Source organism: Eumetopias jubatus, unplaced genomic scaffold (assembly GCF_037043125.1).
Source record: "Eumetopias jubatus isolate StellerSeaLion01/CBP00866 unplaced genomic scaffold, mEumJub1_p1.0 scaffold_7, whole genome shotgun sequence".
NCBI lineage: Eukaryota > Metazoa > Chordata > Mammalia > Carnivora > Otariidae > Eumetopias > Eumetopias jubatus.
This window is the reverse complement of record NW_028274813.1, coordinates 805,810-866,757: the sequence shown is the minus strand read 5'-3', so window position 1 is coordinate 866,757 and position 60,948 is coordinate 805,810. Positions and strand designations below refer to the sequence as shown.

At 63.0% G+C, this 60,948-nt stretch overlaps 4 protein-coding genes and 1 pseudogene across 8 annotated transcripts; 4 read left to right on the top strand and 1 right to left on the bottom strand.

Annotated features, from left to right (window-relative positions):
- Nucleotides 1-1,046: 1,046 nt before the first annotated feature.
- On the top strand, nucleotides 1,047-5,606 carry LOC114203424 (cysteine-rich protein 2). The gene is made up of 8 exons (XM_028096775.2): nucleotides 1,047-1,132; nucleotides 3,924-4,018; nucleotides 4,102-4,159; nucleotides 4,501-4,641; nucleotides 4,726-4,794; nucleotides 4,876-4,970; nucleotides 5,195-5,252; nucleotides 5,330-5,606. The coding sequence occupies exons 1-8, from the start codon at nucleotides 1,090-1,092 to the stop codon at nucleotides 5,395-5,397; spliced, it is 627 nt and encodes a 208-aa protein (XP_027952576.1). The 5' UTR covers nucleotides 1,047-1,089; the 3' UTR covers nucleotides 5,398-5,606.
- A 7,269-nt stretch (nucleotides 5,607-12,875) lies between these two features.
- On the top strand, nucleotides 12,876-14,456 carry LOC114203431 (cysteine-rich protein 1). Its single transcript, XM_028096786.2, has 5 exons — nucleotides 12,876-12,984; nucleotides 13,859-13,953; nucleotides 14,029-14,086; nucleotides 14,166-14,212; nucleotides 14,329-14,456. Exons 1-4 carry the CDS (start codon nucleotides 12,945-12,947, stop codon nucleotides 14,204-14,206), a joined length of 234 nt encoding a protein of 77 aa, XP_027952587.1. The 5' UTR covers nucleotides 12,876-12,944; the 3' UTR covers nucleotides 14,207-14,212; nucleotides 14,329-14,456.
- Nucleotides 14,457-15,350: 894 nt separating this feature from the next.
- Nucleotides 15,351-26,380, top strand: TEDC1 (tubulin epsilon and delta complex 1). 5 transcript variants are annotated; one of them, XM_088024406.1, is made up of 9 exons: nucleotides 15,351-15,512; nucleotides 16,622-16,953; nucleotides 17,041-17,137; nucleotides 17,538-17,740; nucleotides 18,026-18,181; nucleotides 20,360-20,458; nucleotides 22,929-23,015; nucleotides 23,418-23,585; nucleotides 24,539-26,380. In XM_088024406.1, exons 1-9 carry the CDS (start codon nucleotides 15,506-15,508, stop codon nucleotides 24,860-24,862), a joined length of 1,473 nt encoding a protein of 490 aa, XP_087880532.1. In that variant the 5' UTR covers nucleotides 15,351-15,505; the 3' UTR covers nucleotides 24,863-26,380. The 5 variants fall into 5 exon arrangements, with proteins under 5 accessions (XP_087880532.1, XP_087880533.1, XP_087880534.1 ...); XM_088024409.1 differs by lacking the exon at nucleotides 15,351-15,512 and adding an exon at nucleotides 15,638-15,723; XM_088024410.1 differs by lacking the exon at nucleotides 15,351-15,512 and adding an exon at nucleotides 15,795-15,874.
- A 6,226-nt stretch (nucleotides 26,381-32,606) lies between these two features.
- LOC114203696 (cofilin-1 pseudogene) lies at nucleotides 32,607-33,224 on the bottom strand (annotated as a pseudogene).
- An 8,416-nt stretch (nucleotides 33,225-41,640) lies between these two features.
- TMEM121 (transmembrane protein 121) lies at nucleotides 41,641-42,792 on the top strand. The gene has a single exon (XM_028095784.2). It carries the CDS (start codon nucleotides 41,836-41,838, stop codon nucleotides 42,790-42,792), a length of 957 nt encoding a protein of 318 aa, XP_027951585.1. The 5' UTR covers nucleotides 41,641-41,835.
- The last annotated feature ends 18,156 nt before the right edge of the window (nucleotides 42,793-60,948 follow it).

Here is a 60,948-nt window from a genome sequence, read left to right as displayed (position 1 = left end):
AAGTGGTCCTCCTGGGTCCCCCACCCCAGGGGGAGTAGGACCAGGTTCTTCAGGCCCGGGGATGGAGGCAGGAAGGGGTGGGAGGGGTCAGGAACGCCCCTGTTGGGAGAAGGACTGTGGAGCCCGGGAAGGGGGACCCTGAGTGCTGGCAGATGCCTAGCACTGCCGCTTTGGGGCCTGGAAGCTGGAGGTCAGAGGCCCTGGGCCCCGAGCTAGTGGGTCCAGAGGAGGGGTGCCCACGGCGGGAGTCAGGAGTCGTGGGGAGGGGGGAGCAGGCAGAAGATGGCAGTACCAGCCCACTGGGGCACAGCGCCTGCACAGCGAGCACGCCCGGGCTCTAACCCCTTGCCTACCGCCCCTGGGTGGAGACCCTGGGGACAGTGCCTTGCGCGCCTGCGGCACGCCCAGGTCCCCTCACAGCCTGGCGCCCTCCCCCTCTCCCGCTTCCAGCAGTTTCTCTCCCGCTGTTTTTGGAAGTGATGGGCGCCCTGCCCTCCACCCACTTAGCCGTCAGCACCATCGACGGTGTCAGGCGGGGGCGGGCGGCGGGACAGGACCGGGACCGGGCCAGGTGGCCGCGCCCGCCCGGAATCCGGCTCCGATCCCACCGCGCGGCCGTTGCCATAGAAACCGAGCAACAAAGGGACGCGGGGCTGGGCGGGGGGGGGCGCGCAGCGGGGTAGGTGGGGTCCTCCAGGGGTGGGGACCGGGCGCCGAAGCCCGGCGTCCGTCTGCGTGTCCAGGGGCCGGCCTTCCGGGCCGAGGCCCTTACAGCCAGGAATGCCCCGGAACCGTGGGGGCTGCAGACCCCCTCCCGCCCCGCCCCGGCTCCGACGTTGCCATGGACACGGGCGAGGCACAGGCGTCGGGGCGCCTGGCAGGTCGGGCCACCCTCGCGGCCCCGGCAGGTGCGCCCCCGCCCCCGCGGCGCCCCCAGCCGGACCCGGGGAGCGGGCTCCCGAGGCCCCGCCCCGGCCGCGGAGCCAATGGGTGCGCGGGCAGCCGGCGGGCGGGGCGGGGCAGCGGCGCGGTGGCGGCGGCGCGGAGACGGGCGCGGGCTGAGGGCGCGGGCCGACGGGCGCACCGACCATGGCCTCCAAGTGTCCCAAGTGCGACAAGACCGTGTACTTCGGTGAGTGCTGGGCTGGACCAGCGTCCACCGCCCTCCGCCCGTCAGCCCCCGGCCGCAGAGCCTCGCGCCCCGCCCCGGGATGCGCAGTCCCGGGATGCGCGGCCCCGAGCCCGGCCCGCCGCGCTGCCCACGCGGGTGCGGCCGGAGGGTGGAGCTGGACGAGGTGGGGGCAGCCACGCCCGAACCCCGCAGCGGCCGGTGGGGCCGGGCGGGGGTGCGCGATCCTCGGGATGAGGCCGGGTTGGGGGTCAGGTTGGGGGTTCGCCGGGGCGGAGCGGGGAGGTGTCGGGCGGGGCGCACTCACGCTGTGGGAGCCTCCCGTTGCGCTCCTGCTTTTCACGGCCCTTCTCCGCGGACACGTGGCCGGGACAGCGTGGCCGGGAGCAGTGACCCCTCCCCCCCAACCTCCAACTCGACCTCTGCCCACACCGGGCCAGGCCAGATATGGGCTCTGTCTGGACTCAGTCCATGCGGGGGCGACCTTGGCCTCTTAACTCCTGCGTGTCCCAACGTGCTCCCTTGCTTGGCGGGAGTTTCCTCCAGGACTTTCTTGTGGGTGGGGTGGGATGACAAGCGGGGCCCCACAAGCGTGAAAGGGCACTGGAGCCCAGGTGGCCGAGCACCCCTGCCTCCTCAAGGTCACAGCAGCCCGGGACTGGAGGGGGCAGCAGGTCTCTGCCGATGTGCCCCCTGGGTATGCGGCACCCCTGGCGCTCACTCCGGGTTGTCTGGCTTACTCCGCCACTCTCTCTCCTCTTGGCTGATCCTCTCCCGACTCTGCCCCCCCTGATCCTCCCACTAACACCCTCAATAGAGGGGCACACAGTGTCAGAAGGGTGGGGGCAGACAGGGGACCCTTCCCTGGTCACTGTGGGAGCAGTCGTCAGTGTCTGGTATGGGGAAAGGCCAAGGTGAAGGAAGCCACTTGGCTTCCCTGCTCACGGGAGGGAGAAGGAGGTGGACGGTTGTTTGCTGTTCCCAGAGGGGAGGGACCGGATTTGGCCTGGAGTGCTTCTGGCCTGGCTGGGAGCCTAGGGGCTTCCGGCTGCCTCCCCAGGAGCTGGCCCAGTCCTCGGTCCCCATCCCAGAGGGGGGCTCATCCCTGCAAGGCTCAGGGGAGGGGACAGCGCTAGGGTCCTCCTGCCAGCGCCACTGCCCACGAGTCTGCCCCCAGCCAGGACAGCTCAGGGCTCTCTAGGGCTGGGGCCGGCAGTCCTGTGGACAGCCTGGAAAGCGCTTCTGCCTGCTTGGGCGGTAGCTGGCTCCCAGCAGAAAACAAAGGCAGCTCAGACTCTCGGCAGGCTTCTCTGTCCTGGGCAGAAGGCGCTAGCGGAGGGCGGGGCGGCGGAGGGAGCCTTTGGGCTGGGATCCTGCCCATCCCCCCAGTCAGGCACCTCTTCCCCCTCCCCGCCCCCCAACAGCAGCCAACACCCTTCAGCAGAGTGGAACCTGGGCCAGGACACCCCAGAATGACCTCAGAATGCCTTGCCTTTGTGTCCTTAACAATGGTGCAGCCCAGTGGGGAACCAGCTCCCTTCTAAGCCGATAGACCCAATCAATTCTTTCGTCCCAGTTGGGCTGGTAATGTGCGGCCATCTACCCACCCAGTGGGTCTCAGGGTCCTTCCCGTGCCCCCGCATGGCTGAATGCTAGAGCTAGCCAGTGCAGCATGGCTCTGGCCACCCTGAGCTGCAGCTGCCACGGCCGCTGCTGGCCAGCAGGAGCCCTGGGAGAGGGTGCGGGGCTGCCAGGGGACCCAAGCCCGCCTTGGACATGGGAGGGGTGGCTGACCAGCCTGTCCCAGCATGCTTGGGTAGAGTGGCCATGGGGATCTAAGCCTGTGCTGCCTCTGGGAAGGGAGTGGGGGCTGGGTCCTGGAGGCTGGCCCTGGCCTGGCTGGGCCCAGCAGGTTCTGCCAGGGCTGTGGGGAGCCAGCACCCAGGGCCCTGAGCCTGGGCCACCAGCAGCAGCATCCATGGGCCTCTGGGGGCGGGGAGTGAGCTGGCCAGACCCTCCTGCCCACTCTGCCGGGGCCCTCGGGGAAGCCTGGCTTGCAAACTCTCTGTGAGGGGACCAGAAGATATCTGCTGGTCCTTGGCCTCCTCTTGGGGCTCTGCCAGGGTGGCAGGGGCCCAGCGCGCCTGACCTCCTCCTCCCTGACGCTTCTGCTCAGGCCCCTTCCCTTCGGAATTCCGGCTTGGCTCCAGCCTTTCTTCCTGCCCTCTCCTCCACCACCCTTTTCCTGCTGTGCTCTCCTGGGGAGGCCCCCCACACTTCCGTCCTTTAGGAGGTGGCCCAGTGAGCCGGCGGGGTGGTGGCGGGGAGGCTGGGGGGGTGGTGACTGGGCCCCTAGCAGCTGGAGGCAGTGGGGTGGGGGTTCTCAGGGCTTATCCCGAGGAAACCGAGTATAGGCAGGTAGGCATTCTACCCCATGGGGTGGGAGGGCACGGCACTAGTCCCCCTACAGGGGGCCCCCCCGTTCCCCTCAGCGGTGGGCTCTGCCAACTCCTTTAGGGCCCGATTAGGAGGGTTCAGGAATCTGCGAGGGAGGGCCAGGTGTGTTGAATGGGAAGCAGGTGTTTGAGGTGTGATGCGGAGAGGACTAACAGGTGCTCCAGCAGGGATCCTTGGGGTGGGAGGGTGACCGAGACCCAGCAAGAGAGCAGGCACCCTGAGGGGCAGAGGGCGTGCAGCGGGCGCTGGGGGTTCCTGTGTGGGGTGGAAGGAGGGGTGAGGCGGCTGCCATGGGAGGGCTCTGGGCCCTGGCCCTGACTTCCCCTCCTGCCCCCAGCTGAGAAGGTGAGCTCTCTGGGCAAGGACTGGCACAAGTTCTGTCTCAAGTGTGAGCGCTGCAACAAGACGCTGACCCCCGGGGGCCACGCCGAGGTGAGCCCCCTCCCCTGGGGCTGGGGGCGGGGAGCAGGGCTGTGGGCAGTGGGCCAGCCCTCACTCGGTGCTCCTCTGCCCAGCACGACGGGAAGCCGTTCTGCCACAAGCCGTGCTATGCCACGCTCTTTGGGCCCAAAGGTGAGCTCGGTCCCCCTCCTCAGCCTGAGAACTGGCAGCCCGAGGGCACCAGGAGGGGCGGCCAGCGTGCATCCTGGACCCACACAGCCCCCTGGCCCCTTCTCCCCCTGCCCGCTCTCGACCCTCCCCCGCAATCCCTTCCACCCTTGAAATTCTAGTATCCTCCATGCCCTTCTCAGAAATCTACCCGGCCGGCCGGCACCCTCGGGGTGGGGGGTCCTGACCCTACAGAGTGGGCTGTGGAGGGCCCTTTTCTGAGAAGGCGGATGGGGTGTGGGGGCTGGGGGTGGGCGTGGCCGCTGGCCACCCCTCCCCCCACCACAGCGTTTAGCTCCCCACAGGTGTGAACATCGGAGGCGCGGGCTCCTACATCTATGAGAAGCCCTCCGCCGAAGGACCTCAGGTCACTGGCCCCATCGAGGTGCCTGTGGTCCGGGCTGAGGAGCGCAAGGCCAGCGGTCCTCCCAAGGGGCCCAGCAAAGGTGGGCTGGGCTCGGTGTGGGGGAAGAGGGGCGTCCTTGCGGCCGCGCCCTGACTCGGGCTGCCACTCGCGGTGTTTCCTCCAGCCTCCAGCGTCACCACGTTCACGGGGGAACCCAACATGTGTCCTCGCTGCAACAAGAGGGTCTACTTTGGTGAGTGACTCCGCCCCGCAGCAGCCCCTGGGGGGTCTGCCCGGGAGGGTCCCCAGCTTCACCGTCTCACCCCCTTCCCAGCCGAGAAGGTGACCTCCCTGGGCAAGGACTGGCACCGCCCGTGCCTGCGCTGTGAGCGCTGTGGGAAGACACTCACTCCAGGCGGACACGCGGAGGTGAGGGGCGGGAGCGCCCGCGCCCTGGTGGGGGCAGGGCTGCGCGCGCGCGTGCGCGCGACCCGCGCGCGCGTGCTGCCCCCTGGTGGCCAGAGTGGGGGCCCGCGGGTGCACAGATGCTCCGAGGCCCCTCCCTCTCCACCGGGAGAGTGGGGCGGGGAGGGGGCCTGGGGGGGCTGGGGGGGAGGACTGGAGTCCCCGCTCAGTCCCCGTTCTGCCCCCAGCACGATGGCCAGCCCTACTGCCACAAGCCCTGCTATGGAATACTCTTCGGACCCAAGGGTGAGTGTGGCTGGGAGGGCGGGGGCTCGGGCGCCCTGACCCCACGGCGCCCCGCCACCTTGCGCCTTTGTCTGCAGGGGTGAACACTGGAGCTGTCGGCAGCTACATCTACGACAGAGACCCAGAGGGCAAAGTGCAGCCCTAGGCCTGCAGCAGCCCCCGCTCCCAGGGGCATGGGCCCATCCGCCCCCTGCCGGCCCCTGCTCCGGAGCCCACCGCCTGGCCCCGTGAGGGACAGCAGCTAGCTGTCCCGTCCTCCTCGGCTCGTCCTGCCTTGCAAGCCCAGGGCCTGCGTGTTGTGGGGGAGGAGACCCCGCTGGGCTGTCTCTAGACCAGGCCCGCCCATCCCCGTTTCTCTGGCTGTGTCTGCCTTCCCCCCCCCCCCCCCCGCCCCTGATCCTCTTTTGTGTCTTCATGGCTCTGTGTCCGCATGGACCCATGTGTCCCTGTGTGTCCCTTGTGTGTGTGTCTCCGTGGCCCTGGGTGGTTCTCCCTGGGGTGGCCATCCCTCTCTCCCCTCCTGCTGCCCCAGCCCTGCCCCACAGTGTTCTTTCTGCTCCCCTTGCCGGTGAGGGCCACAGCCATGCTCTTCACGGTGTTGCTTGGGCCGACTGAGGGTGTCCCTGCCAGGAGCCCGCCGCCCACGTCCCACACCCACACTGCCTTGCAAGCGCTTGTCTGACACCCTCACGTGGCTCACACTAACCTGCTGAGACTGTCAATAAAAGGTTCGAGGACTGGGGGGCCGAGCGCTGTGTCTCTGGTTGTGGGATGGATGTGAATCCAGGACAGCATCTCTTGGGCCATCCCCAGATGCTCCCGACACCTGGTGGGGGTGGGGTCCTGTTTCCAAGGTGGGCAGGGGTGGGTGGGAGGCAGGGAAACTCTGGTTTGGGCTGTGGCACCAACACTAAGTTGGAAAGGCAGCTGAGATGGGGACCAGGCCACGTAGAGGTGGGAGCATGGCAAGCGCTCTGGGCTTGGGGTCCTGGTCCCCAGAACTGCCAGGAGACGCCTGGATCTATCAGAGACCCACGGCAAGGGAGGGGTCAGCCTCGGGAAAGAGCCCAGGGCCTGGCACGTGGGGGACGGGGCAGGGGGCCAGAGGAGGGGTCCTCTTTGGGAGAGCAGGGAGCTGGGCAGTGGTAGGCAGGGACAAGGTGGGCCTTCAGTGCAGAACTGAGCCCGGAAGTGCAGTGGCTTGGATGGGGGAGGGGAGTGGTCAGATGAGACTGGTCTCCGTGCTTCAGCACTAGCGGGGGCAGAATGCGGGCAGTCTGAAGGCCAGGACGTGAGGCTCGAGTGCCCCTGTTCAGGTGCTCCCGCCTAACCAGTGTCCCCGTGTCTGGGTCTGCAGTGATAATGGAGTCACCCCCAGCCTCCCCAGGCAGTCCCGGCTCTGCCCTTTGAACCAGGACCCCTTGGCTACTGCCAGGAGCCCCTCCTCACGGCCTGTTCCCTTTATCTGCCGCTCCTGGACAACCCACCAGAGGGCGTAGCTTCTCTTTCTTGGCGCTGGGGCAGAAACCAGGCGGACCCACCCTGGCCCTTCCGGGTTCATGTACCCTGCTCCCCAGGACCAGCTCCCTGTGCCCCAGCCCCTGGCACTGGCCCCTCCCTGGCCCAACCCCCAGTCCACTGGCTCAGACCTAGCCGAGCTGGATGCAGTGGCCATTGTCCTGCGAACAGCCATCCGTGTCCCTGGGGGTGGATCGGCTGGCTCCAGTGTCCAGCGACGCCAGGTCACCTTCCTTCTAGGCAGTCCAATCCAGGTGCCCACTGTGGGCAGCAGTGTTTCCTCCCAGCTGGCCAGCCTGGGAATGCAGCCAGAATGTGCTGGGCAAGTGGCCTGCGGTGGGGGGGGTGGGTACGACACTGGAGCAGGTACCCCAGGGGCAGCCAGCGTCCACCCCAGGCAGGTACGGGCACTTGGGGCAAGCTCAGCAGAAAGCCGCCACCTACGGCCAGGCCTGAGTTCCTGGTCGGGGGGGACATTTGGGGAAGATTCCAGACTTCCTGAGCACAGGCTGCCCACCCTAGCTATGGTGTTGGACGGGAAATTCCTGCCCCCTGCTGCGTGGGGAGCTGCTAAGGGCACAGCTCGGGCCCTCCCTCGGGAGCCTCCAGTGGAAACTATGTGGGGAGGAGACGTGGTAGGCAGCGCGCCCTTTCCCCAAACCCAGAGCGGCCGCGGCCTCTTGTGGGTGAAAGCCCGCTTGGCAGCGCGGGGTGAGGGGCAGGGATCGCCTCAGGGAAGACGAACCCCGGCCCCGCCCGGGACACAGTGCGCCCCAGCCTCCGGCGCTGGCGGGGGAAGGCGCGTCCCATTTCCTGCGGGCCGAGGATGACGCGCTGCCTTGTTTGTGTCCCAGCGGTTGCCATGGAAACCGGGGCGGTGCCGCTCCCCTGGGTCGGGCGCGCATCGCTAGGCGTGTCGGTGGGACAGCCCGTGCCCCTGCGCTGCCGGGACCACCTCGGTGGCACCAGCTCCAAGACGCCCCGACAAGGCAGGTGCCTCCTCCGACGCCCGCAGCCCCCGACGCTCCGGCAAGTTGCAGGGGTCGCGGGAATGGGCCTGTGTGCTCTGGCGCTCGCCTCGGCCGCTGCCCCTCGCCCGGCCTCCACCTCCACCCCTCCATTCCATGCCAGCCAGTGAGGCGGCCCTGAAATGCCATCTAACAGCCTCCTTCCCCGTCCAGAAGCCCAGGGCTGCGCGTGGCGCCCAGGCCTGCTTCACCGACCTGCTCCCCAACTGAACCCCACCTCCCACCAGTCCAGGCTTCTAGAGCTTGGGAAAGCCCTGCCCCTCCAAGGTGGTGTGCCTTCCACCTCTGACCTGGGACAGGGTGGCCCTGGCTGGTGTCCCCAGTTGCTGTGGGGCCTGCTCTGCCTGCACCTCCCTCTGCCCCCACTTCCCTGAGGTCCAGATCCCAGATTCCCGGGTCCTGGATCCCTAGCCCAGCTCCCTCCAGGCCCTGCCCAGGTTCCCCTGGGTCAGTGACCCCCAAGCATCAGCCCTCAGCAGCCCTTCCCCAGCTGGAGGCTCCCTGAGGACCCCACCCAGTTCAGGCTAGCCCCCCTGAATTTCTTTGGGACTGTTGGAGGGGGGCAGGACTGCTTTCTGTCCCTGGTTCTAAGCACCAGCTCACTGGCCACCAGCTGCGGCCCCCGGGGGCTGAGTGTCAAGGAATCGGTGGACTGCTGGGGGCTGGGCCAGGTGAAGACTGGCAGGGGACCCGGACAACCAGGTGTAGGCAGTACATTTTCCCAGGGCTTGGCTGGCTTCCCGGAGTGGGGGGAGGGGGCTCGGGGCCCATGAAAAGGCTCAGCCGCTGGACTGGTGAGGCTAGAATCTGCATGGGCTTTGGCTCCAGGACATAGATTCTTGGAACAAGGCTCAGCCTTCAGGGAGAGGAGGAGTCACCCGATCTGGCCAGACTGTGGATCCCAGGCAGGGCTGCCGGAGGGAGCTCAAGGTTGTGTCTGCATGCCACTCCTGCTTCCAAGAGGGCACTGCCCTCTCACCTGTCCTGGGTGAGGCTCGGGTGGACAGGAGCAGAGTCCTTCTGGGAAAGTGCAGCGTCTGAGGGGGCAAGGAGGGGCCGTCCAGGGCTCAGCAGACCCACTCTGGGGCAGGAACCTCAGAGCAGACAGGGGGTCCCGGGGGACAAGCAGCTGAAAATAGGCCCTGGGAATGTCTGAGTGTCCATGACTCAGCCGAGCCTGGGGGAGGGGCAGGGGGTGGACACTGGAGAGAGAGCCCAGCAGTTGCCCCGGGGCATTTGGCCATTCAGCCTTAGGAGGGAACAACCTTACACCTGTCCACAGCCCCACTTGTCCACATTGAGGAAGGGGCCTGGGGAGCTTGGAAGGTGCACTGGGAGGTGGGGGCTTGGAGGATGGTGGAGGAGGCCAGAGCAAGTATCACAGACGGCAGAGGGAGGGAGTGCAGGAGGGGCTGTCCAGCTCCAGCAGCACAATTTTACCAGTGGGGGTGGGTGGCCGGCCCCACGGGTGCATTCCTCTGTGGTCACTGGGGTCCGGCCCTGCCTTCACTGGTTCTCAGGTGCCTGGAGCCCAAGCACTGCTGGGGAGCTGCCTCTGGGCCCTGTCTGCAATTGTCCTGCAGGGCAGGTCCCTCTGGGTTGCCATCTGGGTCCCCAGCCAGGCCTGGGCGGTGCATGGACAGGAAAGGCCATGGGGGTGTGCAGAGGGAAGGGTGAGCAGACAGAGGGGGCCTCGGTTGGTGCACCCAGAACCCCACCGCTGCCTCCCCCAGGTCTCAGGGTCCTGGGGTGCCCTCATGCTGTTCTGGTGCCAGGCGGGGCCTTCTGGGCAGAGGCAGCCTGGGGCAAGCCGCTGAGTTGCTCTGACCTGGCCACTTTGTCCCTCAGGCTCCAGACACAGCCCCTGTGCCTGCTGGCCGCACTGGGAGGGGCGAGGGAGCAGGGCACGTTAGAGGAGGCTCACTGTGTCCTCCATTTGTTCAGGTAACAAAGGCCAACCGCACCCCCAGAGGAGTGGGGTGAGGGGTGGAAGTCTGGGCAGGGTAGATTTAGGTCTTGAACTGGCTGGGGGTTCTCGGTCAGGTTGACCGCCTGGGCCACAGGTGCATCTGGAGCCAGGTGAGCTGATGGGAGCAGGAGGTCTTGCACGCGGTGGGGCCCAGGTCTCCCGGTAGGCTGTTGGGGCCCCGACTGGTACCCAGGCAAGCCTGAGATGGGGGTGCGCCTGGACATAGAGTCTGGGGGGTGATGGGGGCTGCTGCTGCTGAGGGGGTCCCATCCTCACAGGCAGGCAAGATGGTTGGGGAGCTCGGGGGGATTGGAGGAGCATGCCAGTCTGTGGCTGACGATTTGGGAGGGTTTCAGTGAGTGTGAGTGTGTGTGTGCGTGAGAGTGTGTCTGAATGTCTGGAACAACTGTGCTGTGTACCAACGAGAGGGCCAGTCACATGGCCCTTGGCCCCCTTTGGCATCCACCCCTCACTCTGCAGTCCTGTGACCATGGCAACGGGAAACAACAACAAGGAAAGCTGGCAAGAACCTCATCACCCCAGTTTTCAAAGGGGGGGCTCCCCTATGGTGGGCGGGGTTGTGGTCACAGTGAGGCGGGGCATCCCTGGGACGGGGGGTGGGTGGAGAAGCAGACAGGGCTGGCTCCCAGCCCCACCTGCCTGGAGCCTGCAGGTGGGCTGGGGGTGTGGGCTGGATGGGGAAACATGGCAAGGCAGCTGGGATGCCCAGACAGATGCACTCATACACAGCCGTGTCCGCGGACAGCAGGACCCACGTGGGCGCAGCCAGCACCCCATGCGTGGTCCAGCATCCTGCTAGAGGTGGAGGCAGCCCTGCCTGGAGCCCAGGCCTCCGCCCAGCGCACCCCTGCAGGGCAGCCTTCTCAGGAAGCTGCAAGGGGGTACGTGTGACCAGTGTGGCCAGAGCCCCGGGGTCCACTGTGACAGAAGCCCACCCCCACCCTTGCCTCACCAGTGGTCTTGGGTCTTAGGGACCTTGGCGTCCTGCAGCCGCCCCTGCCTCTCTGGCCTGTCTACACTTCTGTCCCCTGCTGTGTCCGTGCTTCTGTGAGTCCCTCTGCCTCGCCCTCCGCTCTCCTGCTCTCCCCCAGATCTGGAGCCAGGAGGTGAGGGAAGTCAGGACCCACCCCAGTTACCCCCACCAGTCTGCAGCAGCATTGGGCGCAGGCCAGGGACACACCGAGGGACTGGCAGGGGTGGTGGGGGAGGCTGGGCTGGTGGTCTTACCTGCAGAACCCATACTGAGGTGCTCCAGCGCCGGGCACAGACGTGACAGCGTCGAGGCTTCAAGGCTGGAGCAGGCCAGTGTCCATGGCAGGGAGTCTGTGGGCTCCGCCAGTGCATGGGCTGCACCCCCCAGCTCCCGAGGGCAATGGGCAGCCAGCCACTGAGGGTTTCTGGGATGTGGTGCAAGCCTTGCAGACGCCAGGGCTTGCCGAGTCCAGGTGGGGGCAGAGCTGTGGCCTCAGAAAGGGGGTCCCGGGGAGCAGGGGGCAACTGGAGGGAAGCGTGAGGAGCAGGGCATGAGGGTGTGGGGTCTGGTGTGCCATCCTCACAGGGGGTTTGGCCCTTAAACCCCGGGGGCTGCCACCCTCACCCCAAGCCAGACCCCACAGGGGCGCGGGGGATGGGGGCACCCACGGTTTCCCTCCCCTCTCCCAGTGCCAGGCAAGGGGCCTATGGGGGGTAGGTGGGCTTTAGGGAGGGTGAGGTTGGAGGCACTGGGTGCTGTCAGGGCTGAGTGCCTTTGTGGGGAGGCCAGGAGCCCCTGGGTCCTGTTAGAGGATGGTCTCCATGAAGATGGGGCCTGGAGAGGCGCTGAGCCCTCTTGTTTTGAGAGACGGGTGTGTCATGGGGAGATGAGGACGATGGTAGCTGAAGGGAGGGGCCGCGGACAAAGGGGAGGCAGGGCAGGAGCAGATTCGCTGGGGCCTGGACTGACAGAGAAGCGGAGTAGGCGCCCAAGAGCCAAGAAGCTGGGTGTGGGCCTCTGAGAGGGGAGGTGAAGGGTCCTCAGAGAGGGGGGACGGCCCCTCCCCAGTGGAGGGGGGGAAGGTGGACTGGCTGCCAGCGACCAGGAGGGAGGACAGTTCAGAGAAGCAATGCCCTACTCCACCCACCCAGGCCTGGGCTAAAAGGAGGGTGGGAGACCCCACCGGGCCCCTGGGCCCTCTCCCAGGGTGTCGGACTGTCTCCACCTGGCACCAGCCCCCACTTGCCCTGGGCGGCGGACAGGAACCACTCCCACCGTGCCCGCTGGGGCGCTTCCCGCAGAGATAAGGAGCCCTCCCTACACGAGATGCCCTGGACGTGGCCGCGTCCACCATCCCCAGCAAAGTCCCCCGCCCCCGCACGGATCGCTGTTACCGCGGAGGGAGGGGACTCCCCGTCTCGGAGTCCCCTCTTCTAAATTCCCCGGGCTGCTGTCCAATGGTCTTCCCAGGCAGCGGCGGGGGTGGGGGGCTCGAAGAGCCCGGGATGTCCCGTGGGGATGGGGAACTGGGGAGCGGCGGGCCTCCTGGCTCCACGTGTGCTTAAGGCCGGCGGGCAGTTTTGGGGGGCTACCAGGCTGAGACGTCCCTGGTAATTTGTCCCCAACTCTCTGTCTGGGACAGGGTCGGGTCAAAGTGTGTGGGGAGAAGTTCGCCCACGCTGGTTTGCATCTATTTGCATTTTGGCGGTGACTCGTCCCCTCCCTGGCTCCCAAATATCTGGGGGCTCGGGCACGTGCCGGCGGGCTGGGACTAGGGCTGGGGAGCGCCTTCCTGGCCCTGGGGAGCCCCTTCCCTAGATCCTGGACCTTAGGCGAGTGGCGGGGCTGCAGCCCCGGGAGGATCCCCGCCCCTTCAGCACATCCCCACGGATCCCGAGCGCTCCCTGGACACGCCCCCCCGACCCCACCCCACCCCACCCCACCCCCGCTCGGTAGTCGGCTAGGCCCGGGTGCAGCCCGAAGGTGGGGGTGGACCAGATGACCTTTCTTAGCTGATTGGCCTGGAACCCAGGTCCTTGGGTCCAGATCCCGGACTCAGGGGGCGGGTCTCGAAGGGCGGGTCTCAAAGGGGCGGGGTCTTGGGGTCCTTGAAAGGCGCGCACCCGGCCGGACCCACCCAGTCCAGCTCTCCTGTCTGCTCCTGCGCGGGACCCCCAGCCGCCATGCCTAAGTGCCCCAAGTGCGACAAGGAGGTGTACTTTGGTGAGCGCTCCCCGCCTACCCCAGCTCACCCCCGGCCGGGAGCGCGCCGCCCCGCGCCGCCCCCACTAGGAAGCGCGGCCCAGGGACGACCCGGCCGGGCCTCTCCGGAGGGCCGGGCACGCCGGGGGACCCTGGGGCTGCGTGCCGAGAGCCGACACTTCAGCGCTGCCGCCCACCGCCTGGGTGTGCGGGTCAGGACCCCGGCGTGGGATGGCCCTCTGTCTCTGCTGATTCGGTGTCTCCGCCCCGCTGTCTCTTCCTCTCGGTCCCGCTGGGTCTCCCCTTGTCTGGGTGCTCCTTCTCCGGGTCTCCCGGTCGCTGGGGCTCCCCAGCTCTCCCGTCCCCCCTCGGCGTGCCCTGGGAGGGGACCGCGCGACAGAGGGAGAAACGCTGCGTTCTAGCCGCCCCTCCCATCGCTAAGTAGAAACAGACGCGGAAACCGGCGCCCGAGGCGTGATCCCGGGCGCGCTGTGGACCGGGTGCAGCCTCCCTGTCCCGCGCCCCGGGGCCCACCCAGGGGAGAGGCGGGAGGAAGTGGGAAGTGTCTCTCCCGCCTTCGCCCCTGAGAAGGGCGCCCTGCACTCCCCACCCACTACACCACGGCGGGTCACCCAGGCCACCACCCCTGGCCCTCGAGGCCTCCTCCTGCAGTACCACCCAGCGCCCCCTCCCGTTTGTTTGGCCGGATTGGCCTAGGGGACTGGGGATGCCCCTCCCTACTGACGGGGCACAGGGCTGAGACCGGGGTGGGCCACCAGGCGGGCATGGGTGAGACCAAGGGCAGAGGCAACTGGTGAAGGCTGGTGTGTGTGCCCTGTGACCCCAGAGCAGGGTCTCATACTGGGGGTGGGGGGTGCTGTCTGTGCCTCTGCAGCTGAGCGGGTGACCTCTCTGGGGAAGGACTGGCATCGGCCTTGCCTTAAGTGTGAGAAATGTGGAAAGACGCTGACATCAGGGGGCCACGCTGAGGTAGGTGTGGGGCCTGGAGGGCAGCAGGGGTGCAGGGTGAGGGTGGACAGCGCCTCATGGCCCTTCTCTCTGCAGCATGAAGGCAAGCCTTACTGCAACCACCCCTGCTATGCCTCCATGTTCGGGCCTAAAGGTATGCTTCCCCGGCCCCTGGCCTGGCCCCCCACCCAGCCCCTGGCCACCCCTAACCTGCCTACTTGTTTTGTCTGCAGGCTTTGGGCGGGGTGGAGCTGAGAGTCACACTTTCAAGTAAACCCAGGTACATCTCCCCCAGCCCAGACCATCAGGCCTTTGGGATGGCCCCCCCACGCCCGAATGCGGTCTGACTGCTCACTGGGCCTGCACTCACCTCTGTCTCTGTCTCTCTCTGCGCAGGTCATGGAAACGCTATCCCTGGCTGCCCACCCGGCCACTGCCCTTCCAGGCTGATTGCAGGCCTTATCCCCAGGCACCCGGGGCCCCCTGTCGGCTCCCATGCCCTCAATAAAGCTGAACACTCAGAAGCCCTGCCCTCGTGTGTGGAGGTGGGGGGGGGGGCTGGGGGAGGGGGCTGCGGCCGTCTCCAAGCCCTCCCAGGGCCCCTGGCTCTTCCTGCAGCAGCCGGCCTTGCTGCCCATCGTCCTGGCGGGGTGCTGTGCTGGGGGCCACCTCAGCCTGAAGCTTCCTCTACAAGGCAGGCGGCTGGCCACCCTGGAAGGCCCCATGTGGCTCAGCTCTCCAGCGCCCAGCTCCGCAAATGCCCCAGACCTCCAGAGGTTCTGGGATGTGCCCAAGAGGGAGGGTCAACATGAGGCCCAAGAGTCAGTGGTTGGTGGCCACAGGGTGAATCAGCTGTGCTCACCCTGGTTCCGTTTTTGAGCTCTGGGGGAGTTGTGGTGGGGAGTCGTTGCCTGCTCTCTCCACTTCCTGCCCCACCCTTGTCCCCCTAACCCACCGGCCTGGATGGACCAGGCCAGCCACGTTCCTGCTGGAGCATGCACTTGGACACCCCCCCTTCTCCCCCCCAGTACTGAGTGGCCAGCCACTAAATGGAGAATTGGAGGACTGGCTGGGCCTGCATAGTTGGGGGCTTTCTGGAAACTCCCATGTCAATTCTGGCAGCATCTGCAGACTGGGCCTCACTCAGAGCCCTCCCCATCCCCCCCTGGCCACTCAGACTCCAGCCCTGGCAGAGGGCCACCCCTCCCAGGCGTCGGCCCTGCTGCAGGCCTGAGCTGGACAGTCTGTTGAGGGGTCTCAAGGGCCACTTGTAGGGTGGGGTTAGGTTACTGGGTGACTTACAGAACTCCAAGAGGTGGGAGCCAGAGTTCATCTGCAGGGACCGGGTGGGAAGGAACAGATGGTGCTAAGGTGAGGCAGGGTTTCTCAGTGGACAGTGGGAGGGTGGGGGCTGGGGGCTTGGAGATTCAGTGGGGTGTTGTGCCAGAGTGAGGAGTCCGGGTACACAGGAAAATCTGCACCAAGTGCTGGGAGGGGCAGGGCTGAACAAGGCTCCCGCCTCCTACCGGTTCTGGGGCTGGGCTCTGGTGTAGCTCGCAGCCAGGTGGGGCAGATGCAGGGTGAGTGCTGAGATCTGACGCCTGCGGGCGGAGGGGGTCAGGACCAGGTGGAGAAAAGCGCTTCTGATGGAAGGCCCAGAGAGAAGGGCTGGTGGGCTGGGCGGGTGGGTCAAGAATGTGGTCTTTATCCTGAAGGCCCCGGGGCACTCCACCTGGCGTCCGCAGAGTGGCCTGCGGAGACCAGACCGGGCCGAGCTGAAGGGGGCCGAAGGTGGGGGCCGGGGAGGGGGAGGTGAGCGGCTCCACGGGGGCGGGGCCTCCTGGGAGGTTGCGGTAGTAGCCGGCAGTGCCCCAGAGGGAAGCGGGCGAAGGTGAGGACCGGGGGCGGGCCGCCGGGACCCGCCCGGACGCACTTCCTTCAGGTGTGGCCACGGCCGGCGGGTGGAGGGGTGCGTGGGCAGGGCTGGCAGCTCGGTCCCTTCCACCGCTTCGGGGAGGTGTAATTTACACGCCACACATTCAAAATTCTCCCGTGCGGCTCGCCGGCTTTAACCAATGCGCAGGGCTCTGCAGCCGTCCCTGGTGTCCGAGCGCCGTCCGTGCGGGCCATCTGCCGTTTGGGGCATCTCGCGCGCGCACCGTAGACACGCGGCAGCGCTGCGCGCCCGGGTTCCTTCACGCGCCGGGGCGTCCGTGCGCACTGCCGGGCTCTGGGACCGCCGCCACAGCGGCGGCGAGCACCGCGTCCGACAGCCGCCAGACTGCTCTGCCAGTGGCCGCGCCGAGGCGGCTGCGGAAGGAGCGGCTCAGCGTGCAGCGCAGCCAGGCCGGGGGGCCAGCGCCGGAGTCCGGGTGTGGGCTTGGGGTGCGGAGGGGGCCGCCCGCATCCCGCAGGAGCCCCTGGCGCGCCGGCCGGGCCGGGCTTCGCGGAAGCCGAGGGGCTCCCGCGCGGGTCGGTGGCGCCCGGCTGCGCTGCGTTCCCGGCCGCAGGGGGCGCCCGGAGCGGGGCCGCGGGCACTCCGGCGGTTCCTAGGCTGCCTTTTGGCTCAAGGTTGGCTGAGGCGCTGATTGGTGGGGTCTGAGCTAGGCGGGTGTCGGGTGTCGACGCGATTGGGCCGCAAGGGTGGACCCCGCGGAGCTATCGACGCCAACTGGTCTCTGCCGCACAGGAAATGCCTCCACACTGGACAGAACAGACTGCACTCAAAGGCCTGGGCACCGCTCATTGGGCCGGCGCTGGAGGCGTGCCCCCGCCCGCTCGGTGACTGGGCGACGGCCCAGCAGGGACGGCACCTGCGCGGTGATTGGACGCCGGGAGTTCCCGGCGGCCGCGGCGCGCGATCCGAGGGAAGCCGGCTGCATGGGGCGGCGGCGGCTCCGGGGGCACCGGGGAGATGCGGTCGGGGCCCTGCCCGAGGCCATCGCCGCGCTGAGTCAGACGCTGCCCGCCGGGCCCAGCCCCGAGATCTTCCGCCGCGCCAAGTTCGACCGTCCGGAGGCGGTGAGGCCCGCGGGGCAGGCGGCGGGGGCCCGGGCGGACGCAGGGAGGCGGCCGGCCCCGCTGAATGCCGCTCTTTGATCCCTCCAGGCCCCGGCGCTCTGGCAGCTGCTCTTCCGCGTGCTCTCGCCGCTGCCCGCCGACGGCGCCTCGGCCTCCCCGGCCTCCCCGGCCTTCCCGGCCCTGGGTAAGCCCCGCCTTCCCTGTAAGACTTGCCCGCTCACCGTGGGGTCCACCTGCTCACGCAAGCCCCGCCCCCGGTTAGCCCACCTGCCCCAATTAGCCCCGCCCCCACATTAAGTCACGCCCCTGCGGGCTCCAGCTCTGTCCACTCACAGACCCTGTGGCTGGGTCCGCCTCCTGTAAAGCTCGAGCCCGGTTAGCCCCGCCTCCCTGGTAAGAACCCGCCCCTGCAGGCCCTGGCCCCGCCCACTCCACCTGCTCGGGCAAAGCCCCGCCCACCGTATTAGCCCCGGCCCGTTCATCCTGAGTCCCGATCGTTCCCTCCAAACCTGGCTTCTGCTTGGGAGTCATGCGAGGTCTCTCCCAGTGGGCAGCCCCCTGAGCAGGCGGTCCCCCATCCCCAGAGGCCCAAGTCCACCTGGTGAAGTCGGCGCTGCGCTCCCAGGGCTACCCCAGGAGGGCGCTGGCACAGCTCCCCGAGGACGGCTCCCAGGGCAGCCGCGAGCTGCTGCTGGCCCTGGCCTGGCTGCTGGCCCGCGGGCCCCTGCTCGAGCAGCTGCTGGCCCAGACGCGCGTGCGGCTGGGCGACGAGATACCCCTGTGCGAGGTGCGTATGCTGTAAGGGGGCGTGGGGCTGGGTCCTGGTGGGGAGCCTGGGTTCAGCCTGGGCCGGCCCTCAGGGCAGCCCTGTGGGGGTCGGCATTGCCATCCCCCTGCCCCTGCCTTCTCCCCTGCCCCTCCTTTCGGGCAGGGTGGGGTGTGTGTGCTCACAGTCTCCCCTTGGCACCCCTGGGGGCCCACGGCTCTCCCTCCAGGAGCCTCTTTTCTCTGTCCCCCTTGGGGTCTCCGCACGGGATATGGGAACAGGGTGTGACCCTTGTGCCCTCTCCAGTGTGAAGCCCTGGCCAGTGCTGGCCCACTCCCACCCCGCCAGGAAGCAGATGGCCCTGTGGACATACGCCACTTGCAGTGGCTGATGGGAAAGCTGCGGTTCCAGTGGCGAAACCTGATCACCAGTCAGCAGGAGCAGTGTGCCCTCCTGGGCAAGGTATTGTCACCTGAGGATTGTCCACCCAGGAACACTTACTCTCCGTGGTACAGGCTGTCAGCTCCCTCTCTGCCTGAGGCCTGGATGGACCCGGAAGTCATCAGGGGCCTCAGGCTCTGTCTCTGAGCAGAAATGGGCTCTGGGCCCTGGGGGAGCCGCTGTTGCCTGGGCCTGTTTCCGGGAGGAAGGTACCCCTTCCTTCTGCCACATCCTGGGTGTAGGCTGATGGGCAGTGGGCAGCTTCTGTAGGGTTCCTGAGGGCTGGTAAGGCTTAGCTGTGGGGGCACAGGTCTTTCTTACAGGTCTAGTGCAAAGTCTAGGCTGAGAAGTGGCTGGGCAGGGAGGCTGGGACCCCCACCAGCATAGGGCTCCTCAGTGCTGGGCCCCCCCACGCTGCACCTGTGTACCCTGCACCCATGCACCTCTGCACCCTGCACCTGTGCACCCCTGCACCTGTACACGTGTGCACCCAGCACCTCTGCACTCTGCACCCAGCACCTCTGCACCCCTGCACCTGTGCAGCCATGCACCTCTGCACCCTGCACCTCTGCATCCTGACCTGTGCACCCAGCACCTCTGCACCCTGCACCTGTGCACCCCACACCTCTGCACCCGTGCACCTGTGCACCCAGCACCTCTGCACCCAGCATTTCTGCACCCTGCACCTGTGCACCCAGCACCTGTGCACCCTGCACCTCTGTACCTGTACACCTGTGCACCCTGCACCTGTGCCCCCTGCACCTGCACACCCTACAACTCTGCATCCAGTACCTCTGCACCCAGCACCTGCGCGCCCTGCACCTCTGCATCCAGCACCTCTGCACCCAGCACCTGTGCATCTGTGCACCTGTGCACCCTGCACCTCTGCACCTGTGCACCCTGCATCCTGCACCTCTGTACCCTGCACCTGTGCACCTCTCACCTCTGCACCCAGCACCTGTCCACCCAGCACCTGTGCACCCAGAACCTCTGCACCCTGCACCCTGCACCTGTGCACCCTGCACCTCTGCACCCCGCACCTGTGCACCCTGCACCTCTGCACCCCGCACCTGTGCACCCTGCACCTCTGCACCCCGCACCTGTGCACCCTGCAACTCTGCACCAAGCACCTCTGCACCCCTGCACCTGTGCACCCTGCACCTCTGCATCCAGCACCTCTGCACCCAGCACCTGTGCATCTGTGCACCTGTGCACCCTGCACCTGCGCACCCTGCCCCTGTGCATCCCGCACCTGTGCATCCTGCACCTGTGCACCCCGCACCTCTCCACCCTGCACCTGTGCACCCTGCACCTCTGCATCCAGCACCTCTGTACCTAGCACCTCTGCACCCTGCACCTCTGCACCTGTGCACCCTGCATCTTGCACCTCTGTACCCTGCACCTGTGCACCCCGCACCTGTGCACCCAGCACCTCTGCACCCTGTACCTGTGCACCCTGCACCTCTGCACCCTGCATCTCTGCACCCTGCATCTCTGCACCCCTGCACCTGTGCACCTCTGTACCTCTGCATGCTGCACCTGTACACCTCTGTACCCTGTACCTCTGCACCCTGCACCTGTGCATCTCTGAGCTCTGCACCTTGCACCTCTGTACCTGTACACCCCTGCACCCCTGCAGAAGGCTTTTTGCATCCTCAGCCCTTCTTGGAACCTGTGTCTCTCTTGCTTGACTTGGGCTTTACTTGCTCTTCCTGCTGGGACACAGCTACTCATTAACCTCTGTGATGCCTTCAGGTCTTATCTTGCTGGGAAGCCTTCTCTGCCCCCCAGACCCAAACAGTCACTCTCTGTCCCCGCCATTGGCTCCACTGGACCACCTAGCCCGTCCAGAGGCTGTTTCTCCCGCCACATGGACCTGGCAGTCAGTGAGCTTAGGGAGAAGCACTGGTGCCCCATTCCATCCCCACCATACCCCCGGGAACTGCGTGGGATGGGGAGGTTATAGGCGGGACTGCCCAGGCCCCTCCCACTGCAGGGGCCTCCTGGAGGGGCCTGGGCCCTGGACCAGTGGCCCAGCAGTACTGACTACTCTCCTGAGCCTGACCCTGGCCTTCCCTGGAGCACCCTGGTGAGGCGTGGCCCATTTCCTTGCCTACAAGGCAGGCTCCAAAAACCTCACTCAGTGCTGGGAGAGGTGCCCCTTCCTGCTCATCCTGGGGTTTGCACTGCCTGTTTCAGATCCACTCCTATACCCGTGGCTGCCACAGTGACCGTAGCCTTGGCCACCTGTCTGTTGCTGAGACGGAGCTGTTCAGGGACCCAGAGGGCGGCCGGCAGGTGAGGGCTGGCGTGGGGCCCCCTCCTGTCTGAGGCTGGTGTGTGTTGGTGTGTAGGACTGCAGAGACGTGAGGTGGTGGGGGTTGAGGTGGGGAGGGGCCTGAGGAGGACCCAGCCAACCAGCTATGAGCTCTGGGTGATTGCCCAACGTACCATCTTGCTGGTGTGGGGGACAGGCACGTCCTCAGGGCCTCCCCCAGCTCCCTAGACCATCCAGTGGTGCAGGAATCCAGACCAGCTGCTGTGTGTTCATGTGGCTGGGCATGGTTAGGGCCCCAGAGGCACAGGTGTCTAGGCTGGGCTGGCAGCTGGGTGAGGGGGGAGCCTCTGGAATTAAGGAAGACTGCTTAAGCGTTCAAGCGTATGGTGTTGGGGCCTGGAGCCCATGCAGGGGTTGTCTGGTGACCGAGGTCGTAAGAAGAGGGCTGTTGAGCATGCCCCACACTTCGCTGACTTTCTTTTCAGGAGACCCTAATCTGTCATGATTGTTTCTTTCTCTTGGGTTGGCATGGCCAGGGTGTCCTGGGGCAGGCCCAGGGCTGGCTGTCACCTGAGGGCTGGGCTCTGGCTGGCCCAGAATGTGAGGCTGGCACTGTCCAGCCTGGGGGCACTTGGCCAGGCAGGAGGGCTGAGGCTCAGGGCTGGTGTGGGCCCTCTTTCCGGTTCCCGCAGATCCCAGCTCTGGGGTCATGTGCTCCCTTTTGTGGGGTTGGGGTAGCCACCTGAGGGTGCCTGCCAGGCCTGCATCCCCGGCCAATCCCTGGCTGGCCCTGCTCAGGCAGGGCTGCACTTGTCCAGGGCTCCACGGTGTCGAGGCGGGATCTCGGTGACCCGAGGTGCCCTTGGCTAGGTCCCCTTCTACAGGTGACTCAGCGAGGCCCAGGCTTCCTGCCCCCCCCACCCCCCCCCGCCCCGGGTTGGAGCAGAGCAGAAACTGCACCAGTTCCAGCCAGGTGTTGCCTGGGGCCCTGGGCCCTGTGGCGTGGGGGCCTGTGTGGCTCCCCCTCCTGTCTGAGGCTGGGCTGTGTTGGTGCCGCAGGACTCTAGACAGCCTGAGGTGGATGGGGTCACGATTGGCTTCCTTCCAAGGTTTCTGGAGGGGGGGACTGGCAGAAGCCTGGGCCAGTGTCCCCAAAGGACCTGCACTCTTGGGATGGGTCCCAGAAGCTTCTGGAGTGATCTGTGGTTGCTGTGCGTGACCAGGCATGCGGCGGAGTAGCTGGGCCTGCAGCCTTCTCACGTCCCTGTGCCTGGCCACAGGGCAGTGGGGTGGACCCAGGGTGGTGGCTGCCTTAGGAGGCTCCAGCACTGGGCCCGAAAGTGGGGGGGCACAGGGGATTTGTTGCCTCTTCCTGTTGTGCCTTGCCTGAAGCCGGGGAGCTGGGGCGCACCTGGGGTCTGTGGTCGGAAGCCACGTGAACTGTGTGCATGCGTGTGGCCTGCACCCTCCCCATGCCCCACTCCCAGACTGTGCTCCCCTAGGCCCATGGTGGTTCTTTCTGCGGGTGAGCCTCCATCCTGACTCCGGAGCCCCTGTTCCAGCTGCAGCAAGTAGGCTCCTGGCTGCCTGGCTGGCCGTCTGTTTGCTGTGGAGCAGGGGCCCCTTCCTGGCCAGCAGGGACCCCGGGCCATGCGTGCCGGTTGTGTGGGGCATGTGCGCCAGCCCTCGGGCGTGGTGGCTTGGCAGAGCTCTTAGCTGGCCCTTTGTCCTGGGTTCAGGAAGCCCAGCACCTCTCTCCTAGAAGGAGCAGAGCCTGTGGCCTGGCCGGTGTGTGCTGGCTGCTGCATTCACAGAGGAGCAGGGGCAGGCCTGTGGCTTCCTGGTGGGGGTGGCAGGGGCGGGGCGGGGGAGATGGGGCCGGCTTGCGCTGCACCTCTACAGCAGTCAGTGGGCCCTCTGGTGGTGGGACTCCTAACTCCTGCCTCCTCCCTCCCCCTGCCCCCAGCTTCTGGAGGCCAAGGCTGGGCAGGTGTTACCACAGCCAGAACCAGAGCACTTGGCTGTCTGTGGGTCCCCGTGTCTGTGTGGGGTCTGCAGGTGTGGGGCTGTGCAGGCCCAGCCTCCCCCCTGCCTTTGGGGTTCCTAGGTCCCACAGGAGGGGCTCCCCATTCTAAGACACAGGCAGAGAAGAAAGACTGGGGCTTTCTTCTCTGCCTGTGTCTTGGGTGCAGCGCCCAGTTAGTGAGAGTGTGGGGCAGAGGTCCCGAGTCGAGGGTGCTCCATGTCAGCTCCTGGCCCTATGGGGACTCACGTTTGGGGCCAGTGTGGGGGCCGCAGGTGTGGTCGGCCTGGTGGTGCCTGGAGGTGGGGCTGCCCTGTCCTGCCTGTGGGGAGGTGGCTCTGCAGGTGGGTGGTTGACATGACCGGCTGGCAGGCCAGAGGGACTGGTGGGCATGCTGGTTGCGTTGCTGGTGCTGGGGGTCCTAAGTGGGGTTCTGACCTGGCCACGGCTTATGGTTTGCTTTACAGCTGCTTCAGAGGCTGGAGAGTGAGAATGCGCGCCTGGAGGCCGCCCTGGTGTGGCGGCGGCAGGAGCTGGTCTTCTGGAAGTGGATGGTGTGACTGGCTCTCTCCCTGCTCCCAGCCTTGACCACAGCCTTCCTGGGGGGGCGGGGGGCGTCTCCCTCCTTCCCGGACAGGACAGGAGACGGGGAGGCCACATGCACACCCAACTGTGTGGTTGGCGTTAGGACCCAGGCCTGCTGGCTTGGAGCCAGGGGCCCTTCCCAGATGTCTGTCCCCTCACCTGCCCTGAGGGGTCCAGCCTTCCAGAAGTCTGGCCTTTGTGCCCTCCCTGGCTCCAGGCCTGCTGGCATGATGGGTGGCTGTCCACACGGGGGGTGGGCACTGTCCCCGGGCCTCTGTGCCATCTGTCCCCGCTGGCTGTGCCACTGGGCCTGGGCCTGTGCTTACGAGGCCCGGGCTTGCTGCCTGCCTCTTACTTGGGTCTCTCTGCAGGACACGGTCCTGGGCGCCTGCCCCCTGGAGGCCTCACAGCCCACGTTTCTGCCCAGGATCCCCACGGTGGGGGCCAGCGAGTTGGAGCTGGTGGCCCGGGAGTTGCAGGCCCTGCATGAGGAGCTGCGGGGAGTGGCAGAACCCCGGCGGGTGGCCTGGGAGGCCAGGGTGAGGGCTTGGGGCGCTGACATAGGGTGTGTTGACACAGCCCCTCGTGGAACTCACCTTGAGTCCGAAGCTGGGAGGGCGACTGCAGCGGCCTGGGGGGGTGCGTGAGGAGGAGTCCCCAGTGTCCTCACGTGAGCCCTGCCCACGCTGCACTGCGCAGGCCACAGCCCCTTCAGTTTTCTGAAGCATCTTGAGGAACTTGCGGGCAGTTTAACCCTAAAGTCTCCAGGACACTGTGAGGGGCGGGGGTGTTGCTAGCAGCCCCTTCCCCTCTGCTGTGGTGGCCGCTGGGGCGTGCCTGATGCTTGTGGGCGCTTCACACGAGCCATCCGCCACGGCGCAGGTCCTTGGGGCAGAGCCCACCGAGGGCCAGGGTCAGGGCCACCACCTGGGGGCACAGCCTCTTCTCACTGCCCCGCCCCAGGCCAGCTGGGACGGGCCCTTCTGGAGGGTCAGAAGCGGCCAATGCAGGCAGTGTCCCCTTGGGTCAGCCCTGCTGCATGCTTCCCCTGTCCTGGGAGCACTGGGAAGGCGGGAGAGGCCGATTCAGCAGAGGACAGTGGGTGTGCGAGGCTGACACTGACCCCGGCGTGCTGGGTAGTGTTGGTGTGGCTCGAGGGTCTGCTTGGCTCTGAACGGGCCCCGGGGGACTTGGTGGCCTGGGTGAGCGGGTGGGGCCTGCAGCTGGGTAGTGCTGCAGGGCCCTCGGGGGATCAGGCTGCTGGCTGTGTCCCCGGGGCCCCTCTGCTGGCTCAGGGCTCCGGAGCCGGTGATGTGAAGGCTGGAAGGGCGGCGCCGGAGAGCTGGCACTGGGGCCGGCCCCTTTCCCGGAAAGGAGCAGGGTCTGGGCTGTCAGCCCTTCTCAGGGCGCTGCTGGGGCTTGGTGCTGGGGCCAAGGGGGCGCAAAGCCGGTGTCCTGGGCAGGCTCCAGAGCTACCTTCTCCCCCATGCAGGCTGGAGGCTGGGGGCCAGAGTGGACTGCTGTGCAGCGGGCCTCACAGGAGGCCGTGGGACGGGAGCTGGCCACTCTTCAGCGGGCCTGGGAGCAAGGTGAGGCCCTGGCCCAGACCCATGGGCCCCGCCGGCTGGTGAAGAGAGACACCGGAGCCTCGGGGGGCCCAGGCCTGCGGGCTGCTGAGCTGATTGGGGTGCTGAGGAGCCGGGAAACCTGCCTGGAGGCTGTGCTGGGCCGGCTGCAGACCCGGTGTTGGCAGGAGCTGACCAGGCTGGCGGGAGCCCGGCCCGGCCTTCTCTGGATCCTGCCGCCCGGTCGCTGAGGGCCCATGGGTGTGGCCTCCTTGAGGGGGACCTGCCCTGACGCCCTGGCTGGGCCGCAGAGGGGCAGGTTTCAGGGTGGCCCCAGGGATGATGCAGGCACAACCCTGTGGCGTGCTTCCCCTGAGCCCTGGATGTCCCTGCTTTGGGCGCAGCCCGGGCCCTTGGCTAGCCATACTGGGGGCAGGCACGACAGGCCCAGTGTGGGGTCTGTGGGCATTCAGGATCAAGAGAGTATGCAGAAATAAGTTGTAGAGGCCTCCCTGCAGGGGTGAAGCTCTGCCCTGGCCTCCCCAGGCCACCCTTCCAGGTTCCTGCCTGGGGAGGGTCAGGTCTGTGCTCAGGCCCAGGGGAACGGGACCCTGGGTAGTGGTTGGCCAAAGCTGGGCTGGTCCAGGGCTGCCCCCATGCTGGAGGGTCAGGCACGGCCTGCAGCCTGGGCTGGGCATCAGGGTCCTGGGGGAAGGGATAGCCCTGGATGCCCCCATACACACTGCGTCCTGGCCCCACTGCACGCCCCACCTTGAGCCTGTGCCTGGTGTGTGTGCGTGTGTTGGGCAGGGATGCTGGCTGGGAGCCTGGGGGTGGGGGATGCTGTTCCTTTCCTGGGGGTGGTGCTGGGGGTGAGGGGGAGGCCACTGTGGACAGAGGGGGCTTTGTGCATGAGACTGTTCGGGGAACTGGGCTCGGCCCTGACAAAGAGCCATCTGTGTCCGGGGGATGTGGCCCCCAGCCTGCCGGAACAGGCCCCCCTCCATCCCAGAGGGCCCAGCTTCTCGGCACCCCTCACCCAGCAGGCACAGACAGACTCATCCTGCCTCCCTCGCCAGGCTCCCCTTGGCTCAGGGCAGTTGAACCCCAGCCTCCTGCGGGGCTAGTACAGGGGCCTTTTGGCTGCCTCTGGCCGGCCAGGTCAGGCCCAAGGACACACGGCAGAACGTTCTCTCGTTGGCTTTTCCTGGCTGGCTGGGGGTTTGCTGGAGTGACCGCTCACACCCAGAAGCACCGGGCTGGTCTCAGCCACCCCGGCCCCTCCCCGTCCCTTGGGGGACACACCAGTGCTCCGTCTGCACTGGTCAGTCCAGGCAGACTGGTCAGGAGGGCATCCCTGACCCTCTCCTCACAGGCCTGGCCCCTGGACAGTCTCTGGGCTGGGGTCCCTCCCTCCAAACCACAGCCCCTCTCCCAGCTCCTCTTCAGGGCCCCAGCTGTGGTCCAGGGCCCGCAGGGCCTCGACCCTCCACCTGCAGCCCTCCGAATGTGTGAAGTCCCTCTGGACTCCCTGCAGCCGCCCCTCTCTGCCTGCCACGCCCTCAGCCATCCCAACCACCGATGGGACCCTCCTCATCTGGGAAACAAGTCCACCCAGAGCCCCCTGCCTTCTGGGGACCGCTGTTGAGCCAGGACACCCATTGGCCCTTGGGAACTTGAGGTTTAGCAGCCACATGCAAGCTCAGGATTACGGAGCTGCCCCTTGTCAAGCTGATGTGTGGATCCAATACATGCCACTCAAAACCCTATGGTGTCTGTGACTTTGGTGTGGACCCCGGGGTATGTGGGTGGGACAGGCCCCAAGAGGCCCAGTCTAGGGGGAGGCCAGGCACACTCATGGTGGCCCGGGGAGCAGGTGCGCCCTGTGTGGCTCTTATGAAGGCCATGGTAAGTTAGCAAACACTTAGTGGTGGGCAGGAGGCGCGGGGCAGAACCAGCGAGTCTGTCCACAGGCTGCCGTCTGACATTCCCCCGCCTCCCCTACGCTGACGCGACAGGTCCACCGGCCTGAGACAGCCACTGGAACAGAAGCAGGTGCAGGCTGCGGCCTGGCCTGGCCAGCGAGGGGCAGCGGGGGACAGTGGGGGTGCAGCTGGGGGCAGCAGGGGTCAGGGGGGTGCAGCTGGGGGCAGCAGGGGTCAGGGGGGGTGCAGCGGGGGGCAGCAGGGTCAGGAGGGGCAGCAGGGGTTGGGGGGTGCAGCGGGGGGCAGCGGGGTCAGGAGGGGCAGCGGGCTGCTCTGGGCAGGCAGGCTTCTGTGAGGTCGGCACAGTGGGAGCCCCCGGCTCCCCAGGGAGATGTGAAGGACAGTGCGGCCGCGGGAGGGAAGGACACCACGCTCCATTTGCCGCAGGGACACCGGAGACCTGCTTCTCAGAAGACCCCACAGAGACAAGGACAGACGAGCCAGAGTAGAATTCCCCTGTGCCTGTGAAGACTTGTGCAGAGACAGAGGCAGGCACCCCAGAGAAGAGGGTCCGGGGTCACGATGTGACCCAGACCCGCTGGGTGGGCGCAGGGCCAGCGCAGGCCAGGGGCGGGGGGCTTGAGCCAGTGCTGGGAAATGCTCTGTGACCTGCCAATGGCCGCCCGCACAGCAGCCGGCCCAGTAGGAGTGGACCGCGGGCAGCACGGTGACCAGGCCTCCTGGAACGTGGGAGGCAGAGCAGGTCACAGACGGTGACCCACGAGGAGACCCCGAGAGCGGGAGCCACACAGGCCGGGGAGGGGTCTCGGTGGCATGGCCCGTGGGCTTTGTGGACCTGCGTCTGCTGCACCCGTGCCGCCCTCTTTGGTGTTTTATTGAATACAGTGCCAGCAGGACCCACGGGCGAGCCCTGCACACAGGTGCATCCACTTCACTGGCTGCACCACGGCCACCTTTCCCGTGCCAGCTCCAGGGTGCTTCTGGCGCTGACCTCACCACCCACTGGCTCGCTTCCTGTCCCTTCAGTTCAGGGCCTCCTCACACCATTGGTCGACCTTGGCTGGACCTGGGCAGTCAGGACGCCTCCTGTGGACACCTGTAGGTGTTCCCGAGAGACACAGCCGGTGGTCTGGTGCACAGCCACCCCCTCACCCCCCGCCGGGTCCTGCCCTGCGGCTGTGGCCCCCAGACCTACATGGGTGCCCATGCTCCTGTGTCCTCACAGGGTCTTGGGTTCTGAGCGAGGCCAGCACCACCCTCCCCTCCCTGCCCCTTCTTGGCTGAACTGGCCATTCCCCACTCATCCGTCAACCAGGATTCACACAGTGCCCTGGGGTGCAGAGACTAAACCCCATAAACAGGGTGGCCACGGCCGTGTCATTGGGGTTAGGGTGGTGGTCAGAGGCCTAGAGGACGGGCACCGAGTGAGCCCAGGGGGTGGTCAGACAGAGGAAACGGGGTCTGTATTTGTGGGGCCGCACAGTGCTCAGAGAGGGAGTCAGGGAGGGTGAGACGTGCTGGGGGTCACCGAGGAGGCGGTGGGGGGGCAGGCGGGGCTGGGTGGGTTCTGGTAGATTTTGGATCCAGGGTCTGTGGCTGTCTTGGTTGTGTGGCATGTGAACTGATGGCTCTCTTGTTTTTCCATCTGGTTTACTCAGATTATTATTTATAACACCCAAGATTTGTTACCTCCCCTTTGGGGACAGTTTTTAATTTTTTTTTAAAGATTTTATTTATTTTTCAACAGAGACAGAGACACAGCGAGAGAGGGAATACAAGCAGGGGGAGTGGGACAGGGAGAAGCAGGGAGCCTGATGTGGGGCTCAATCCCAGGACCCTGGGATCATGACCCGGGCTGAAGGCAGACGCTTAACGACTGAGCCCCCCAGGCACCATCTCCGGAACCTTCTCATCTTCCCCAAGTGCTACTCTGGCCCCATCCACACGCAGCACCCCCCAGCCCCTGGCACCCCCACCCCACTTTGTCCGTGTGGACGGACTCCTCTAGGGACGTCCGATGAGTGGGTCACACGGTGTGTGTCGTCCTGTGAGTGGCTGAGGTCACTCCGTGCTCGGTGCCCCCGCGGTTCAGCCTTGCAGGGCTCAGGACTCTCCCCTAAACTAAGAGTGCGGAAGATTCCACTTATGAACGGACCACATCTCTCTCTGCGTCTCCCAGCCGCTGGCTGTTGTGGATAATGCCGTGGTGCTCCTGGCTTTGCAAACACCCCTCCTCTGGTTTAGTTTTCCGGCTGTCTGGATCGTCGAGGGCCAGATGTGGCTGTGATGGCGACACCAGGATGTGAGCGGGAGCAGAGCCTGGATGGGCCTGGGGCTTGTCTCCCTGGGGGGAGCTTGGCAGCGGCAGGTGGTTCTCCCCCGAGGTCACGTCCTGGGGTCTGGCGTTGCTCTCCCCCGGGGCTCTTCCCAGTACCCACTGCTCGGAATAAATATCTAACAGGTCTGCTCATCGGGACCCAAAAGTGTAATAGATATTTAGGTCCTAACAATGTAGCAGCAGTTCCGAAAAAGACAAAACAAAAACCCAACTACCCATAAACTGAAAACATGAGTTCTTACATCTCTAGAATGACTTCCATAGGATATCGGAACCTGCAAGGCTCTGCGCGCCTTCTCAAACCTCACAGAAGGGCCAGGAGCCCGGGAACAGAGCAGCGGGACCCTGCACCTGGCTGGGGACGCCTGGTTGTGCCCCCTTCCAGCCCCCACTCCGACCAGCCATGACATTCCTGTCCCCGAGAGCCTCCCTCAGCACAGTCTGGCTTCCGCAGGTGTGCGGGGGAATGGGCATTAAGCGGTCTCCGAATTTACCTGACATCCGCACACTCACCGGGAGCGTCTTCACCGGCACCTGCTTCGCTTCTCAGGCGCCCTCTGATGTGACTGCGTGAACCATTTGGTCACTTGTGTTTGGGACTGCACATCCCTCCCTGGTTTCACTCATTGTAAGCATCTTCTCCATTCTGTCATCTGGTTAAACGCTTGCTGGTACTTCCGCTTTGCTGAACAGAGAGCTCAAATTCCGTTTTCACCAGATCGATCGTCTTGTTGCTTCTTGGTTCTTTTGGCGAGCGTCTGGAGACAGGCCGCCTCTCCTACACCATGTTCTCCGTTTGTTTCCTTCCCCGGGTTTTTCCTTCACTCTCACATTTTCTGTCCTCCAGAGTCTGCCATGTGGGTGGTGTCCTGGTTTCCCAAAGGGTGAGCCAGTTCCCAAACACCATCTCCGCGCAGACGTGCCCTTTCCTCCTTGATCTGCCCTGGCCCGTCCTCCAAATTCAGTTCCCGTCTGTCCCACGGCTCTGTTTCCATGTCAGGACGCAGCCTGCTGAGCACAGGCAGGAGGGGCTCCGGGCGAAGAGACGCGAAATGCCCCGTTACTGCTGGTGTAGAGAGCCTCCGTGGCGGCTGTGGTTTCACTTTGGCCATGGGGCTAACGCTCCACCCGTTGGCAGCAGGACGGCAGGCATTCCTATCTCCCTCTGCCGGGGCCGGGCACCCAAGGCTTCTCCATTAGCTGCTGCACTCGCTGTGTGCTTTCCGTGAAGTTTTGTGACTTTTAGAAAGTTTTCTTCCACTCTTGTTTTCCCAAGGGCTTTTTTAGATCATAGATTTCAAATGCTTTGTCTTCACTAATCAAGACAATCATATGATTTTCTCCTTCACCCTTTTGTAATGAAATACGTTGCATCAACTACACCAACACTCCTTCCCACGTCGAGCCATCCCTGCATTCCTGTAAAAAGGCCTATTTTAACTTTTTTTTTTTTATTTTAAAAGATTTTATTTATTTGACAGAGAGACACAGCGAGAGAGGGAACACAAGCAGGGGGAGTGGGAGAGGGAGAAGCAGGCTTCCCGCCGAGCAGGGAGCCCGATGCAGGGCTCGATCCCAGGACCCCGGGATCATGACCTGAGCCGAAGGCAGACGCTTAATGACTGAGCCACCCAGGTGCCCCACTTTTTTTTTTTAAGATTTACTTATTCTAGGGAGAGAGTGTGTACGTGGGGGGCAGAAAGAGAGAGAGATTTAAGCAGACTCTGAGCTGAGTACAGAGCCCGATGTGGGGCTCGATCCCACGACCCTGAATCATGACCTGAGCCCAAATCAGGAGTCAGATGCTCCAGCGACTGAGCCAGCCAGGCGCCCCTAGTGTTCCTTTTACCAGTACACAACTTCATTCTTTGTCCTTTAGGCTATTTTTCTGCTTTAAGGTATACTTAGCTGTATACTGAGATGGTATGAGAGCTCTTATTTGGTTCATATTTGCCTGGTAGAGGCTTGTCTGCCCTTTATGTTTCAACCTTACTGTGTCTTAAAAAACATCATGACTTTTTTTTTATACAGCATATTGTTCACTTATTTTATTCCAACATAAGAATCTCTGTGTCTTAACTGATTAATTGTACACTTATTTTTTAAAGGATTTTATTTGGGGCGCCTGGGTGGCTCAGTCGTTAAGCGTCTGCCTTGGGCTCAGGTCATGGTCCCAGGTCCTGGGATCGAGCCCCGCATCAGGCTCCCTGCTCGGCGGGAGGCCTGCTTCTCCCTCTCCCACTCCCCCTGCTTGTGTTCCTGCTCTATCTCTGTCAAATAAATAAATAAAATCTTAAAAAAAATAAAGGATTTTATTTATTTTTTTAGGGGGAGAAAGAGAGCACAAGCAGGGGGAGGGGCAGGCAGAGGGAGAGGGTAGAGGGAGGCTTTCCACTCAGTGCAAACCCCAATGCGGGGCTCGATCCCCAGACCCCAGGATCAAGACCTGAGCGGAAGGCAGACGCTTAACCCACTGAGCCACCTAGGCGCCCCTGCATTTTATTTTTATCTTTCATTGCTTTTCTTTGTCTCCTTCTTTTTCTTGTTTTCTGCTTTCCATTGGGTAGATCTAGTTTTCTTTTGTTGGCTTGAACATCATATATTTTGTTTTTGTTTTCATGGCAGTTGCCCTAACTTAAAAGCTGTTCTCATGTTTATTTACAGATGACTTTTTTTTTTAAATTTTATTTTCACGTAATCTCTGTGCCCAGTGTGGGGCTCGAACTCACAACCCTGAGACTAAGAGCCGCTCGCTCCACCGACCCAGCCAGTCACGCGCCCGATGACTTTTTTGTCTTATGATGTCTTTTGATGACTTTTTTACACTTATCTGTATTTCTACCTTTTCCAACAAAATAAATACTTCAGCATGTTTTCATGTCCTTTGTTCTCCCAAATTCTTATTTGTGTTGTATGAGATTTTAGTCCTCAGCTAGTATGAATATATTTTCTTTAAGATAACCATAAACTTTACTAAAATTGTGATTATCCTTACTTTTCATATCTCTTAGATTTGTTTCTGCTTTGAATCCACACATATTTTCAAGTAATCCAGTTGTGGCAAACTTTCCGGGCCCCTTTGTGCCTGAAAATACCTCCGTCACACTCCCCCATGTGAATGAACACTTGTTTGGATATAAAATTCCAGGTTCAGAGTTATTTTCCTTTATTATTATTGTTATTTTAAAAAATATTTTAAAGTAATCATTACACCCTACACAGGGCTCAAACCCATGACTCTGAGATCAAGAGTCGTGCGCTTTGCCACCGAGCCAGCCAGGCACCTGGTTATTTCCCTTTAATACTTAAACAGAATTTTTTTTCTAACTGAAGGTCCCTCACTGGTCCTGCCTCCATGGGTGGCCAAGACCAGGGGAAAAGGGGAGGGGAGCCAGGTGGCGCAAGGAGGGCTCATCTCCACAACATTCATTTATACACAGAACTAAACAGACAAGCGCGGAGTCACTGTTGTGGTTAGAAGTTGGCGGCATGGGAAAAGGGAGGAACAGGTGGGGGATTGGGGTGTCGTTAAAAAAATACAGGCCCCCCCCAAACTGGGGTGCCCGGGGGGGAACTTGGTCTGCTTCAAGCCAAGAGGAATCAGAAGGTCAAAAGCAGTTTGAGAAGGCCAGGACCGTCAGGGATGGAGGGAGGAGGAAGGTCCAGGGGGCGAGGGGGGGCTGTTTGGCAACGGGGGTGAAAGGGTTGCCCTCCCCCTGCTGGGATCCCCCCAGCCCCTCCGGTCTGGCAGGAAGGGGGCAGCCTGCAACCCCCATGGGCAGGTCTGGGGCTGCCAGATGCTCCAGGCAGGGGCCCGGAGGGGGCTCACAAAGGCTTGCCCTCCAGGGAGAGGACAGCACTGCCCCCCAGGTTCTCTGCCAGGGTGCAGCCGTCCTTGACCTCCCTCCTCGTAGCGGTTTGCTTGTAATTCCTGCTTGGTCCCCGTCAGCTTTTTCTTGATGGCATCCTTGGAGCTGGCATAAATCATTTGCTCTTAAGGGCTGCAGACTCAGGTGCCCAGAAGATAAACACCAGGTCCTCCTTCTTGCTCTCCTTGGTCTCATAGGTTGCGTCATAGAGGGCATAGCAGCGGGCCTTGTCTGGCAGCATCTTGACGAAGGTGGCGTAGGGGTCGTCTACAGTCTGGCCCACATCCCCTACCAGGGTCTCCTTGCCCTCCTCCAGGATGATGTTCTTCTTGTCCTCGCTCAGGCAGAAGGGTACCGCCTTCTTGCGCTTCTTCACCCCCCCTGGTGTTGAGGACTTGCGCACCTTCACGTCACTGAACACTTGGATGACGCCGTCAGAGACCGCCACGCCCGAGGCCATGTTTCTGGAAGCGAAAGGGAGAGAGCAAGGAGAGTCAGAAGAGATGAGAGCCGCTGCAGCTGCTGCCGGGATCTGACTGAGCCATACTTAAAAATGTTTTCTCCACTGGGGCACCTGGGGGGCTCAGTCGGTGAAGCGCCTGCCTTCGGCTCGGGTCGTGACCCCAGGGTCCTGGGATCGAGTCCCACATTGGGCTCCCTGCTCCGCGGGGAGCCTGCTTCTCCCTCTGCCTCTGCCCCTCCCCCTGCTCGTTCTCTCTCTCAAGTCAATAAATAAAATCTTAAAAAAAAATGTTTTATCCATTGTCTTCTTTTTCTGTTAATTTTTTCCTTGGAGCATTTTACTGTGAATGACAGCACATGTGTGTACAGAAAGCTCCAAATTCTCGGGGCGGAGCTCAGTGAGTGACCCCAAACGAACACCGTGGGACCCCCGCGGGACAGGAACTAGACACGGTCCGCGGAGCTCGAGCACTTTTCTGCATGGCTGACACCTAAGCATGCACCTGTCAACGCTGTAACTTAGTTCGTTTGTTCCTGAGCCTCAGGAAGTCCTATGTTCTGCTTCCTTGGGTCTGGCTTCTTTCCTTTGTGAACTTCATGCATATTGTTGCACGGCCATCATCTTCACTGCACACGGAATGCAGGTGCAGACACCCTCGGCTCATCGGCCTCTTTCCGTGCTGGGGGGACACACGGCTGTTTGCAGTTTTAGTGGTTTCAAGGAATGCTTCCACGGCCGTCGGTGGCTCGTGTGTACCCACCGTGCAAACCCCGGCCGCAGCGTGTGCTTGTGCTCGGCTGCAGGAGGCGAGGCCCGTTTTCCTAGGCAGGTGCCCTGGCTCACCCCCCATCGGCATGCAGAGCTGCAGCAGCTTCAGACCCCCGTCCACACTCGGCTGTGCGGCCACGCCCGGGGGTGTGCGGTGGGGTCTCACTGCAGCCCCACCGATGGCGAGAGATGTTGGCCATCTCACGACTGACCCTTTGGGAAGTGTCTCTTTGCATTTCCCCCCATTCTCCCCCTTGGGTTGTCTTTCCTCATACCGATAGGTGGAGGCTCTTAGTGCGTTCTGGATGGGAGTCCTCTGTCGCTCCTTCTTGCTGCAGAAAGCACCTCCTGCCTGTGATTTGCCTTCTTACCATCTGGGTGGTGTGCCTCCGTGCCTGGCCGCATCTGCCGTTCTCTCCCCACGCTCCGTGAATGCCACGCAGTGGTCATGACCCCAGCCTTACTGCAGGTCTCCACCCGTGTTAGGTAAGCTTGTCCTGTTCTACTTTTGCCGTGGAGCCCAACACAGGGCTCGATCTCACGACCCTAAGATCAAGAGTCGGATGCTTCACCGACAGAGCCGCCCAGGCGCCCCCTTCACGAAGGTTTTGACTCTTCTTGGCCCTTCGCATTTCCGTACATATTTTAGAATCACTTTGTCACATATTGGGAAAAACTGTTGGCTTTTTGCTTGCAATTACGTGGACTGTATAGATCCGTTTGAGGAGGCATGATAGCTTTATAATATTGATTCTTCCAATTGATGAACACATCTCCATCTGTCTAGGTGTAACTCATTAATGTTTTCTGGTTTTCTGGATAGAAGTATTATACTTCCTTTGTTAGATTTATTCCTCGGTATTACGAACAGTATGTATAAGTACGTTGTACACGTGTGGTTCTGTACCTCTGGGGAGCTGGCTGCAGACATACACCTGTTCCCCTTAAACCTCAGAGTATTCCAGAAGCAAAAGGACTTTCTCCTGCATAACCTCAGTTCCACCTTCAGAATCAGGAAGCCACTGGGGCCAGTGTCCCCGTCTAATCTGCAGAGGCCACGCAAGCTTCCCCATGTCCTTCGTGGGTCCATGACCAGGCCTGGCTCCTGTGTGCATTGCCGGTCACCGCTCCCTAGTCTTCTTTCATCTGGAATGTTCCTCTGTGTGTTCCTGACTTTCATGACCCGTCTGTAGAATGCCCCTCCATCGTGTCCCCCAACTGGTGGGCACGGGTATTACATGAGGGATGCCACGCCTTCTCAGTGTGCCACGCCAGGAAGCCCATGAGGCCAATCTGCCCCTGCGGTTGGTGCCACTAATTTTTATTACGCGGTCGGAACGGCATCTGCCAGATTCCTCTACTGTAGCTAACTAGAACGTACATTGTCCTCGTTAATTCATACATAATTATGGCAAAGCATTTGGTCCTTCGGTGTTATGTCAGCTGTAGTTTTTTTTGTTTGGTTTTGTTGCTGCTTTTTGTAGATGCCCTTTATTAGATTAAATAAATGCCCTTCTGTTTCCTTTTGCTCAGAGTGCTCATCATGGATGGGTGTTGAATTCTGTGCGATGCTTTCTCTGCATCAACTGCGAGGATCACATGCTTTCTCCTTTAGATGTTGACATGGTGGGCCACACTGGTTTGTTTTCCTGGATCGAACCAGCCTTGCATTCCTGGGACACGGGCCATGTGGTTGCGCTACTTTTTTGTTATGTTGATTGATTCTATTTGCTAATAGCGTTTCCATCTGCCACTTTAAACGGTTTTCTCGTTTCCACACCTGCTCCTTCTCTCTTCCCCGTCATTTGTTGTTGGGCCGACTGTACGAACACTTCCACAGGGCTCCTTCTGCTGCAGCGGGAAGTCCAGGGGCTCGCTCTGTCCCCAGAGCTCTCTGACACCCTCTCCAGTTTCCTTCTGGCCTGATGTGCTGCCATTGGGTCACACTTTAATTTTGCGTGTTCTACACATTATCATTTCTCAACATTTCATCACAACGACGACACCTTCTCTGCTCTCCTTGCCTGCCTGGCCTCGTTCTGGGATTTTCTTCTTCGCCGGAAGGTCATCTTCTACACCCGTTTTGCTGCAGATGCCCCTGGTTCCTGTTTGAGTGAAGAAGTGCTGTTGGCCAGCAACAGTGTGAGCTAGGGGTTGCAGCTGTATGGTGGGGTCTCGCGTGAGAGGGACGTGGACTCACCCCCTTGCAGGCTTTGCTGTCCTGCCCTCCCAGCTTCCAGAGACACTCCTGGGCTCATGGCCCAGCCTCCGTCTTGCCAGCGCCGCAAAGCCTTCACGGCCTCATGGCTCCCCGGACAATTTCCCATCACAGCCGTGGGTCCCGGCTGCCGTGCTGAGCAGTGCGATCCCACGTGCCGGGGATTAGGGCGTCTCTGGGGCAGTTACTCTGCCGACACAGCGATTATTCTCTTTCAGCGGATGGAAGACGTCACTCCAGTCACCCCCTTGTTGGGCGGGTTCTGTTCTTGAGGCCGAGAAGTCAGCCGTCACGGAACACTCAGACTTCCGCCATCGGACGGCTTTTAAGATTTTCTCCTTGTCTCTGGTTTTCAGCAAAGACAAAGATTATATGAGGTGTGCAGCTCTGTTTTTGTTTTTAATAATGCCAGGGGTTGGGTGGCTTTTCGGGGTTTGGCAGCTTTCAACAGATAGAGAAACCTCTCAGCCACCTCCTCAGAGTGCCACTGTGCCTTGGGGTGGGGGGCGCCTTGGGCTTCCAAGGACACACGGGGCAGAGTTTCCAGCCATTTTCATGGCTTCTTTCCTCCGTGGTCCCCAGCGCTGCCCTCCATACCACCCTTTCTCCATCCTCGGGGTTCCCCCAGGATGTCCACTCTGCTCTTAACGCTTCCTTTGATCCTTAGTTTTGGTCTTCTCCGTGGCATGCACGGTTTCCAGGGCCCCATTCGGGACCCTGGCTGGCGCCTCCAGTCTCTGTCGCCTTCCGTCAGTGTTTTTGCTGGCTCGATCCCAGAGGCCCGTGTGCTGGCCTGTTGTGTTTGGGATGCCTGAGGGCTGTGTGGAGATCCCTCTGTCCCTGAGCAGTTCCAGTGCTCCTGCTGGGCACTGGAGGTGAGGCCCGCCCAGTCACCTGCAGCCAGGTCAGGGCCCGAGACCCCATCCCTCTGGGCCGAGCTGCTGTCACCCTGGGCCCTCCAAGAGCTTGATGACCTGCACTCAGCTCAGTTGGCACAGTGGCCAGAAACAGGGTTTGCTCTCTCCTGGGGGAATCCAGGCACCGTGAGGCTCCCCACGCTCTCCCTGTGGGTTTGGTTCAGCGTCATGAGCCTTCCAGGTGGGCCGGGTCACTGCACCGAGCGCTGGCCAGTGGGAAGGGGCTGCGGCTCTAGCATGGAGGTGGCAGCTGGGTGGAAGCCTGGCCTGGAGTGAGGTGCGTGGGGCCGGGCTTGCACGCAAACGAGGGCAGTGGTGTTGCAGCTCGGGGAGACACCAGGACAGTGTGCGTGGTGGGCAAACGAGGCCTGGCCAGGCCATGGGGGGCTGTCATCAGAGACAGGGCTGGGGGGCTGGCAGGGCCAGCCCTGCTGAGGGGCGGTGTGTCAGCCAGGCCTAGGAGTGGGAGGTAGACCAGCAAGCTGGGAAAACGTTTCAGGGTTGAACTATGTTCCCCAAAATGTACTTTCAAGTCCTAAACCCTGGCATGTCCAAAGGCGGCCTTATTTGGAAACAAGGGCTTTGCAGACGTTGTCAAGTGAAGATGAGGTCACCAGGGTGGGCCTCTCCGGCATGACACGTGTCCTCACCACATGGAAAAGGCCCCACAGTGTCCATGGCAGATGGCGGTGGGGCATCCACAAGCTGAGGAAGCCTAAGCATGAAGAGCCAAGGAACGGACTGTCCCCCAGGAGCCTGCCCTGCCCCTGCCTGGGGTTGCAACCCCCACTGCTCTGGGCCTGCCCTCAAGGGCCTCGCCTCCACCCTCCACCCCCTCACCCTCCACAACACCTTCACCCCCTCACCCCTCCATCCCCCACCCCTCACCCCTACACACCTCCATGCCCCCAAACCCCTCAGCCCTCCACCCCCTCAACCCCCCCAGCTCCCTCATCCCTCCACCCCCTCAACCCCCCCAGCTCCCTCATCCCTCCACCACCTCACCCCTCTACCCCCACCCTTCCACCTTCTCACCCCTGCACCCCCCGACCCCCCCACCCCTCCACCTCCCACCCCCTCACCCCTCCACCTGGAGGAGATGGAAACACAGAGTCAGCACAGACTACAGGGCAGGCTTTCACGGGCCTGGGCTTTACCTAACTGGAGGCAAGAACAGGGTGCTGGGGTGGTGGGGGCACCAAAGCAGCCTTGCAGGTCTGGGGCTAAAGACGAGGGTTTTGAGCATGCCCTTGGGGGATGTGGGGGAGGGCAGAGGGAGAGAGGCTGCTGAGATGGGGGGGCAGCCCTTCCCTGAGGGTGGAGGACACAGGGAGGTGCTGCTGGCTCTCTTCCTACTCCACCTGCGCCTCCTCTGCCTCCTGGGCCTGCCAGGTGGATCCGCCCCGGGGGCAGCTGGAGCTGCCCACTGCCCAGGTGGGACCTGTATGCCCCGAGCCACCTCCGAGCCTCCTCCCTCCATGCTGTATGTGTGGCCTTTCAATGCAGGCCCTTTGTCCCTTGAGGCCTGGGGCTTCTGGAGGCCTCCCTGGGAGAGATGAACCATGCCGAGGTTTGTGGGGCCCCTCCCTGGGCACAAAGGCAGGGAAGTGGCGGCGACTGTGTGAGTGGGTGTGGGGGCTGGTTTTCCAACCAGTTATCCCGAGGGTTCGAGCTTCTCACAGCACCTCAGCTGTGGGGCTCCTGGATGGCCACAGTGGCCAGCTATCCTCGCTTCCCACGGCACCGACATGTCCCTGGGGTCCTGGTGTGGAGGGAGGGTGGCCAGACAGGTCACCTGCACAGACCCAGGAAGCGCTCAGGGCCTCAATGTCAGCAGACGTGGGTGTGAGTCATGCTTCACCCCTGTGCATCAGGGGGATCCTGGGTGACCCTTCACCTCTCTGATCCTGCATCTCCTTCTCTGAGGGAGGGAGGGTCGGAGCAGCTCTGGGGAGAGCAGCAGGTGCACTCCCCTCCTCCACCGTAAGAGCGACAGGGTGGGGTGTGGGGGCTCAGGGTGGACATGCTGGGGTTGGGGGAAAGCGTGCCCCAGGATGGCACAAGAAGACGAGGACCACCCGCTGCTCCTGTCTTCCACCCTCAGAAGAAAGTCAGGAAGTCTGAAGAAATCCAGGACTCGGGGCGTCTTTGAGATGCGGCGCCCAGAGGCCCACCGCACTTCTCTGTTCCCACAGGCCACTTGCAGAGGGCCAGTGGTCAGCCCAGCCCCACGTCGGGACCAGCTCCGCGGCAGGGAACGGGGTCCTCAGGCTGTCTGTCGAAGGCGAGTGGGGTCACCCTGGTGGGCGGCCTGCGTGGGGCTGCAGTGGGATTTCAGAGCGTGAGAGGGACTGAGGGTCCACGGGGCGATCGATCCCGGCTGTGGGGTGAAGCAAGGTGCAGAGGCTTCCCAGGGATGGCGCGCGGATCCGGCGGGGTCCAGCTCCCCCGGGCCATGGCTCCCGGGCACCGCCGTGGTGCAGGGCTGTCGCCGTGGCAACGGGCGCTGCGGGGCGCGGGTAGCGCGCCGCGACCACCACCGCGTGGGGCGGGGCCTTGGGCGGAGGCGGGGCCTCTGGTGGGGGCCGTGCCGAGGAGCGAGGGGAGCGAGCAGAGCGGAGGGAGCGCGGCCTCTGCCCAGCGCGGAGGCTCCGCGGGCCGGCGGTGGGTAGGCGCGGGGCCGCCGACGGGAGTGGGGCGAGCAGGGGCCCGGGCGCTGGGGCTGGGATGCGCAGCGATGCTGCAGCGCGGGCCCCGGCCGGGGGCGCGGGCAGTGCGGGCAGTAGGGCGGAGACGCAGCTTGCCGGGAGCAGCCTCGGTCTGGTCGGGGCTGGAGGCCCCTTTCTGTCTGCCCCCACCAGTGGGCACCGAGGAGGTGGCTAGCGGAGGGAGCGGGCAGGGGGCATGCGGGAGACCGCAAGGCCGGCCCAGGACAGCCAAGGCAGGAGGGCCTGGGGCCAGGTCCCCGGGGAGAGGCCGGGAAGGGTGTGCGGGAGGGGTGGTGAGGCCCTGGCTCTGGCTTCCTGGGGCAGGGGCGGGGCCTCCCCCTGCGGGCTCCCGTCGGGATGGGGTCTGTCCTGGCATCCTCAGCCCGGGTGTGACGAGTGACCGAGAGAGGGAACAAGAACGCCGAGGAGTAGATGGGGAGGGGTTAGCGGTGCAGTGGCTCTCTGGCTACTTGGCCTGGCAGGAAGGCTGCTGCGGCCCGAGGAGGCCCGGGTGGGAGGGGGCTTCCACCTGATCGGTGAAGATGGGCTGAGTGTATGGGTGGGGAGCAGGAGCTCCCGGAACTCTGGAGGTAGCAAGGTACCTCCACTCGAGGTGTCTGAACTCACAGTGTGGGGGTCCTGTGTGGGGCTGCAGGGCCCCTGGGAGGTGGGTGCTGGGTGGGGCAGCAGCCTCGTTGAGGTCGGGAATGGAGGTGCCAATCTGGAGGAGGGCCTCCTTCCCCAGTCTTGGGGGCAGTGGTGTTACCAGGGTCAGGCTGAGCACTCGCTTCACAGTCACGGGTGACATTAAATTTTATGTCCTTGTCTAGACAGGGCAGTAAACAGAGCCCAGGGCCAGGGGTGCTGCGGAAGGGGGAGGCGGGGTGAGGGGGCCTGGCTGGAAGTGCGTGCAAGCGAGTCTGCAAGTGACGGTCAGAGGGTGCGGGCTTGTGGGCCCAGGTGTGGGGACCCAGTCTGCAGCGGGACACCGACCCGCGCAGTCATGACAGCCTGTGTGCCAAGCCTGTGAGAGGGGCAGGGGGCTGCAGAGCCCAGAGAAGGTCGGGTGGGGACAGCGGAGGGCGGGCTTCCTGAGATGGCCCTAAAGGTGCAGGGGAGGGACTGGAAGGGGTCCCCCCCTTCACAGTAACAGGGCAGTGTGGGTGTGCGGGCGCGCAGGCGGGGCGGTGTACCTGGCGGGAGATGCGGCTGGGGCGCGAGCCTCCGTAGGCAAGGGGAGCCCTGGTGGGAGCGGGGCTGGGAACGGTCCACACGGCCTGGGGAGAGTGGACGGGTGTGTAGGGGGTACTGAGTCGGCCGAGGCAGGGAGAAGACATGCAAGGCAGGAGGCTTGTGGGAGAGGATCCTCAGTCCTGGACCAGAAAACATGCCGGGAGCGCGGGCGCCGCGCCGGGGATGGGGCCTGGGCCCCCGTGGGCCTCCGGCGCTCCCCGAGCGCGCAGAGCGGAGGCCGCGGGCCCGCCTCCCCGCCCAGCAAGGCGCCCGGCGGGGAGAGAACGCCGGAGGGCCGGCGGCATGGGCCCAGCAGGGACAAACCACTGGGGCCCGGGGACGCGCGCAGCGGGGAGAAACCACTTCCGTTCCATTTCCTTCCTGGCGGCGGCGGGAACCAGGTCTCGGGTCTCAGGTGGGGCTGCAGCGCCCCCTGGAGGCCCTGCTCCCGGCTCCCCGTCCCCCGCGCGCTTCGGCGCCTGCGTGCCACAGAGGCCCCGGGCGCCCGGCGCGCGCACAGCGCCCCGCGCAGGAAGCACGTCGCGGGGGCCGGGGAGGGCGGAGGCTGCCCCGGCACTGCGCCCTTACTGTGTCCTCTGGTCTCCCCAGGTTCCGAGCTCGCCAGCCCGCAGCGGTGGCGCCCTCAGAGCGGCTGGACAGGCCCCGTCGCGCCATGCCCGCGGGCTGAGCGCCGCCGCCGTAGGGCCTCGTCCCGCCTCCCGTGGGGGCCGGGTGCGCCCAGGCCGGGGCCCCGGCGGCCGACCATGGTGCTGCCGCCCCCGGACCGGCGCCACGTGTGCCTGACCACGCTGGTGATCATGGGCAGCATGGCCGTCATGGACGCGTACCTGGTAGAGCAGAACCAGGGCCCGCGCAAGATCGGCGTGTGCATCATCGTGCTGGTGGGCGACGTGTGCTTCCTGCTGGTGCTGCGTTACGTGGCCGTGTGGGTGGGCGCCGAGGTGCGCACGGCCAAACGCGGGTACGCCATGATCCTCTGGTTCCTCTACATCTTCGTGCTGGAGATCAAGCTCTACTTCATCTTCCAGAACTACAAGGCGGCGCGGCGAGGCGCGGCCGACCCGGTGGCGCGCAAGGCGCTGACGCTGCTGCTGTCGGTGTGCGTGCCGGGCCTCTTCCTGCTGCTCGTGGCGCTCGACCGCATGGAGTATGTGCGCACGTTCCGCAAGCGCGAGGACCTGCGCGGCCGCCTCTTCTGGGTGGCGCTGGACCTGCTGGACCTGCTGGACATGCAGGCCAATCTGTGGGAGCCGCCGCGCACCGGGCTGCCGCTGTGGGCCGAGGGCCTCACCTTCTTCTACTGCTACATGCTGCTGCTGGTGCTGCCGTGCGTGGCGCTCAGTGAGGTCAGCATGCAGGGCGAGCACATCGCGCCGCAGAAGATGATGCTCTACCCCGTGCTCAGCCTCGCCACCGTCAACGTGGTGGCCGTGCTGGCGCGGGCCGCCAATATGGCGCTCTTCCGTGACAGCCGCGTCTCGGCCATCTTCGTGGGCAAGAACGTGGTGGCGCTGGCCACCAAGGCCTGCACGTTCCTCGAGTACCGTCGCCAGGTGCGCGATTTCCCGCCGCCAGCGCTCGCGCTGGAGCTGCAGCCGCCGCCCCCGCAGCGCAACTCCGTGCCGCCGCCCCCGCCGCTGCACGGTCCGCCTGGCCGCCCCCGCGGGCCCTCGCCCACGCGTGACGCCCTGGGCACGTGACAGGGCCCGCGCGGCTTGCATGGGATGGGGTGGGGGCGGGCTCCCCACGGGGCTCGGGGCCCGCGGCCGCTTCTTCATCTCAGGAATCCCTCGGACCGTGGACTCGCAGCCCCGCTTCCGCAGCGCGTGGGCCGGTGTGTGCTTGGCCTGGGCGCGCCCCTCCTGTGGGGGCCTGGGGCAGGAGGGAGGACAGAGCGGGCGGAGGTCTGGTCCCTTGGGGGTCCCTTGGTGGGGGCCTCTGGCTCAGAGTTTGGGGCCAGGGAGGCCGCTGTCATTTTAAAGACTCGTGTTTACAGTTTTGTATCCAAAGCCGCCGTGCCCTGCCTGTGTTTCCTGAGTCCTGTTTCTGGCAGCTGGACCGGGTGGGAGGAGGGGGTGGGAGGGGGCGGTGGCGAGGGGTCTGGGCCAGCTCTTGGGTGCCGGACCATTGCCGCGCTGTCACAGAGACCCTGACCCCCCAACCTCACCGTCCGCACCCGCAGAGTTGCCAGAACCCCGACTCTGCACTTCCTGGGATACCTTAACCGCGTGCCCGCCCCCACACCTGAGCCCCAGAAGTGACCCCGAGCCCCTGGCTCTCTCCGCAGCGACAGGGGTGGGAAGGGGGGGGGGGCAGGGTGTGAGAGCAGGTCTGGGCTTTGCTCCCAGGTGGACTTTGTAGGCTGAGGCCGGGAGCATGGAGCCTGGCCCCACCTCGCCTGGGCCTTCGGGGACAGACACCCATGGAGCCCACAGCAGTGTGGCCTAAGCCACTTGGGCCCTGGTGGGGCAGAGAGGACGCTTGAGGCTGCCTGACCTGTCACTGAGAGCTCAGGACACCAGGTGCAGATGACTTCTCTCCTGGCCTTTGTCTGGTGCCATGTCCTTGTGATGTGGCGCTGGGCACCCACCCAGCCAAGGACGGTTTTGATAGCATTTGGGGAGGGGGCCCTTTGCCTCAGTCCTTAGGAGGCTGTTGAGGTGGCTGTTTGAGGACACCTTACAAGATTCCTGGCGGATGATGCCAGGCGGCCCCCATTGTGGAGCCCTGTGGCGGGCCAGGCCTGCGCTCCTGCATTCACCTGCCCTGCTGGGGGGCAAGGCCCACCATCGCCGTTGTCTGTGTCTAGAACCAACAGCTCCCAGAAGGGCTCAGAGCTGTGGGTGCAGAGCAGGGTCGTGACTGAGCCCCCTTCCTGCTGACCACTGCTCAGGGCGTGGCAGGCTGGTCACTGGGCCCCCTCAGCAGGCTGTGGCTCCCTGCCCCCCATCTCTGCTCTCCCCCAGCTTGCGGTTGCCTGGGGTCTGGTTTTGGGAGTCGTGTGTTTCCCAGCCAGGGGCCTGGGGGACCAGTGTCCTCAGATGCCCAGGGACTACTCATGGCGACAGCCCTGCTCGTGTCTTCCAACACGGTCCCTCGGCTCCACCTTCTGACCACAAGCTCGGCGGTGTCTCTCTAAGCCTGGGGAGCCCAGGTGGGGAGCAGGGGTGCTCTCTCCTGGGTTGGCGAGGGGGGTGAGGAGGAGGAGCAGAGGGGGCGCTGGTGGGGAGCTGTCCTGGAAAGACCACAGGTGAGATGTGGAGAGAGTGGGGGGCTGCAAGGGGTCCAGCCTGCTAGTGCGGCAAAGGGTGGGTGCGGTCTTGGGAGTGTGTGGTCTGGGGCGGGGGCAGTGTTGCCCACCCTGTCTCCCCCGACCCTGGTCTCTGTGGGGTATGTCCTTGGTGAGTCCTGTGGAAACGGATGCTGTGAGGGGTGCGTGGGAGAGGGGGGCTGACAGGCTCCGGGTTCCTGCTGCCCTCTCCCCACGGCCTGTTTTGACCCTTACCTTGGAAGCCCGTTCTCAGAGGAACCCCTGCTGGCCCTCGGGTTGAGGAACATTTTGTGGGCTCAGCTTTGCTGCGAGGCCCTGCGTCCAGTGTCAGAGGTGGGAACTGGTCAGACTTCCAAGTAAACCCTCAGCACTGGTCATGGCCTCCCATCTCTGCTCCGCTGGCCTCTGCAGGCCATTTAGTGTGGAGGACTCGGGCCCCACCCTGTCCTGCCTTGGTTTAGGGGCCCACATGCCCTCCTGATGGTCTCTGAGGGCATCTGGACAGATGTGGGGGATGCGAGGGAGGGACTCCTCCCTGCGGAGAGGCCTGTGGCCGGCGTCCACTGTTTTCATGGGGGAGCTAGGCTCTGGCTGCAGCAGGACCGGGAACTGGGGGCGTCTGGCAGGCTTGTGACCTGAGGTGTCTGTTCTCTGGGGTCTGCCTTGGCAACAAGATGCGGACCTGGCTGCGTTCCAGTCCGCCCTTCTCTGGCTTCCCGAGGTGGCCTGTGGTGGCCAGATGTGGCAGAGAAGCCAGCCACTGGTCCCTTGTCCCTCATCATCCTGCTGGTGAGCTCCCAGGTCCTGATGCAGTGTCTGCTGGGGCTGGTCCTGTGCAGGCCCTGGTGCTGAGTCCAGGCAGAGACCGTCCCTGTGCAGGTGGGGGTGGACTTGTGGGCTGGCCAGACCCTGTGCGAGGCTCCTGCAGGGAGGGGTTGGGTCTGGGAAGAGCAGGGAGGCCTTTCTCAGACGGTCGGTGGAGGGGCTGGGGTGAAGGTGGTGGGGACTGGGCCAGCAGGGCAAGGGGCTTAGAGGTGGGCCGGGCACACGGGGTGGACTGAGACGCCCATGGTCCACCTGGGAGGCCATTGGCGACAGAACTGCACCCATAGATTCCGGGTGGCAGCGGGCTGGGCTGCTCAGGCGTGAGTGGGAAGGAGAGTGAGGGGGGTGTGGCCAGCTCCGTGGGGAGGGGCAGCAGGGGGGCAGAGGGGAGGACCTGGGCAGTGGGGTCCAGAGGAGGGGTGTTTCTGGGAGCTGTGTCCGTCCCATGGGTGCAGCCTGCCTGTCTCCGGGGTCAGGTCAGATGCCACGTCCTTCCCCCATCCTCTACCAACAAGAGAGTGCATGGAGTGTCCTAGGAGAAAACCCCAATATAATAAGAGCTGGACGCGATCTGTGCCCGTGTGTTGGACTGGGGTGTGCCCTCCTCCCGACGTGGGCTGTCCTGGCCAGAGACGCCCGGGGAGCTGGCCCCATCAGGATCTGAGGTCCCGTCCCGAGCCCACCGGATGAGTCATGTCTGGACACTGAGGTCCCCAGCGGGCCTCGCTGCCCACCGTGGTGCTCCAGCCCTAGCTCTGTGGGCCCCTGGGATGTCAGGACCACCGGTCCTGCTCTGAGAAAGCCCCAGCCCCATAACCTCCAACAGAGAGCTTGGCCTTAGCTTGCTTCAGGTAGGAAGGTCAGACTGTGGCCTTGAGAACATTTGTCACCTTGCTCAGACTTTGAGGCAAGCCCTCCCAGGGTGGCTTCAGCAGGTCGGCCACGTCAGTCAGGACCAGGCTCTGTGTGCGTGTGCTTCCTGTCTTGGAGGGCTGGCGATGTCTGCCTGGGTGGTCCCAAGGGTCCACACAGCACCGTGCTCACATCAGCTCCCGAGCAGCATCCAAGTGCAGGAGAAGAGGGCTGAGGCCCCTCCTGTTGGTAGGAAAATCTTTTTCTGAAGTCCCCAGCGTGGGTCCCCTCGGGCCCCACGGTCCAGGTCTGGCTCCTCTGATGGCCCCTCTCCTGACAGCTGGCCGCGGGGCCTGGGGGGCCGTGACCTCGTGACCTGTTGGGCCTGGGGTTTGACGACACGCAGGGTCCGAGACTCGGGACCTCGTTATGGTGCAGCAGGAGCTCCAGCTGGTCTCTCTGCTCAGGGGCCCGCGGGGGGGAAGGGGAGGGCCCAGCGGGTGCACGGCACACCGCTGACGGGGTCGTCTCGGAGGTGTCCGAGGTGGGCCCAGCTCCCCTGCAGACCTCTGACCGGGTCGAAGCCGTACTCATCCCCAGTTCCGGTGCTGAGACTTTCTGCATGATGCCAGCACACATCCAAGTCCCCAAGTGGAGAAACTTGCAGGGAAGCCCCAAAGGGCCACTCACTCTCGGGGGTCTGCACCATCATGCTATTCAGTCCCTTCCCAAGTGCTCCTGACAGCAAGGCTCGAGCTGCCACTGAGCCTCTGGGAGGTTCTGGGGTGTCCCTGGCCAGAGCCCCGCCTCCCCCCCCCGCCCCCGGCCCCTGTCCTCCCCCTGGGCGGGGGGTGGGGCAGACCCACCTTCACCTGCCTGTGGGGCACATCACACTGCAGATACAGGCCGGTCACTTGAAAAGACAAAACACGTGAATTCTGACCCTTCATCTTCCCTCCAAAGCACATTTCACACTTTCTGTAGCAAAATGGCCACAATTTGGCAAAATCGAACCCGCTCACTGAGTTGCTAACTGCTCACTCCATCAGTTTCGTTCTGTGCGGCTGGGTGCTCGAGCTGCACTCACTGATGGCGTGGGCACCCCTGTCCAGTTCAGGGTGGTCGCCGTGTCTGCTCCCCGGGGTGGGGGAGGCCAGTTGGCTGGTGGCCCCAGGCCAAGGGGGGAGGGACAGAGCAGCTATGCCTGGAAAGGTAACTGCGTGGAACCAGCGAGACTAAGAAGAAACAGCCTGAGGGGTCCAGCCTGGGGTGGGGGCTCTGGTGCTGCAACAGTCGCGTTCAGAAGGATCCCTCCCGGCAGCGGCTGCAGGGAGAGCCGTTCGGGCGCCAAGGGCGGAGGGGCAGAGGCTCTGGAGGTGGGTGGTCAGTCAGCGTCCTGCAGGGAAACTGCCCCTGGGACAGATGGACCACGGAGGTGTGAGGAGACCTGGGGTCTGGGAAATCCCACTGTCTGGGTCTACAGGTGGGGCCCAGGGGAGCCTGTGGGGCAGCTCAGTCCAAGCCCGAAGGTCTGCCCCAGCTCCGGCACGGAGTGCTCCCTTCCCGGAGCCTTCTCATCCTTCCTGGTGCTGGGGAGGGCCGCCTGCCTGACTGTGTCCACTGACGTGGGGCCCATCTCTTCCGGAGACACCCGCGCAGACACTCTGAAGTGCGGAGGGAGGACCGTGGGGTGGCAGCCCACACGTGGGAGGCACAGCAGAGGGCGGACTGGGTGCTGGAGGGAGGTCGGCTGGGGTGGTGCTCACTGGGCTGCGAGCCGGGCATTGCCATGGATGCCCCGGGGTCGCCCCTGTGTCTCTCCTCAGCCCAGCGGTCAGTCTGGGACCGACTGCATCCTCTCTGATGATCGTGGCTCCGTCTGTCAGTCGCTGGGGAAGGCGCTAGCCTCCCACTGACCGTGGCCTTGTCCGTGTCCCCCCGGATGATGGCCACTGGGTGACGTGGGCATTCACGCCCCTCTTGCATGCGAGTCCGGCAGGCTGTCCAGGCTGGGTGCCCCCCCCCCAGCCTGTCAAGGACATGCTTCTGTGTGAGGCCTGCTCCTGCGGCTCCTTCACTGGGACGTCTGCATGGCTCTCACCCCGCCGTCCTGACCCTGGACACGTGGGCGCATCGAGCTGCAAGGTGCCCAGGTGTCCGGGTGACATTCTGCTTCTGTGTGTGTGGGGGGACACTTATGGGTCTCCAAGAGAGCAGCGCCTCGGAATTTGACTACAGTTTTTAGTTTTTTTTCCCTCCAAAACCTTTGCCCTCATTTGCGTTCTCGGCAGGAGAGTCTGGGGGCTCCAGAAGCTCTGTCCCCCTCACCTGGCCTTGAGGGTTCCCTTCTGCCTCTGGAGACAACCCCCCCGAAACTTGATAATAACCACGTGGAGCGAACCTCATTCACCCGGAGGCCAGGAGCTTCCTTCCGTACAGACAGAATCCATACACATCCTCGCGAGCCGCGTTTGGTTCCAGTTGCTTCAGCTTCATGGAAAGGGTGTCATGCTGTGTCCTTCTGTGACTCCTCTCTTCGGTCCGCATTTTACGAAGGTGCACCTGTGTTGCCTTGGGTCTGGGTTAATTCCACGGTGTGCACATACCCCTCTCACGCGCTCTGTCCCCGTGGCCGGGCCGTGGTTCTGCCCGGGGTTTTGCCGGCGTGAGCAGCGCTGGGCACTGCACCGGTGCACAGCCCTCCTACCGGGCGAACTTTCTTGGCTGCACACATTCAGCAGTCGACCAGGCAGGGCGCAGCTAAGGGGATGTTACCCATCACGAGGCGATGCCACATGGCTTTCCAAGAGTGCTGCATCTTCGTGGGGAATTTGTCTACCATGTTCTTGATGCACCAACTGTGTGCGGCTCTGCTTCTCTCCGCCGTGGGGCCCAGCGCAGTGATGTCTCTGCGCCAGAAATCGAGAGCGCGAGTGATGCACACATTCAAGCCTTTACACTCCCCTGGGAGTCTCAAAAAACAAACTTTCAACCTTTTATTACATCGAAGAGGTATATCGTGTGTGAAACAATAAACGCATCGAACGACAGAGCGTAAGTCCGCACACGGGGACACTTGCTTCCGCCAAGCCTCGGCAGGGAGCCCACAGTCTCTCCCAGAATTTGCTGCTGCCAGATTTTACCCAGGAAGGTCGCACTGGACAGTCACTGAGGCCACGAAAGAAAGCCCACAGTGACGGGAGCCTCGATTCGGCGAGACGGGGTGCAAGCGAACATTAGCCACGAATCAAGTCCTCAGTGTACAATCGATGAGGAAGAGAACCGTTACTATTTTGATGAATGCGGCTGACAACGGAGGGCATGGGGAAGGGTGTGAGGGCAGTGTGGAGAGAGCGGAGACGCCCTGGGTTTGTGAGCCGCACGCGGGCCTGTGTGTTCCCCAGACCCAGGTACGACGCACCTGAGGGCCTGCCCCTGGTCATCGCTGGGTGCTGAGGTTGTGCCGATTGTCCCTCCCTGGGAGGTGAGGCTCTGGGCCTGGGAGAGACCGGTCTTCGGCAGGCGGGTGGTCAGCGCCATGCAAGGGAGAGCAGGGGCAGCCTCCCTACCAGGGGATGCTTTGTTGGGGCTTGACCAGGGGCAGGTTTGGCTAGGGGACGGCGCGGGGGAGGGGGGACCTTTTCCTGCCCACAAAGCTCACCTGCCCAGAGCCCCGGCCTGCTGGCAGAACGTGCAATGGCAAGGGCTGGCCTCAAGGGGGCTCCCGAGCCTCATCTCAGCCAGGCGGACCCAGGGGTCACAGGTGCACCTGTCAGTGAGACCTTGATTCTGGTCTGGTAGAGCTGGGGGATGGTCGCCAGACCCCCGTTGGCTGCCCTGTTGCAGCGAGGACCTGGCCAGTGGGCTGAGGACAGAAGTGGCTTGTGTGTAACATCTGGGCTGATGCATAAGCCGTCGGCTGAATTGTAGTGACCTGCAAAGCTGCGAGTTTGGGGGGCCACTGAAGAAGGGTGACCTCCTCATCCTGGGTCCCCAAGTGGCCATGTGGGGCTTATCCTGCAGACCCATGCAAGACATGGAGTGAGGGCAAGAATACACTTTGTTGCTTCTGCCTCTGTGTGCACAGTGTGTCTGTGTGTGACTGTGTGTAACCGTGTGAGCCTGTGTGTGTCTGGACTGTGTGTAACCGTGTGAGCCTGTGTGTGTCTGTCGGACTGTGTGTAACTGTGCGAGCCTGTGTGTGTCTGTGGACCGTGTGTAACCGTGTGAACCTGTGTGTGTCTGTGGACCGTGTGTAACCGTGCGAGCCTGTGTGTGTCTGTGGACCGTGTGTAATCGTGTGAGCCTGTGTGTGTCTGTGGACCGTGTGTAACCGTGTGAGCCTGTATGTGTCTGTGGACCGTGTGTAACCGTGTGAGCCTGTGTGTGTCTGTGGGACTGTGTGTAACCGTGTGAGCCTGTGTGTGTCTGTGGACCGTGTGTAACCATGTGAGCCTGTGTGTGTCTGTGGACCGTGTGTAACCGTGTGAGCCTGTGTGTGTCTGTGGGACTGTGTGTAACTGTGAGCCTGTGTGTGTCTGTGGACCGTGTAACCGTGTGAGCCTGTGTGTGTCTGTGGGACTGTGTGTAACTGCGAGCCTGTGTGTGTCTGTGGACCGTGTAACCGTGTGAGCCTGTGTGTGTCTGTGGGACTGTGTGTAACTACGAGCCTGTGTGTGTCTGTGGACCGTGTGTAACCGTGTGAGCCTGTGTGTGTCTGTGGACCGTGTGTAACCATGTGAGCCTGTGTGTGTCTGTGGACCGTGTGTAACCGTGTGAGCCTGTATGTGTCTGTGGACCGTGTGTAACCATGTGAGCCTGTGTGTGTCTGTGGACCGTGTAACCGTGTGAGCCTGTGTGTGTCTGTGGGACTGTGTGTAACTGCGAGCCTGTGTGTGTCTGTGGACCGTGTAACCGTGTGAGCCTGTGTGTGTCTGTGGGACTGTGTGTAACTGCGAGCCTGTGTGTGTCTGTGGACCGTGTAACCGTGTGAGCCTGTGTGTGTCTGTGGGACTGTGTGTAACTGCGAGCCTGTGTGTGTCTGTGGACCGTGTGTAACCGTGTGAGCCTGTGTGTGTCTGTGGGACTGTGTGTAACTGCGAGCCTGTGTGTGTCTGTGGACCGTGTGTAACCGTGTGAGTCTGTGTGTGTCTATGGACCGTGTGTAACCGTGTGAGTCTGTGTGTGTCTGTGGACCGTGTGTAACCGTGCGAGCCTGTGTGTCTGTGGACCATCTGTAACGTGTGAGTTGTGTGTCTTTGGACCGTGTGTAACTGTGCGAGCCTGTGGGGCTTGTCTGCCTGACCGATGGTCCTCATCATAGATCAAGTGTCTGAGCTCAATTGCACATGAACTTGATGCTTGTCACCCCGGACCCGGAACCCTGGCCCTGGACATGGAGTAGGTCAGCCTGTGGTGTCCGTGGCAGCATCTCAGCCGTGCTGTGCAGAGCAGAGGCACACAACCACGCCTAGCCGAGGGGCACTGTGTGTGCCAGGGGATGTTCTGTGTAAGCACACATGAGCATTGGGGCATGTGCTGAACCGCCCACTGGACACATTTCTGACTGGTGGTGGCTTCGGGGCCAGCCGATGGTGGCAGTTCCTTTCAGTCCCCTGTGTCATTGTGTTGGACAGACTTAGCTGATCTAGGGCTGTTCTTTCCTAGTACAATTCATGTGATGAGTAACCAGCACGAGTGCAATACGGTGACCCCAGTAACGTGCACACACAGAGTTCAGGGCGTGGTTGAGAGTGAGCAAGGCAGAGTGTGGTCAGTGCACCGTGGCCCCTGGCCGCCCCGCAGGCCTGCCCGCCACGTGACCGTCCCTCCTGGCGTGTCCATGGCTCAGCCCCGCGCTTGGCCATGGGTCCTGGGCGCGGCTCCTCCGGGTCCTCTGTCTGCCCGGTCTTCGGGGCCTCCTCCAGGGCCATCTTCTGGCTTCGGGCACGCCGCTGGTCGTGTGAAGTGTCCGCTTTTGTCCGGCTCGCGTAGGCGGCGCTGCGGGGTGTGGGCGGTGGCAGCAGAAGCCCCCTGCCCTGCCCTGTCCTGCCCGGCTGGGGCACGTGCGGTGGCACAGGATGGCCACCGGGGGGCGCCCGAACCCCACAGTGTGGCTGCTGTGGCCGGACTGTTGGGTTGGGCATGGACCGTGGCTGAGCAGGTGGGCCTGCCGGTGTGACCCAGCGGAATGAGCCCTGGCTGCCCCCAGCCTGAGCCTGAGCCCGCGCGGTCTGTGCCCAGAGCCCGATGTTGGGCCAGGGTCTTCCGTTTGGCCTGTCCTGGCCCTCTAAGCTCCTGGGACACCGGAGGTGTGAGACCATGGGCTGTATTACGGCAGGTCTCCCCTGGGGCTGAGCCCCTATGCCCCCTGCCCCCTGGTTTATGTCCCCTGTGCCCTAGTCCATGCCCCCTGCCCCCTGATCCATGCCCTCTGTGCCTTGATCCATGCCCCTTGCCCCCTGGTCTATGCCCCCTTCCCCCTGGTCTGTACCCCCTGCACGCTGATCCATGCCCTCTGCCCCCTGATCTATGCCCCCTGCCCCCGATCTATGCCACCTGTCTCCTGGTTTATGCCACCTGTCCCCTGGTCTGTACCCCGTGCGCCCTGATCCATGTCCCATGCCCCCTGGTCTATGTCCCCTGCCCCCTGCACTGTTCATCCCCCGCTCCTTGCCCCTGCCCCTGACCTACACCTCCTGCCCCTGATCCGTGTCTTCTCGCCCCTGCTCCCTTCCCCCACCTGCCCTGGTCCCAGGTCTGGGAACAGCGCCTTGTTGGCAGCGTGCATGCAGTGCTGCTGACGGCCACATGGGGGCAGCAGAGCTTGGCGTGTGCAGGTGCCTGAGGTCCAGCTCCTGGGCTGCTGTGCTGGGCGCCCAGGCTGGGAGTGGACCAGAAAGCCGGGGGGGGGGGAGGGGGTGCACTGAGGTCAGTGCCAGGCTCACTTGACCCGGACCCCAGGTCACCGGGTGCAGGTGCCAGGTCATCCAACCCAGGCCCCAGCTGACCTGACTCTGGCCCCATGTCACCCCACCCAGGCTCTAGGTCACCTATGACCCATACTCCAGGCTCACCCGACCCAGACCTCGGGGTCATCTGACACAGGCCTGAGCTCACCCTGACCCAGGCCCCAGCCTTACCAACCCAGGTCCAAGCCTTACCAGACCCAGGCCCCATCTTTATCAGATCTCTGTCCCAGCCTTACCAGACTCAGGTCCCAGGCTTACCGGACCGAGGCCCCAGCCTCACCAGACCCAGGCCCCAGCCTCACCAGATCCAGACCCCAGCCTTACCAGACCCAGGTCCCAGCCTCACCAGACTCAGGTCCCAGCCTCACCAGACCCAGGTCCCAGGCTTGCCAGACCCCGGCCCCAGGCTCACATATCCCAGGCCCCAGGTCACCCTGACTCAGGCACCAGGCTCCCCAGACTCAGGCCCCAGCCTCACCAGACCCAGGCCCCAAGCTTACCAGACCTCTGCCCCAAGTTCCCCTGACCCAGGCCCCAGTTCACCCAACCCAAGCCCCAGCTGACCCAACCTATGCCTCCAACTTACCAGACCTCTGCCCCAGACAAGGGCCCTGGGAGGGAGCCCCCAGCCCATGGGGTGTTGGGGTTGGGTAGGGGGCTGTTCCAGAGACCCTGCTGGAGACACAATGCTCCCCCCTGTGTCTAATTATATTTGGAAAGGTAACACACTGGATCTGTGGAAAAGGCTGGAGATGTGCCCCTCTCCAGTGAGGACACCCCTGGGGCTTGTCTTCCTTTCCCTTTGGGAAAATCTGATCACAAAGTGTGTGCATGACTGCAAGTTGTGCTATATGGTTTCAAAGTTTTTTTTCAGTTATTCAACAATTATTTATTGAATAATTTCTATAGATAAGGTGGTTTCCAAGTTTTATGAGAGCAGTATTAGAAGTTAGTGTTTTCAACACAGAAAAATACAAAACAACATCAGTATTCTAACCATGCAGTGAGAGCCTGTGGTGAGGCCAGGTGAATGGCCCCCCTTAAGTGGCAGGATGGTGGTCCCCCCTCCAGCCAGTCCTGGGAGTGTCCCAGGGTTCCTGTCTTGCATGCAGCCCCTCCCTTTCCCAGGTGGGGCAGGGCTGGGGGGCTAGCAGGAGGCTCTGAGGGCAGTGCCCTCCACCCCCAGGGTCACCAGAACCTTGTTCCCACCAGCCAAAGGGCAATGGGGGAAGGGCTGGGAAGGAGGAAGGAGACGAGAGTGGAGACTTCTGGGCGGTGCCCAGACCTGCCATCCCCATGGGACCCTCAAAGGCTCCCCTGGCCCCAGCCTGCCCCGCCCCCTCGTGGGCCCTCCTGGCCCCTGGAGCTCGTCACCATTTGTCCTTCCCTTTTCTTTGGACCAAACTCACTGAAGGCACCTAGGTTGGCTGCCCCTGCTTCTGCTCTGCCCAGGATAGGCAGAAAAATCGTTCCTTTTTTTGTGAAATGTCCCATTCTCACAGCATAGGGCCCCAAACCAAGATGCACACCCACCCTAGGTGCACCCAGAGCAGCCCCGTCCCCCCGAAGGAAGGCCTTGCGTTCCGAGGGTGCCTTGTACCTCTCCAGTCCCCTGGAGCTGGGGGCACAGGTCACGGCGGGAGAGCTCAGCCGAGGCTGGTGCCGTGGTGGCTGGTGACCAGACTTCCTGGACCAGTGTTAGGCTGGCCCGAGGGCTCAGCGGGAGGGGGCAAGAGGCAGTGGTGATCATACCCACACCTGCTGCTCTCGGGCTGGGGCCCTCACAGCTCCATGCACAGACCTTGCCCCAGAGACCCCGCCACGCTGGTGTGTGGAACCAGGGGGCTGACGGGGGCTGGGCAGGATGGCAGGGCTTGGTCAGGATTCGCCCCAAGAGTGCTGGAGGCCATGATCTGCTGTGGTTCTGGAACAATCCTCAGGGTGGCAGATGGTAGTCAGTGGGGCGGGGGGGCTATAGGCTGAGAGACCTCCAGGGGAAGGATCAGGGTGGGTCCATGGAGAAGTACAGGGCCTGGCCTTGGGGAGATACATGCTCAGGGCCTGACAGGGGACTGAAACAGGGCAGCTGGCCTGTGAGCCGGACCTGCCTGGCCCTTCAGGGCTGCAGGGGTCTAGGGGCTGCTGGCCAGCCACCTGGGCTGTGTGTATGTGTGGAGTGGGCATGTGCTCACAGCCTGAGCCATCTTCTGCTCTCTGGGTGTGGACCCCATGTTGGTGGATATGTGTCTGAGGGGCTCTGGGTGTGGGGTTTGGGCACTATGTGTCCCTTTCAGGAAGAGCATCTCTGGGCAGAACGGGGGCCCCATGATCCCAAATGAAACCCAAGGGGGGATGCTGGAAACAGGCCTAGGGGGTCTCTCGGCTAAGCAACTTCTCCCTCAGGCTGGTCAGGAAATCCCAGGCTACATCCAGTCCCAAACTGCATGTGTGCCTCTGGAGAGACTGTGTCTGTGTGTCTTGGGATTGTGTGTAACCGTGTGACCCGAGTGTATCTGTGGACTGTGTGTAACCGTGTGAGCCTCTGTGTGTCTGTGGACTGTGTATAACTGTGTGAGCCTGTGTGTGTCTCGGGAGTATGTGTAACCAAGTGAGCCTGTGTGTGTCTGTGGACTGTGTGTAACCATGTGAGCCTGTGTGTGTCCCTGGACTCTATGTAACTGTGTGAGCCTGTGTGTGTGTCTGTGGACAGGTTGTAACTGTGTGAGCCTGTGTGTGTCTGTGGACTGTGTGTAACCGTGAGTCTACGTGTGTCTGTGGGACTGTGTGTAATCATGTGAGTCTGTGTGTGTCTGTGGATTGTGTGTAACCATGTGAGTCTGAATGTGTCTGTGGACTGTGTGTAAATGTGTGAGTCTGTGTGTGTCTGTGGGACTGTGTGTAATCCTGTGAGTCTGTGTGTGTCTGTGGACTATGTGTAAACGTGTGAGTCTGTGTGTGTCTGTGGATTGTGTGTAACCCTGTGAGTCTGTGTGTCTGTGGACTATGTGTAACCGTGTGAGCCTGTTTGTCTGTGGGACTGTGTGTAACCATGTGAGCCTGTGTGTGTCTGTGGATTGTATGTAACTACGTGAGCCTCTGTGTGTCTGTGGACTATGTGTAACCATGTGAGCCTGTGTGTATCTGTGGACTGTGTGTAACCATGTGAGTCTGTGTGTGTCTGTGGATTGTGTGTAACCCTGTGACTCTGTGTGTGTCTGTGGACTATGTGTAACCGTGTGAGCCTGTGTGTGTCTGTGGGACTGTGTGTAACTGTGTGAGCCTGTGTGTGTCTGTGGACTATGTGTAACCATGTGAGTCTGTGTCTGTGGATTGTGTGTAACCGTGTGAGCCTGTATGTGTCTGTGGACTACGTGTAACCGTGTGAGCCTGTGTGTATCTGTGGACCGTGTGTAACCGTGTGAGCCTGTGTGTGTCTGTGGGACTGTGTGTAACCGTGCGAGTCTGTGTGTGTCTGTGGACTGTGTGTAACCATGTGAGTTGTGTGTCTGTGGACTGTGTGTAACCGTGTGAGCCTGTGTGTGTCTGTGGACTGTGTGTAACTGCGTGAGTCTGTGTGTGTCTGTGGACTGTGTGTAACCATGTGAGCCTGTGTGTGTGTCTGTGGAACTGTGTGCAACCATGTGAGCCTGTGTGTGTCTGTGGACTGTGTGTAACTGTGAGTCTATGTGTCTCTGTGGACTGTGTGTAACCGCATGAACCTGTGTGTGTCTATGGACCGTGTGTAACCGTGTGAGCCTCTGTGTGTCTGTGGACCGTGTGTAACCATGAGAGCTTGTGTGTCTGTGGACTGTGTTTAACCATGTGAGCCTGTGTGTGTCTGTGGACTGTGTGTAACCATGTGAGCCTGTGTGTGTCCCTGGACTCTATGTAACTGTGTGAGCCTGTGTGTGTGTCTGTGGACAGGGTGTAACCATGTGAGCCTGTGTGTGTCTGTGGACTGTGTGTAACCACGTGAGCCTGTGTGTGTCCCTGGACTCTATGTAACTGTGTGAGCCTGTGTGTGTGTCTGTGGACAGGGTGTAACCGTGTGAGCCTGTGTGTGTCTGTGGGACTGTGTGTAACCCTGTGAGTCTGTGTGTGTCTGTGGGACTGTGTGTAATCGTGTGGGTCTGTGTGTGTCTGTGGACTGTGTGTAAGCATGTGAGCCTGTGTGTGTCTGTGGACTGTGTGTAACCGTGAGTCTATGTGTGTCTGTGGGACTGTGTGTAATCATGTGAGTCTGTGTGTGTCTGTGGATTGTGTGTAACCGTGTGAGTCTGAATGTGTCTGTGGACTGTGTGTAAATGTGTGAGTCTGTGTGTGTCTGTGGGACTGTGTGTAATCCTGTGAGTCTGTGTGTGTCTGTGGACTATGTGTAAACGTGTGAGTCTGTGTGTGTCTGTGGATTGTGTGTAACCCTGTGAGTCTGTGTGTCTGTGGACTCTGTGTAACCGTGTGAGCCTGTTTGTCTGTGGGACTGTGTGTAACCATGTGAGCCTGTGTGTGTCTGTGGATTGTGTGTAACTACGTGAGCCTCTGTGTGTCTGTGGACTATGTGTAACCATGTGAGCCTGTGTGTATCTGTGGACTGTGTGTAACCGCGTGTGTCTGTGGATTGTGTGTAACCCTGTGACTCTGTGTGTGTCTGTGGACTATGTGTAACCATGTGAGCCTGTGTGTGTCTGTGGGACTGTGTGTAACTGTGTGAGCCTGTGTGTGTCTGTGGACTATGTGTAACCCTGTGAGTCTGTGTGTGTCTGTGGACTATGTGTAACCGTGTGAGTCTGTGTGTGTCTGTGGATTGTGTGTAACCGTGTGAGCCTGTATGTGTCTGTGGACTATGTGTAACCGTGTGAGCCTATGTGTATCTGTGGACCGTGTGTAACCGTGTGAGCCTGTGTGTGTCTGTGGGACTGTGTGTAACTGTGTGAGCCTGTGTGTGTCTGTGAACTATGTGTAACCGTGTGAGTCTGTGCGTGTCTGTGGATTGTGTGTAACCGTGTGAGGCTGTGTGTGTCTGTGGACTATGTGTAACCGTGTGAGCCTGTGTGTGTCTGTGGACTGTGTGTAACTGCGTGAGTCTGTGTGTGTCTGTGGACTGTGTGTAACCATGTGAGCCTGTGTGTGTCTGTGGACTGTGTGTAACTGTGAGTCTATGTGTGTCTGTGGACCGTGTGTAACCGCTTGAGCCTCTGTGTGTCTGTGGACCGTGTGTAACCGCGTGAGCCTCTGTGTGTCTCTGGACCGTGTGTAACCGCGTGAGCCTGTGTGTGTCTGTGGACCGTGTGTAACCGCGTGAGCCTGTGTGTGTCTGTGGACCGTGTGTAACCGCGTGAGCCTGTGTGTGTCTGTGGACCGTGTGTAACCGCGTGAGCCTGTGTGTGTCTGTGGGACTGTGTGTAACCGTGCGAGTCTGTGTGTGTCTGTGGACTGTGTGTAACTGTGAGTCTATGTGTGTCTGTGGACCGTGTGTAACCGCTTGAGCCTCTGTGTGTCTTTGGACCGTGTGTAACCGCATGAGCCTGTGTGTGTCTGTGGACCGTGTGTAACCGTGTGAGCCTGTGTGTGTCTGTGGACCGTGTGTAACCGCGTGAGCCTGTGTGTGTCTGTGGACCGTGTGTAACCGCGTGAGCCTGTGTGTGTCTGTGGATTGTGTGTAACCATGTGAGTCTGTGTGTGTTTGTGTGTCTCTCTCTATGTTCTTGTGGCTGTATGATTCCATGTGTGTGTGAGACAGTATGAAAGGGCCACCCCACTGACCCCATCAACTAGGCCACACCTCGATGCCCTCCTGGAGACCTCGCTCACGTTTGGGTCTTGTCTGGAGGGTTCTGGCCTGGCTGCGGTGGTGGGTGCTGGCCGAGATCCCTGCTCTGGGTGGCCGTGGTGAGGACTGGCCCAGCTGGTCAGGACACTGCTACCCCATGTCCCAGATATGGGCACCCAAGGGGTGTCCCTCTCCATGGTCGTCATGCCCTTGCTGGTCCTCCAGGGTGCTTAGTCAGGGGTGCTGGAGCCAGAGGGAGCTGGCTGTGTGCAGCTCATTAAGGGCCTGCACAGCCCACTTGGGACAAGGGCAGGTCTGCATCTAGGGTGGCCATTTGGGGCAGGCCCTGAGGGTCTCTGGGCTGGAGTGGGGGTGGGTGCCCCCACTGTTGGGCTGCAGCCTGAAGGTGCACATGCTGGCCATGGACGGGGCAATCCCTATTCTGGGCACAGCAGGGACAAAGGTTGGGGGCAGGATGGACTGTGAGGGGCAGGGCAGGCTGGAGCTGACGGTAGGTAGGACCTGGCTGTGGGCCAGGGGCCTCATCCCTGGGTGGCTTGCAAGGTTCCCGCCCCCCCCCCCCCAACAGGAGGCCTCTTCCACCACGCAGTCCTCTGGGAGACACCCTGGGGGCCTGGCCACTCTGGACCTGGTCACCTGGGGGATGGCCAGGGCAGGGGACAATGATCAGGAACCCTCCCAACCAGCAGGCAGCCTCCCCTCCCCCCATGCAAATGCTGGAGGGTTCTGGCTGGGCGGTTTCAGTCTCGGGGGCCGGTGGGGCTTTCCACCCCGGCCCCCACCTGCTCTGTGGTTCCTGACCTTGGTGTTTTTAGAAATATTTGCAAGTGTATGTTTGTGCCATGTAGGGTGGGGCTGGGAGCCGCACCAGTGCCCATGGGGTTATGTTTTTCAGATTGGGCCGGGGGGAGGGGAGCAGTGAGGGTCCTGCTGGGGCCCCAGGGTGTGCATCTCCACTCTGGGCAGCATGTGGAGCCCAGGCCTGGGTCGTGTCTTTGGTGGGGAGGCTCCAGGGGCCAAGGTGCCTGTCCTGAGAGTGGCCTAGGGCCCTGCCACCCAGAACTTTCCAGAACCACAGTGTCCCTGCCTCAGTGACAGGCAGGTCCCAGCTGCACACTCACAGCCCCTTGCTTGTGCACTCACTGGCTGCGCTGGCCTCCTGGGTGTCCTTGAGCTGTGGGTGACAAGAGCAGGCCCCTTGCCACAGCCGCACAGCTCTGACCTCGGCTCGGACCACGGAGGCCCAAGGCAGCCTCCATGCCACTCAGACAACTTCCTACCCCAGGGACAAAGCTCAGCTCCACAGTGCTGCTCATGTGGGTGTGAGTGTGAGCACACAAGTGTGTGCGGAGAGTGGGGCGAGCAGGGCCCATGGGCATGCCTGCCTGTGCACAGTGTGTCTAGGAGTGTGTAGGTACACTAGCATGTTGTGTGTGCGGGTGCCTGCACACATACGTAGATGCAGGGTGTGGGTGTGGCACAGGTGTGCAGTGGGCACTCCCCAGGAGACATGGTCCGTCCTCTCACTGTCCCGGCCTGGCTCATCACCATGTCGCCTCTGGGACAAAGCCTCCATCCACTCTCTGGGTCTGTCCGGTTCCCCCTGTGCCCCCGAGCCCCGTGCGGGGTGACAGGGCTGGGCTGGTGGTCAGGGCCGTAGCCACACAGGGACAGAGGCACCTGGTCAGCTGAGGAGCCCTTGGGGGTAGGGTGAGTGGAAAGGGTGGGGTGGGGGGCCCTGTGATTCAGCCTCCTGGGGGAGCCTGGGCCTCAGGGCAGGTGGCCTGGACCGACATGGAGATGGACACTTGGAACCCACTCCCCGCACACCACACACAGACAGGGGAACACTGAACTTCATGGTGAGACTCACACAGACACACTCGCACCCACACCCCTCCCTCCAGGCCCTGGGGGCTCAGGGGGTCCCGCCAAGGCTCACGCAGGCCCGGCCACTCCCTACGGGGCCGAGCAACACACCCAGGTGTCTGGGTCCCAGCCTCACCACTCACGGGACCTGCGCCCCCCCACCCCCGTCCAGCCTTAGGGTCCCCACTGGGAGGTGGGCACATGCTCTCTGCTCAGGGAAGGCCCCCCCTAAGTGGTGCCAGAGTATGTGGGCAGAGGTCAGCCAGCAGCTGGGAACAGC

Excerpts from the sequence above, each read along its gene's own strand:
- LOC114203431 (XM_028096786.2), top strand. The coding sequence starts at position 12,945 with ATGCCTAAGTGCCCCAAGTGCGACAAGGAGGTGTACTTTG. Across the intron at positions 12,985-13,858 it reads CGACAAGGAGGTGTACTTTG|CTGAGCGGGTGACCTCTCTG; the intron begins GTGAGCGCTCCC and ends GTGCCTCTGCAG. Across the intron at positions 14,087-14,165 it reads CTCCATGTTCGGGCCTAAAG|GCTTTGGGCGGGGTGGAGCT; the intron begins GTATGCTTCCCC and ends TTTTGTCTGCAG.
- TMEM121 (XM_028095784.2), top strand. The coding sequence starts at position 41,836 with ATGGTGCTGCCGCCCCCGGACCGGCGCCACGTGTGCCTGACCACGCTG.
- LOC114203424 (XM_028096775.2), top strand. The coding sequence starts at position 1,090 with ATGGCCTCCAAGTGTCCCAAGTGCGACAAGACCGTGTACTTCG. Across the intron at positions 4,019-4,101 it reads CCCCCGGGGGCCACGCCGAG|CACGACGGGAAGCCGTTCTG; the intron begins GTGAGCCCCCTC and ends TCCTCTGCCCAG. Across the intron at positions 4,795-4,875 it reads CAACAAGAGGGTCTACTTTG|CCGAGAAGGTGACCTCCCTG; the intron begins GTGAGTGACTCC and ends CCCCCTTCCCAG.
- TEDC1 (XM_088024406.1), top strand. Across the intron at positions 18,182-20,359 it reads AGTGTGCCCTCCTGGGCAAG|ATCCACTCCTATACCCGTGG; the intron begins GTATTGTCACCT and ends TGCCTGTTTCAG. Across the intron at positions 23,586-24,538 it reads GGGTGGCCTGGGAGGCCAGG|GCTGGAGGCTGGGGGCCAGA; the intron begins GTGAGGGCTTGG and ends TCCCCCATGCAG.